Consider the following 72,089-nt stretch of genomic DNA (forward strand, 5'->3'; position numbering starts at 1 on the left):
TTTTTATCTCTATGTATGGGATGTGTATTGAAATATGAAATCTTGTGGTCTATTGTTATGATTTGATATATAGGTTAAACCTATAACTCACCAACATTTTTGTTGACGTTTTAAGCATGTTTATTCTCAGGTGATTATTAAGAGCTTCCGCTATTGCATACTAAAATAAGGACAAGATTTGGAGTCCATGTTTGTATGATATTGTGTAAAAACTGCATTCAAGAAACTGATTTCGATGTAACATATTTGTATTGTAAACCATTATGTAATGGTCGTGTGTAAACATGATAGTTTAGATTATCATTATTTGATAATCTACGTAAAGCTTTTTAAACCTTTATTTATGAAATAAAGGTTATGGTATGTTTTAAAAATGAATGCAGTGTTTGAAAAACGTCTCATATATAGGTCAAAATCTTGCAACGAAATCAATTAATATGGAACATTTTTAATCAATAAGAACGGGACATTTCACCTTGTCCCCCCTAAACCCCACGGCCACCACCACCATACCACCCCATCACCTCCTATAAATACCATGCTAATTCCTCACATTTCACACTTGATTTCATTAACAAATTACACACACTTACTCTCTAATTCTCTCTATAGTATTTCTCACTCTAAAAAGTGTAAGTTTTAAATTTTCTTTCTCTTCTTCTTCCCTTCATATACATGACATCATCATCATCACTTAAAGGATCTAGCTTTTTAGCTTTTGATCTTGTTATATCTTGTAGATTCAAACTTGGGTTTGAATCCTTCAAGAACATGAAAGATTCAAGCTTTCTAGCTTTGAATCTTCATTTACTTGTTAGATCTAGCTTATGATTTCTTTATTTGGTTATAAGGATCAAAACTTGTGTTTATGATCTTCATGTAACTTGAAGATCTAGTCTTTTGCTTTAAGGATCTTCAAGAACACTAAAGATCCAAGCTTTCTAGCTTAGTGTTTCATTATTTTGTTAAATATCTTAACTTTTTAGCTTATGATCTCATTACTTTCATTAGATCTTAGCTTTCTAGCTTATGGTCTCATTAATCTTGTAAAGATCCAAGCTTTCTAGCTTAGGGTTTTCTTAATACTTGAGATCTAAGTTATTATTGTAGATCTCACTTACTTGGAACCTTTTTGTGTTTGTTGTGATGATAAAGATCAAGTCTTCATCATCACATATGATGGAGATGCATAAAGTTGTGTAAAAAGGATAAAGGTTAAAGCTTTATTGGATTTATGCAATAAAGAGGCAATCTTGATGTTCAAAACTTGTAGAATGATAGATTTTACTCTTAGTTGTGTGTTGATGGTTGAAATTGGTCAAAGTGATGCTAAAACATCAAAGATTTGTACACTTGAAGCTTACACACATCAAGGATGAGAACCGTAATGAGCATCAAGCACCAAGAAACCCACCGGAGCACTTGTTTGCTGTTTTTCGGGGTCTGATCAGACGTCTGTGTAGTGACCTGAACTTTTCCATGTTTTTATATATTAAATGAAATTGATATTTACATGATTAAATGTTTCCAACATGTTAAGCAATCAAACTTGTTAAGACTTGATTAATTGAAATAGGTTTCATATAGACAATTGACCACCCAAGTTGACCGGCGATTCACGAACGTTAAAACTTGTAAAAACTATATGATGACATATATATGGATATATATATAGTTAACATGATATTATGATAAGTAAACATATCATTAAGTATATTAACAATGAACTACATATGTAAAAACAAGACTACTTACTTAATGATTTTGAAACGAGACATATATGTAACGATTATCGTTGTAACGACATTTAATGTATATATATCATATTAAGATATATTAATACATCATGATGTCATGATAATGTAATAATTTAACATCTCATTTGATTTAATAAACAATTGGTTAACAACATTTAACAAGATCGTTAACCAAAAGGTTTCAAAACAACACTTACATGTAACGACTAACGATGACTTAACGACTCAGTTAAAATGTATATACATATAGTGTTTTAATATGTATTCATACACTTTTGAAAGACTTCAAGACACTTATCAAAATACTTCTACTTGACAAAAATGCTTACAATTACATCCTCGTTCAGTTTCATCAACAATTCTACTCGTATGCACCCGTATTTCATACTCGTACAATACACAGCTTTTAGATGTATGTACTATTGGTATATACACTCCAATGATCAGCTCTTAGCAGCTCAGGTGAGTCACCTAACACATGTGGGAACCATCATTTGGCAACTAGCATGAAATATCTCATAAAATTACAAAAATATGAGTAATCATTCATGACTTATTTACATGAAAACAAAATTACATATCCTTTATATCTAATCCATACACCAACGACCAAAAACACCTACAAACACTTTCATTCTTCAATTTTCTTCATCTAATTGATCTCTCTCAAGTTCTATCTTCAAGTTCTAAGTGTTCTTCATAAATTCTACAAGTTCTAGTTTCATAAAATCAAGAATACTTCCAAGTTTGCTAGCTTACTTCCAATCTTGTAGAGTGATCATCCAACCTCAAGAAATCTTTTTTACTTACAGTAAGATATCTTTCTAATACAAGGTAATACTCACATTCAAACTTTGATTCAATTTCTATAACTATAACAATTTTATTTCGAGTGGAAATCATACTTGAACTTGTTTTCGTGTCATGATTCTGCTTCAAGAACTTTCAAGCCATCCAAGGATCCTTTGAAGCTAGATCCATTTTTCTCATTTCCAGTAGCTTTATCTAGAAAACTTGAGGTAGTAATGATGTTCATAACATCATTCAATTCATACATATAAAGCTATCTTATTCGAAGGTTTAAACTTGTAATCACTAGAACATAGTTTAGTTAATTCTAAACTTGTTCGCAAACAAAAGTTAATCCTTCTAACTTGACTTTTAAAATCAACTAAACACATGTGCTATATCTATATTATATGCTAACTTAATGATTTAAAACCTGTAAACACGAAGAACACTGTAAAACCGGACATACGCCGTCGTAGTAACACCGCGGGCTGTTTTGGGTTAGTTAATTAAAAACTATGATAAACTTTGATTTAAAAGTTGTTCTTCTGGGAAAATGATTTTTCTTATGAACATGAAACTATATCCAAAAATCATGATTAAACTCAAAGTGGAAGTATGTTTTCTAAAATGGTCATCTAGACGTCGTTCTTTCGACTGAAATGACTACCTTTACAAAAACGACTTGTAACTTATATTTACGACTATAAAATGAAGAAGTTATGGGTAAAACAAGATTGGAAAATTTTTCTATTTAGATTCATAAAATAGAGTTCAATATGAAACCATATCAATTTGATTCACTCAAAACGGATTTAAAATGAAGAAGTTATGGGTAAAACAAGATTGGAAAATTTTTCTTGTTGTAGCAACGTGAAAATTGGTAACAAATCTATATTAATCATATCCTAGCTAACTTATATTGTATTATACATGTATTCTAATATATTATGTAATCTTGAGATACCATAGACACGTATGAAAATGTTTTGACATATCATATCGACCCATGTGTATATATTATTTGGAACAACTATAGACACTCTATATGCAGTAATGTGGGAGTTAGCTATACAGGGTTGAGGTTAATTCCAAAAATATATATACTTTGAGTTGTGATCTAGCCTGAGATGTGTATATACTAGGTCGTGGATTGATTCAAGATAATATATATCAATTTTTTCTGTACATCTAACGTTGGACAACTAGTTGTAGGTTACTAACAAGGACAGCTGACTTAATAAACTTAAAACATCAAAATGTATTAAAAGTGTTGTAAATATATTTTGAATATACTTTGATATATATGTACATATTTGTTATAGGTTCATAAATCGACCAGTGGCCAAGTCTTACTTCCCGACGAAGTAAAAATCTGTGAAAGTGAGTTATAGTCCCACTTTTAAAATCTAATATTTTTGGGATGAGAATACATGCAGGTTTTATAAATGATTTACAAAATAGACACAAGTACGTGAAACTACATTCTATGGTTGAATTATCGAAATCGAATATGACCCTTTTAATTAAGTCTGGTAATCTAAGAATTAGGGAACAGACACCCTAATTGACGCGAATCCTAAAGATAGATCTATTGGGCCTAACAAACCCCATCCAAAGTACCGGATGCTTTAGTACTTCGAAATTTATATCATATCCGAAGGGTGTCCCGGAATGATGGGGATATTCTTATATATGCATCTTGTTAATGTCAGTTACCAGGTGTTCACCATATGAATGATTTTTATCTCTATGTATGGGATGTATATTGAAATATGAAATCTTGTGGTCTATTGTTACGATTTGATATATATAGGTTAAACCTATAACTCACCAACATTTTTGTTGACTTTTAAAGCATGTTTATTCTTAGGTGAATATTAAGAGCTTCCGCTGTTGCATACTAAAATAAGGACAAGATTTGGAGTCCATGTTTGTATGATATTATGTAAAAACTGCATTCAAGAAACATATGTCGATGTAATATATTTCTATTGTAAACCATTATGTAATGGTCGTGTGAAAACAGTATATTTTAGATTATCATTATTTGATAATCTACGTAATGCTTTTGAAACCTTTATTGATAAAATAAAGGTTATGGTTGTTTTAAAAATGAATGCAGTCTTTGAAAAACGTCTCATATAGAGGTCAAAACCTCGCAATGAAATCAATTAATATGGAACGTTTATAATCAATATGAACGGGACATTTCAGTTGGTATCCGAGCGTTGGTCTTAGAGAACCAGAATTTTGCATTAGTGTGTCTTATCGAGTTTGTTAGGATGCATTAGTGAGTCTGGACTTTGACCGTGTTTACTTGAAAAATGATTGCTTAACAAATTTTGTTTAAAACTATATATTTTTAACATGTGAATATTATATGATATATTAATCTCTTAACGTGTTTGATATTATGTGATAGATGTCTATCTCTAGAACAAGTCCCATTGACTCACCTAATAATAATGAAGAGTCAAATGTAAATTGGAATGATTCGTGGACTGATTCACAAGTTCCCGAAGAGGAACCGGAAGAAGAGTCGGAACCGGAAGAAGAATCGGAACCGGAAGAAGAATCGGAACCGGAAGAAGAAATAGAACCAGTGGGGGAAATAATAAAACGGTTAAGTAGAAGAAAATTCTCAACCAACCGACCAAAGTTAATTATGGTCAATGGTGTTTCCGCCAAGGAAGCAAAGTATTGGGAGGATTACCAATTCTCCGATGAATCGGATCCCGACAAGAATTTCGATGATGTTATAGAAATTACCCCAACACAATTTAATAAGGTAAAAGAGAACAATAAGGGAAAGGGCATAAAAATAGAGAAATTTGATTCCAAACCCGATGAACTTTATATGTATCGTCAACACCCGTATTTCTTAAGTTGTGACAATAACCCAGGAACCTCTAAACCACCAGGTTTTTCTAAACCAATGTGGAAAACGACGGCTCGTATTAGGGGAACATCATATATCCCTAGAAACTTGGCAAAACGAACCAAAACCGAAGAAGAAGAAACTAGCGAGTCAGAATAAGATAGTTGTATTCGTGTGGTGTAATATATATAATATAGTATGCTTATGCTTTATGATATATGTAAAAATTTCTTGTATTAATAAGTATTTTTTTATGAATCTAACTCTTGTCTATTTTATAGTATAAAAACACAAAATGGATAGACAACCCAATATTTTAAGAGACCTACCCGGAGACATGATTGATGAAATCTTGTCTAGAGTCGGTCAGAATTCCTCGGCACAACTACTTATCTAGAGTCGGTCAGAATTCCTCGGCACAATTATTTAAGGCGAGATCAGTTTGTAAGACATTCGAAGAACGTTCCAAGAATGCCTTGGTTTATAAAAGGCTTTCGTTCGAAAGATGGGGGATATCACATTGGGAAATCCATAAGTTACGATGTGTTTACTTTGACGCATATATTGCAGGGAACCCAAATGCTATTTTACTCAACGGGTTAAGAAATTATTTTGACTCAATATATTCGAATATAGGACTTCGTGATTTAGAAAAAGCGGCTAACATGCAACATAAAGAAGCATGTTATGCTTACGGATTAGTAATGTTCGCTTCTCACCAAAGTGAGAACAAGAACATCGGGCTACAACTATTAAACAAAACGTTCCCACAAGTGACGGAGTCGGTAATTGGGGTAAGAAATGAGGTTTTTAGATTGTTACGGGACTGTTGGACATTACGTAACCCTCGTCCCTTTGACGACGTTACAACACGCTGTCTTATCAATGGCCATAACAGTTATGTTCCACAAGACCAAGGATGGGAAGTAGTCCTAGTAAAACCAGAATGCATGACTTGTTTCTGGACGTATGAATTACGTGTCTTTATTCCCTTTGCTGAACGCCTTATTTATTAACTAGAATTATCTTCGCAACTACTTTGTATCAAAGTTTTATGTGCTATATTTCATGCTATATGTAAAAAAAAAGCGGTATTGTAAGTTTGCAAGTTATTGTATAAAGGTTTGAATATGATATTTTTTTTTTGTGATTAATTTTTCATATAGAATTGTAGTAGTTGAAATGGTATGTTAGCTACTAAGTATGAATTTAACGGGTAGGTACTACCCGAATTAAAGAGTATAAAATGCTAATATGAAGAAAGAATTTTATAAATAAGTTCATATTACGCTACGAAATATTATTGACTACTCTTGATATTCTATATGATTAACTCGTTTCATTTGACTATTTTGAAGGAAATGGCACCGACTACTCGACACACCTTGAATATGAGTGAAGAGGAATTTCGTGCCTTTCTTTCTTCAAACATAGCCGTAGTACAGGCTACGCTACATACCAACAATAACTTCAAATCTAGCAATGCAGCTAACGGCGCAAGAAATCGTGTAGGATGCACCTACAAAGAATTCACTGCCTGCAAACCTTTGGAATTTGATGGAACCGAAGGACCGATCGGATTGAAACGGTGGACCGAGAAGGTCGAATCGGTGTTTGCCATAAGTAAGTGTACTGAAGAGGACAAAGTGAAGTACGCTACGCATACCTTCACAGGTACTGCATTAACATGGTGGAATACCTATCTAGAGCAAGTGGGACAAGATGATGCTTACGTACTACCGTGATCAGCATTCAAACACTTGATGAACGAGAAGTACCGTCCCAGAACCGAGGTCAATAAGCTCAAGATAGAACTTAGAGGGTTACGAACCCAAGGATTTGATATTACCACGTACGAAAGACGATTCACAGAATTGTGCCTATTGTGTCCGAGAGCGTTCGAAGATGAGGAAGAGAAGATCGACGAGTTTGTGAAAGGATTACCGGAAAGAATCCAAGAACATATAAGTTCACACGAGCCCACCTCCATACAACAGGCATGTAGAATGGCTCACAAACTAGTGAACCAGATTGAGGAAAGAATTAAAGAACAGGCGGCTGAAGAGGCCAATGTAAAGCAAGTCAAAAGAAAGTGAGAGGAAAACGGTGATAAGAATCACCAATACAACAACAGCAGCAATTACAACAATAATCGCAACAACTATCCCAACAATCGCAACATCAATCGCAACTACAACAAACGGCCCAACAACAACAACAACAGCAACTACAACAATCATCCCAACAACAATAACAACAGCAACAACAACAACAACAACAATCAGAGGCAGCTATGCCAAAGGTGTGAAAAGTATCACTCGGGGTTCTGCATCAAATTTTGCAACAAGTGTAAAAGAAATGGTCATAGCGCGGCGAAGTGTGAGGTCTACGGACCAGGGGTTAACATAACAAAAGGAACAAATGGTGTCGGAATGAGTAATGGCGGAGCAAGTAGTGTCGGAGCAAGTTATGCCAATGTAGTTTGTTATAAATGTGGAAAACCGGGCCACATTATTAGAAATTGCCCGAACCAGGAGAACACGAATGGACAAGGCCGTGGAAGAGTTTTCAATATTAATGCGGCAGAGGCACAGGAAGACCCGGAGCTTGTTACGGGTACGTTTCTTATTGACAATAAATCTGCTTACGTTATATTTGATTCGGGTGCGGATAGAAGCTATATGAGTAGAGATTTTTGTGCTAAATTAAGTTGTCCATTGACGCCGTTGGATAGTAAATTTTTACTCGAATTAGCAAACGGTAAATTAATTTTAGCAGATTATATATGCCGGAATCGAGAAATTAAACTGGATAGCAAAATATTTAAGATTGATTTGATACCCGTAGAGTTAGGGAGTTTTGATGTAATAGTTGGCATGGACTAGCTGAAGAAGGTGAAAGCAGAGATCGTATGTTATAAAAATGCAATTCGCATTGTACGAGAAGAAGGAGAACCCTTAATGGTGTACGGAGAAAAGGGCAACACGAAGCTACATCTTATTAGTAATTTGAAGGCACAAAAACTGATAAGAAAAGGTTGATATGCTGTTCTAGCACACGTCAAGAAAGTACAAACTGAAGAAAAGAGCATCAATGATTTTCCCGTCGCAAAAGAATTTCCCGATGTATTTCCGAAAGAATTATCGGGACTACCTCCACATCGATCTGTTGAATTTCAAATAGATCTTGTACCAGGAGCTGCACCAATAGCTCGTGCTCCTTATAGACTCGCACCCAGCGAGATGAAAGAACTGCAAAGCCAACTGCAAGAACTATTAGAACGTGGTTTTATTCGACCAAGCACATCACCATGGGGAGCTCCTGTTTTGTTTGTCAAGAAGAAGGATGGTACATTTAGGTTGTGTATTGACTACAGAGAGTTGAACAAACTTACCATCAAAACCGTTATCCACTGCCGAGAATTGACGACTTATTTGATCAACTACAAGGCTCGTCGTTTTATTCGAAGATCGATTTACGTTCTGGATATCATCAAATGCGAGTAAAGGAGGATGATATTCCAAAAACTGCTTTTAGGACGCGTTATGGTCATTACGAGTTTATGGTTATGCCGTTTGGATTGACTAACGCACCAGCTGTGTTCATGGACCTTATGAACCGAGTGTGTGGGTCATATCTTGACAAGTTTGTCATTGTTTTCATCGATGACATACTTATTTACTCAAAGAATGATCAAGAGCACGAAGAACATTTGAGAAAAGTGCTAGAAGTATTGAGGAAAGAAAAACTGTACGCTAAGTTTTCAAAGTGTGCATTTTGGTTGGAAGAAGTTCAATTCCTCGGTCACATAGTGAACAAAGAAGGTATCCAGGTAGACCCTGCAAAGATCGAAACCGTTGAAAAGTGGGAAACCCCAAAAACTCAGATGCATATACGTCAATTTTTAGGATTGGCTGGTTACTACAGAAGATTCATCCAAGATTTCTCCAAAATAGCGAAACCCTTGACTGCATTAACGCATAAAGGGAAGAAATTTGAATGGAAGGATGAACAAGAGAAGGCGTTTCAATTATTGAAGAAAACGCTAACTACGGCACCTATATTGTCATTGCCTGAAGGGAATGATGATTTTGTGATTTATTGTGACGCATCAAAGCAAGGTCTCGGTTGTGTATTAATGCAACGGACGAAGGTGATTGCTCATGCGTCTAGACAATTGAAGATTCACGAGCAAAATTATACGACGCATGATTTGGAATTAGGCGCGGTTGTTTTTGCATTAAAGACTTGGAGGCACTACTTATATGGGGTCAAAAGTATTATATATACCGACCACAAAAGTCTTCAACACATATTTAATCAGAAACAACTGAATATGAGGCAGCGTAGGTGGATTGAATTATTGAATGATTACGACTTTGAGATTCGTTACCACCCGGGGAAGGCAAATGTGGTAGCCGACGCCTTGAGCAGAAAGGACAGAGAACCCATTCGAGTAAAATCTATGAATATAATGATTCACACTAACCTTACTACTCAAATAAAGGAGGCGCAACAAGGAGTTTAAAGGATGAAATACCCAAAGGATCAGAGAAGCATCTTAATATTCGGGAAGACGGAACCCGGTATAGGGCTGAAAGAATTTGGGTACTAAAATTTGGAGATATGAGAGAAATGGTACTTAGAGAAGCTCATAAAACCAGATACTCAATACATCCTGGAACGGGAAAGATGTAGAAGGATCTTAAGAAATATTTTTGGTGACCAGGTATGAAAGCCGATATTGCTAAATATGTAGGAGAATGTTTGACGTGTTCTAAGGTCAAAGCTGAACATCAGAAACCATCAGGTCTACTACAACAACCTGAAATCCCGGAATGGAAATGGGAAAATATTACCATGGATTTCATTACTAAATTGCCAAGGACTGCAAGTGGTTATGATACTATTTGGGTAATAGTTGATCGTCTCACCAAGTCAGCATACTTTCTGCCAATAAGAGAAGATGACAAGATGGAGAAGTTAGCACGACTGTATTTGAAGGAAGTCGTCTCTAGACATGGAATACCAATCTCTATTATCTCTGATAGGGATGGCAAGTTTATTTCAAGATTCTGGCAGACATTACAGCAAGCATTAGGAACTCGTCTAGACATGAGTACTGCCTATCATCCACAAACTGATGGGCAGAGCGAAAGGACGATACAAATGCTTGAAGACATGCTACGAGCATGTGTTATTGATTTCGAAAACAGTTGGGATCGACATCTACCGTTAGCAGAATTTTCCTACAACAACAGCTATCATTCAAGCATTAAGATGGCGCCGTTTGAAGCACTTTATGGTAGAAAGTGCAGGTCTCCGATTTGTTGGAGTGAAGTGGGGGATAGACAGATTACGGGTCTGGAGATAATACAAGAAACTACCGAGAAGATCATCCAAATTCAACAACGGTTGAAAACCGCCCAAAGTCGACAAAAGAGCTACGCCGACATTAAAAGAAAAGACATAGAATTTGAAATTGGAGAAATGGTCATGCTTAAGGTTGCACCTTGGAAAGGTGTTGTTCGATTTGATAAACGGGGGAAATTAAATCAAGGTATATTGGACCATTCAAGATTATTGATCGTGTCGGACCAGTAGCTTACCGACTTGAGTTACCTCAACAACTTGCGAATATACATAACACTTTCCACGTCTCGAATTTAAAGAAATGTTTTGCTAAAGAAGATCTCACTATTCCGTTGGACGAAATCCAAATCAATGAAAAACTTCAATTCATTGAAGAACCTGTCGAAATAATGGATCGTGAGGTTAAGAGACTTAAAAAAAACAAGATACCGGTTGTTAAGGTTCGATGGAATGCTCGTAGAGGACCCGAGTTCACCTGGGAGCGTGAAGATCAGATAAAGAAGAAATACCCGCATCTATTTCCAGAAGATTCGTCAACACTTTCAACAGCTTAAAATTTCTGGACGAAATTTATTTAACGGGTAGGTACTGTAGTGACCCAAACTTTTCCATGTTTTTATATATTAAATAAAATTGATATTTACATGATTAAATGTTTCCAACATGTTAAGCAATCAAACTTGTTAAGACTTAATTAATTGAAATAGGTTTCATATAGACAATTGACCACCTAAGTTGACCGGCGATTCACGAACGTTAAAACTTGTAAAAACTATATGATGACATATATATGGATATATATATATATATAGTTAACATGATATTATGATAAGTAAACATATCATTAAGTATATTAACAATGAACTACATATGTAAAAACAAGACTACTAACTTAATGATTTTGAAACGAGACATATATGTAACGATTATCGTTGTAACGACATTTAATGTATATATATCATATTAAGATATATTAATACATCATGATATCATGATAATGTAATAATTTAATATCTCATTTGATTTAATAAACAATGGGTTAACAACATTTAACAAGATCGTTAACCTAAAGGTTTTAAAACAACACTTACATGTAACGACTAACGATGACTTAACGACTCAGTTAAAATGTATATAAATGTAGTGTTTTAATATGTATTCATACAATTTTTAAAGACTTTAAGACACTTATCAAAATACTTCTACTTAACAAAAATGCTTACAATTACATCCTCGTTCAGTTTCATCAACAATTCTACTCGTATGCACCCGTATTCGTACTCGTACAATACACAGCTTTTATATGTATGTACTATTGGTATATACACTCCAATTATTAGCTCTTAGCAACCCATGTGAGTCACCTAACACATGTGGGAACCATTATTTGGCAACTAGCATGAAATATCTCATAAAATTACAAAAATATGAGTAATCATTCATGACTTATTTACATGAAAACAAAATTACATATCCTTTATATCTAATCCATGCACGAACGACCAAAAACACCTACAAACACTTTCATTCTTTAATTTTATTCATCTAATTGATCTCTCTCAAGTTCTATCTTCAAGTTCTAAGTGTTCTTCATAAATTCTACAAGTTCTAGTTTCATAAAATCAAGAATACTTCCAAGTTTGCTAGCTTACTTCCAATCTTGTAGATTGATCATCCAACCTCAAGAAATCTTTCTTATTTACAGTAAGATATCTTTCTAATACAAGGTAATACTCATATTCAAACTTTGATTCAATTTCTATAACTATAACAATCTTATTTCGAGTGAAAATCTTACTTGAACTTATTTTCGTGTCATGATTCTGCTTCAAGAACTTTCAAGCCATCCAAGGATCCTTTGAAACTAGATCCATTTTCCTCATTTCCAGTAGCTTTATCCAGAAAACTTGAGGTAGTAATGATGTTCATAACATCATTCAATTCATACATATAAAGCTATCTTATTCGAAGGTTTAAACTTGTAATCACTAGAACATAGTTTAGTTAATTCTAAACTTGTTCGCAAACAAAAGTTAATCCTTCTAACTTGACTTTTAAAATCAACTAAACACATGTTCTATATCTATATGATATGCTAACTTAATGATTTAAAACCTGGAAACACGAAGAACACTGTAAAACCGGACATACGCCGTCGTAGTAACACCGCGGGCTGTTTTTGGTTAGTTAATTAAAAACTATGATAAACTATGATTTAAAAGTTGTTCTTCTGGGAAAATGATTTTTCTTATGAACATGAAACTATATCCAAAAATCATGATTAAACTCAAAGTGGAAGTATGTTTTCTAAAATGGTCATCTAGACGTCGTTCTTTCGACTGATATGACTACCTTTACAAAAAAGACTTGTAACTTATATTTTACAACTATAAACCTATCCTTTTTCTATTTAGATTCATAAAATAGAGTTCAATATGAAACCATAGCAATTTGATTCACTCAAAACGGATTTAAAATGAAGAAGTTATGGGTAAAACAAGATTGGATAATTTTTCCTGTTGTAGCAACGTGAAAATTGGTAACAAATCTATATTAATCATATCCTAGCTAACTTATATTGTATTATACATGTATTCTAATATATTATATAATCTTGGGATACCATAGACACGTATGCAAATGTTTTGACATATCATATCGACCCATGTGTATATATTATTTGGAACAACCATAGACACTCTATTGCAGTAATGTGGGAGTTAGCTATACAGAGTTGAGGTTGATTCCAAAAATATATATACTTTGAGTTGTGATCTAGCCTGAGACGTGTATACACTGGGTTGTGGATTGATTCAAGATAATATATATCAATTTTTTTCTGTACATCTAACGTTGGACAACTAGTTGTAGGTTACTAACGAGGACAGCTGACTTAATAAACTTAAAACATCAAAATGTATTAAAAGTGTTGTAAATATATTTTGAATATACTTTGATATATATGTACATATTTATTATAGGTTCGTGAATCGACCAGTGGCCAAGTCTTACTTCGCGACGAAGTAAAAATCTGTGAAAGTGAGTTATAGTCCCACTTTTAAAATCTAATATTTTTGGGATGAGAATACATGCAGGTTTTATAAATGATTTACAAAATAGACACAAGTACGTGAAACTACATTCTATGGTTGAATTATCGAAATCGAATATGCCCCTTTTTATTAAGTCTGGTAATCTAAGAATTAGGGAACAGACACCCTAATTGATGCGAATCCTAAAGATAGATCTATTGGGCCTAACAAACCCCATCCAAAGTACCGGATGCTTTAGTACTTCGAAATTTATATCATATCCGAAGGGTGTCCCGGAATGATGGGGATATTCTTATATATGCATCTTGTTAATGTCGGTTACCAGGTGTTCACCATATGAATGATTTTTATCTCTATGTATGGGATGTATATTGAAATATGAAATCTTGTGGTCTATTGTTACGATTTGATATATATAGGTTAAACCTATAACTCACCAACATTTTTGTTGACTTTTAAAGCATGTTTATTCTCAGGTGAATATTAAGAGCTTCCGCTGTTGCATACTAAAATAAGGACAAGATTTGGAGTCCATGTTTGTATGATATTATGTAAAAACTGCATTCAAGAAACATATGTCGATGTAATATATTTCTATTGTAAACCATTATGTAATGGTCGTGTGAAAACAGTATATTTTAGATTATCATTATTTGATAATCTACGTAATGCTTTTGAAACCTTTATTGATAAAATAAAGGTTATGGTTGTTTTAAAAATGAATGCAGTCTTTGAAAAACGTCTCATATAGAGGTCATAACCTCGCAACGAAATCAATTAATATGGAACGTTTATAATCAATATGAACGGGACATTTTAGTCTGGACTTCTGGAAAATTGATTTTCAGATAGTTCGTTTCGAGTAGATGACTTTTCGTTTAGGCCTCGCCTAAATCTGATATACGGTTTAGGATTTATAGCCTTCCGAAAGTCACTACGTCTTTGTAACGACGTGCTGAAAATTCTGACCTACTCGCACTTAAACTGTCGCCACGGTCAAACGAAGAAGATTTAGGTTCTGAAAATTGGATAGTGGTTAGAGGACTCACATACGGAGCCTTGGCCACTGACCACGTTCTTTTCGTTTTGTATAGAGGTCGTAGCAGCTGTCCGAAATCAGCCTTTTGTTTCGATCTCTTTTCTTTTTGAAAACTTACTTTATCTTTTACGAATGATGATGACGATGATGATGTCTAGGACTTTACTTATGTACTTTTAAACCTTTTGGGACAACATACTGACTTAGTGACCTTTGACTTAGGTTGACGACCTTTCGGACCGACTTACTACCTGCATACTTTTCATATCGACTTTTACTGCTTATTCACTGTGAGTTATAGCTTCCCTTTTTACTTTACTATTTTTGGGACTGAGAATACATGCACTTTTTATGTTTTACATACTAGACACGAGTACTTAAAATTTATATATGTGTGGGTGATATAACGGCACAAAGATTTCCCTTATCACGGTAACGTTTAATCATTGGTTTTTGAACCGGTGAACGCGAATATTAGATATGGATCCATAGGGTTTGACATCCCCACTCGGGCTAGTCGCACTAGCATTTAACGGGTGTTTGATACTTCGAGGACATACACACTCGCCAAGTGTACTTTTAGGGGGTATTATTATTACGTTAAGTTAGTTACCGAGTGCCCACGGATAAGCATATACTTTTCATACTGTTTTGGAATACGAAATCTCGTGGTCTACATTACATTACTGAATACAAACTATAGCTCACCAACATTCGTGTTGACTTTTAAGCGTGTATTTCTCAGGTGCTTAGACGTTGTTGCTTCCACTATTAGACTTGCTGTCTTGGTGTTTTAGACTTGCTGTTACAGACTCGCTGTGTTAGACTTCCGCTGCATAACTTAGAGATGTCTCAATCATGGAACTTTTATCTTGCATTCACAACTTATGTTATTTAAATAATGGCTTGTAAACGACCTTTGTGTCACGTTTTCTTTTGTAAAACGTTATCCTTTTTGAATGCAAAACTTGTTTTAAAACGGCATGTAGTATTGTACCGTGTAATAGACCTGTTGTTGACGATTCGTACATGATGGTTTTGTTTGGGGCGTCACAATAATAATGCGGATGTATATTGTGAAATAACAATTTTAAAACCAAGTGATGAAATTGCCCACTTGTGTTAAATAATGAATGTTGCGAAAGGATAAAATTTCCTAAGTATTTGATATTGCCATACTTAGATGCTTCGCAATGCTAAAAAATTACCTAAGGATCGTTTTGGCGGACTTAGAAGATTCATAATGTATAAGTTTATACGACTACAGATTGTTTCGCGAAAGTACATACTTATTATGTGCACGATAATAAAAGTTGGAAATTGCAAAGGACAAGTCTGAATTATGAATATATATCAAATAAAGTGCTATATAAATAAGTCAAGTTGCAACTGCGGAATATAAATATTTCATTAATAGCGCGTTATGCGAAACGCGTAAAGCTACAAAAACGCAATATATGTAATTGCGGAATACAAGTTTACAATTCAAACACCTATTTTAAAGCTTGAGCGCTTTAATGACTTCAAAGGTAACACCTTCACGCTAGCTAAGCTCTTCCAGTGCCGGGATAGCGACCTTCTCAACTTCCTTCTTTGCTATATTTAGCGCCTTTTGTGCATCATCAGTTGGGCATATTTCTTTAGCAATGTCTGCGGGAAGAGGTTAAGTAAGATCACCAAGCTTACAGAGCAAGTCATGCCACTCACAGCGGGTAGCGATCTTGGCAGCTTGGGCATATGCTTGAAATTTTTCGGTTACTGGCGCTGAATCCATTATCTTGTCGCGAAGCTCGGGCAGATATTTGACAAGTTGTGAGAATTGTTTTTCTGCGTGCTCCGCTCTCTTTTTGAGCGTCGCGTTTTCATCCGTGGATTTCTTCAATTGTGGCTCAAGCCTCTGCATTTTTCTGTGCTGCGCGCCAACAATTTTGACCTGTTTTTCATAATGGTCAGACATCTCATTGAACCGTTCAACATTGTCAATGGTCAAACAAATGGCATTGAAATAGTTGTGAATTCGTTGTCTTTCAGCTTGAGCGAATGTGAATTCGTGGTATTGTCGCTATACATTACTGGGTACAAACTTGCAAAGTTTGCGATAGAGTCGATTGGCTTGTTCTTCTTCTGCCGCTTCATCCGCATCTTCTTCTTGGTTTGATGCTTCGGCGTCAGAAGGGAGGCTTAAATTTTCATTGCCGGGCTCTTCAAAAATATCATCAGGGATATCACCACCGATTTTATACAGCTGCTCCGGCCCCTCTGAATCTGAAAGCACAACTAACATCGAATAAGAAATTAAAATAAGTTAAAGGATATGGGAATAATACTCGCAGAATGTATGTGGTGGTATTGAATATCGCTAACTAACTTGCTTCTTGCTCAGCAATAGAGCGAAGGCGTCTTTTGCGAGGCGTGGTAGCCCCTTATGTTGCTGCTTTACGTTTTCCACGGTCTTCGCTACCGGGAATGGAAAACGTGTTGACAATCGGTTCGTCAATAAGTACGATCTCGCCGTCGCCTTCTTTTAAACGACGTGCAGGTCTGATGGCATTAACATCCGCTGACCTCATCACCAACTCAAGGTCAATCTCTGCAAAAAGGTACCGCAAAAGAATTATACAAATATAGAATAATATATAATGCGTTTTTGTATAAAAGTATCAGCAATATACCGTTATTAGCTGTGTTAATCAAAAGCGCGTCGCAATCGCCCCATAGCCAATACATAGATATTCCGCCGATATAAAGCGGCACGTTGGAATACGCCGCATAATCAAGCCCGCATTCTTGATTATTTTCATAATATCTTGTTCAAGGTCATCTGGGGTGACCTTGTCATTCACAGTAGCGTCCATCTCGGTACACCAAGCTTTGGGTATGCTGCTATCGGCGTGGGCGGTATTGTTAATGAAGAAGAATGAACCTCGCCAGTTCCCAATAGAATCTTTGGGAGAAGTCATTACGCCATGTCGACCGCGGAATGAACACCACCCCGCATCATGTGGTGTAAGACTGTTGAAAGCGCGGAAGACGTTAAGTAATGGTTGCTTATTAAGAGCTCTGCAATACATCTCAAAAAGCACAATTTTATTGACAGCGTTGGGGTGCAGTTGAGCAACTGCAACCTTGTAATACTCGCATACGCTGCGAAAGAAAGGAGTAAGCGGCAGGTGTAAATTGCCATGTGAAATGGCGGCCTCGTAGATCGTAATCATGCCTTTGGGAAGGGCATTAGCCCTATCCTCCGCCGACGGTGCGGTGGGTGAGAATTGCGCAGTTTGGATTTTCGCCTCCGTCATATATGAAACGAAGGCGCTAGGTGTGTTGGCAGATGATGAAGATGCCATTTATAATAGCGTAAATAGACCTGGTAATGGATTGAAAAAATAACGAAGGATGAATCGCTAAATTGCAAGTGTTGCATATAAATTTCGGTAAGACAGTTTAATCGATTGAGAAATTGAAGGTGAAAGCGTAAAGTTGTTTATGCGAGTCGATTGGCTATTTATAATTAAAATCTAGGCGAGGAAGTCGTAAAGGCAATGATTACTTTTTAACGGCTAAAATTACCGCAACGTTGCAACGGTAATTAAATAGCCGTTACAGCGTTTCTGATTTGACAGCTTTGCAGAGTTGCTGTTATTATTACGTGTTGCCATTGCGAAAATCAACGGTAATAATTTAGCGATGGGAAATTATTATAAATTTGTTGCAAATATATTAGAGTCGCATATTTTATTTTGTAGAGTTTATCATGATACATTTACTTCGTACAATGTATCATAATAAACTGGGGGACTTGATTATATACATAGCATTGTATATGTATATTTTATTTACTAAAAGACCGCGAGTCACTTCGCTAAAGTTGCCGCGTTAATAAAAGACTGCGGGTCACTTCGAGGCGGATAGTTAAACGGTCCGCACACCGCGAATATTTTGAATACTATAAATAAAGAGCTCGGCCTCTCATTTATGGGTTGTTGATTCTCTGCCATTTATCTAGACCTTTGTAATTTTCACTTGTGATTTTGCCTAAGGAAGATTTACATCGAGTTAAGGTGAATCATGTTAATTAACAATCAAGACCGGGTCGGGTTGGTTAATCACTTGATTGAAAAGTGAAAGACGATCATCAGGACCCAAAATAATCATTAAACATCTCATCCTCTATCTTTATCATTGCACTCAATCATTAATTAAGTAACTAATTGATTATGGATTGATCAGCTACGTTAAATATGAATACGCAGACCGAAAGCCCGCCGCATCGCGCGGGCCGGACCCGGACTAGTTAATACTAATATAATACGAGTAATAACAAATAAAATATAAAATATATAAAATAAAATAGACACTTATAATAATGTACATATAATTTGTTATAGGAATTCAATTAAAGAGGATATATGAGATATAAGATCTACTAACAATTACACAAAACCCTTGTGTTTGTGCCGGTGATGTGTTGCTGAACCGACAAGTAGGTAGTAGGGGTGCTATTGTATTCGTCGGATTGATCGATGGGAAGAGTGGGTGGCGGGAAGCAAAAGCAGAAATCGTCGACGAAATTGGTATTATTGATATGCACTGGCCTTCTTGGAGCTGCCTTTATTGCAGATCTGCTGTGGGCTTCTTCTTCTTCTTCTTCTTCTTCTTCATCTTCCTCTTCAACAATATTATCATACAGTAGCAACTACAAATCATCATTATCACCCCTTGCAGTGGATTTGCGGCCTGTTTTTTCCGCCTCTAACAATCACTCTGCCAGCGTATATTTCTTATATTACTTTTCATATCTTTCATTTTACTTGATTGTTCAATTTGTAACTGTCTTCTACTTCATAAGATTGGCCTGCCTTAATACGAATTCCTTTTTTAGTTGGTTAGAAGGTTCCTTTTCACCTCAAGATATCCATTCTTTTAACACTTAACTCATCAATCGACTATTATGTTAGGAATTTAGGTTCCAAACAACACAAGTGATTGCACACAATCACAACCCACGATCAACAAACAAAGATAATAAATTTGTAAAGTAAAATCGACAATAGCAAAGTATGTGGTTATATATTTATATCCAATCGGGGTGATTATTTTCGTGCTCTAAGGTATACATAAATCAGGGGGTTACAATATATAGAATATAGAAAGCAAACTAAAACAAATCCTACTTGAACTTTAACTTCCTGCTAAACTTGCGCGACACCAAATAGATCCCATTTCATTCGGTACTGAGTAAGGAAATTATGATGATAAATTTTTTCAAGCTATGCAGCGCATGAACAGAAACAACATCTATCACCAACCAACAATATATGTTGGGAGGCATAACTCAGGCCTGAGAGGACCTTGCAGTGATATCTCCTATACGAAGCAGCAAATTGTCAATTTGAGTACCAAGTTCTCTGGTACGACAAGTTGCTAACTGGGATTCACTATTATTTAAAGAAAGAGTTTGAACTCTAAACGAGTACAACCTTCTTTATTCCTCACTCCATACCCAAAACCACCATTACTCCAGTACATGTCCGCTTTTGCTCTTGAGTATCCACTAGCAACAATTAAATGCTTAATGTTGTATTGTAAATTGCCATGACACAAGTCATCTTTTATTTTCTTTATTGTTCACATCTAATCATCATGTGTTATATTTATGTCAAATCACCTTTATATTGCCCTCATTCTCATTATATGCAATATTTTTAAGTACTAATAGATACATGCATTTGATATTACAGGGGGTAACTGCTATTGATAAGAAAGATGGATATCATGGGAGGATCGTATCTAAAACTTTTGCTGATTTGCCTGGACCACAATTGAAATGGGAGAAAATGTCAGAAGCACCTGTGCCCCGTCTTGATGGAGCAGCAATACAGATTAAGGATCAACTGTTTGTTTTTGCAGGATATGGAACTATTGATCTTGTGAGTATCTTGTTTATCATCATTTGGACACTTGTAATTGATTCTGTGTATCCATGTATACTGCTTATAGATATTATTATTTTATTTTATTTTCGAAAAAAGTACCAAGTATTACAGTACCAACAACACACATTTCTGTTCACATATCTCGTATATAAAGTGAGCATATGCTGCAGGTGCGTGATCTTACAAAACAAGTGTCTCAACCTTTTGTATGTTATAGCATGGTTGTTCATGTCACTCTCTTTTACTTGATTCTTCAACATCAAGCCCTTTGTGATGAAGGCCCTGTTTGATACTTAGGTATTTAGGAAAATTTGTGTGTTTGGATTTAATGAGACTCTTTTATGTTTCATTGATAGGTGCATTCTCATGTTGATATATACAATTTTACGAGCAACATGTGGGGAGGAAGATTTGATATGCCAAAAGAGATGGCACATTCACATCTAGGAATGGTGACAGATGGAAGATATATCTACATAGTCACTGGACAATATGGTCCACAGTGTAGAGGACCAACAGCACATACATTTGTCCTAGACACAAAGACCAAGAAATGGCAGGACATGCCCCCTTTACCCGTCCCTAGGTATGAATTAATGCCATATACTCCGTAATATGTGCTTAATACAACTGTTGTTTTTTATTTAATTATATTTGATTCCCTTTTTCGTGCTATGCATACAGCAAAATTTCAGTTAGTTTATGTGTTGTGCATTGTGTGAATGGGTCAGGTACGCACCAGCAACTCAACTTTGGAGAGGTAGACTCCATGTGATGGGTGGCAGCAAAGAAGATCGATATACACCTGGGGTTGACCATTGGAGCATTGCTGTCAAGGATGGGAAAGTTCTTGAGAAGGAATGGCGAATTGAAATGCCCATACCTCGTGGTGGCCCCCACAGGTATTACTCTCGCTACTATAAACTATCTTTATTTAACCAGCTGTAGTAAAGTGGGTGGCCAACCTGAATATCTGCATCTGCCTTTGTTAGTGTTAGACATCTTGTTACTTATGTCTGAACCATGTAATCATAATTTTTTTATTTTATTTTTATCAACTTTGGATCACAAAATATGTGATTTCCCAACAAAAAGGGTCAAATGTTCTTGCCTCAACATATTGAAAGAAAATATGAAGTGAGAGAAATTTGGGACAAGTGGAATTTTGTCATTTCTTTTATCCATCGTTGAGTGGTCATTATGTTATCGATCACTTATTACATTTTATTTTTTGATGCCGTTGTTTTGTTATGACGGATTTGGTATGATGCTCTATTCTGAGTTCTTTATATTACACGATCTGATTAATTTGTTTGGCAATATATTATTCAGGGCTTGTATTGTGGTGGATGACCGGTTATATATGATTGGTGGTCAAGAAGGTGATTTTATGGCCAAACCAAACTCACCTATATTCAAATGTTCCCGGAGAAATGAGGTAAATTGGTTAAGATACTTTTGTACTCCGTTTCGTTCTCTCCTACTTCTTGTGCGTTGACTTTGAACTTCAAAGTAGCTACTTTCTTTCATCTTCAATTATTAAGTATATCAATAAACTTCAGGAACTACATAAAGTACAATTGCTAGCATAATGATTATAATTCGAACATAACGCGTTTATTGGAGGAGGGAACCAGCATCGATGAAAATAGTTCTAGTGGCTTAGTTATTGTGTCTAAGTAAGTAATTTCCTATAACCGTTATAACTTGATAAGCAAGATCACATGTTAACCAAGCCAACATTTGATGGTAAGTTTAGGAATTCTTCTTTAGTATAAATAGGGCATTAGGGTTATATTATGAAAGTTTTTTGAGTCAAGACTTGTGGGGATCCGGACTTGTCGAATTGTATGAACTTGATCCGTGCTTTCTTTTAGTGTATTATATAAGAATTTTAGCTCCATTATTATCAAATACATTCCCGATGGTGTCAGTGTTAGAAAAACTGAAATATTTATTTGCAAATGCGAGTCTGATGTTCTGTTTTACGACGACAACTAATTTAAATGGGACAAGCTATAAAATTAATGATCTATGTTCATCACTCTACCGTTTGATGTCTAATCATGTCTCATCAGGTTATTATCCATGCAGGCTAACTTTTATCAAACATTATTTTATTATTATTATTTTTTTGCTGATGGTTGATATGAGTTGGGCAGTTTGGTGGATTTGTGGTGATTCAGTAAGCTGATAGTGTTGATGGAATTTTTTTTTTTTTTTTTTTTTTTCTTTCCCTAATTAAGTCTGAAAATGTTGACAGATTGTATATAGTGACGTTTACATGTTAGATGATGATGAGATGAAGTGGAAGGAATTACCACCTATGCCAAAGCCTGACTCCCATATAGAGTTTGCTTGGGCAGTTGTCAATAATTCTATTGTTATTGCCGGTGGCACTACCGAGAAGCACCCACAAACCAAGAAAATGATCCTCGTTGGAGAAGTCTTCCAGTTTCAGTTGGATACATTGGTAAGATGTATATGTATATATTATAATAATTTTAATTTAATCCTTCACTACCTTGGCTGGCTGCATTTACCTCAATTACATTCACATGTTCTAGTGTTCTATACTTTAGAAATAGCCGAATGTGGTACTCTGTACTTAATAATACATATATCCAGAGTGTAATCAAATATTAATGTGTTGTAATGTTTTTGGGTTTTGCAGAAATGGTCGGTTGTTGGGAAGCTTCCTTATCGGGTGAAAACCACACTGGTCGGGTTCTGGGATGGGTGGTTGTACTTTACCTCAGGACAACGAGATAGAGGACCTGATGATCCTACACCCAAAAAGGTCATTGGAGAGATGTGGAGAACAAAATTGAGCTTATGACCCGTTGTACCTTTTTTTAATTAAATATCATTTTACATCATATTTATTTACAATTTACATACATATAATATGTAATATTAATATTAATAATTATTTTTTAATTTAGATTCTTTTGTATCAGAACAGAGTAATTTGCACCTGTATACTAGTTAGTCATTCTAATGCTACTACTTGCTTTTCTACATTTGTTATCCTTCATCTTTGTCCATATAAATAAATACTTCATAGAAGCAATATGAAAAGTGGTAATATTACTTGGGATCTGGGAGTAGGTTTATGCCGTAGGGTATCCAAAGAAGATATCCTTGCATTTAGGTGACCAATATTGTTATAATCTTTTGACAATTTTATAAAAATTATTTATAACTGAAATGAAACAAACTCTTCTTTAGTAGAGCATACAGACTTCGTGACAGGATTTTTGAAAAATTATAAATGCCCGTGTCCGAGACACATGGGGAGTTCCACGCTCGCAACACAATCAGATGTAACTAATAAAGCTTATTATTATTAGAGATGGATCAATCCACAAACATTCCTATGTTAAAGATGCAAATTTGAACATTTTGTGCACTGGCTGGTCAACTGTGCAAGGATTTATTTAGATATTTACTGAGATCAGTATGGGAAAAAAAATTCCATAACCTCAATAGCTGGACCACAATCACAATGTCGACAGTAAACTCTGGAGTAACAACTAACAAAAGAGAGGGGGGAGGGGGTCCATAGTAATTTGTAGGCAAGAGGAGATAGATCATTAATAGAAAGATGTAGAATTAGGACCACCAAGACAGACAGACAGACAGACAGACAAGAGGCACACAGCAGCCACAAGGCCTAACGTCCCATTCTCCACTTGACTTGTGCTCCTTTCTTCTCTTCTATAGGCGGTCAGCAAATGTATATGTAATATATAATCTACCAATATTTTGGATCTAGCAGTGTGGCCACGGACTCCTTTAAAAGACTTGCACACGTTACAAACTCTTATTTACTTTCTTACCTGACAAACACACGTAACTACTACTACTACTACTACTACTACTACTACTACTACTACTACTACTAGGAGTAGTAGTACTTAAAAGGAAATAATTTTGTTTATGCAGAGTAGCATAGAGTAAGTAGATACAACGATGGAGCCTCATACGTGTAATTAAGCCAATTGATTTGACTGCTGTCTATTAGATATTGCCAAACCTAATCTCATTACCAAAGGGAATACATACAAAAGGTTATTTGTACACAATATCACATACACTTCTTTACATAATAATAATAGTAATTACTTTTTGATAGATATAGCTATACCATGCGGTGCTAGCAGCTTGTACCTCCCATGTTCAAAGTGAAATTGCTGTGGACAAATCAACTCTCGGTACATAAAGAACTACATTTAAATGTGTCCTTTCATACATATTAACTGCTGCACATTTGTTTCTTCGAAATACAAGGACATGTGCACGACACATCATCTAATTCGAGCTTTCATCAAAAGATCACACCTCATATTGGATTTAACCATATTTAGCCAACATATTGAGTTTTCAAGCTCACAGCCAAGCTTAAGTATTTCTAGTGATGTAATCTCGAAAGATCCAGCTAGGTTTCTAGCATTCAGAAATTAGTTGCCAACACCTAACTAAATCACAAACGTGCTTATTGGCGAGATGCATGTTGTTTACTTACAGTATTCACATATTCCCCTTGTTTGAGCGAACGAGCCCTCACAGTCATAGTACAAGCTCTACGACAAAAAGTTCTCCATCAAATCTGAGTCCGCTGGGTTCAGCAGGTTGGAGGACCCCATCCACCATTCCACCAAACACATACAAATAACGTCCAGATTCATCCGTGCATGCTCGATGGAAGGACCTGCTTCTGGGCTGATAGCCACCGTCGACGCATTTTAGTCTTCTCCATAATACTCTCCTCTGGTTCTGGTTCATTGATGATTGCCTAGAAGAACTGTTAATGTCTAACAACCAAAAGTCATTCTTTCTGTGCCTCAATGAATCTTCTCCTCCATAAATGAGTACTCTTCCTCCTAAGGTTAAGGTGGCCGAGTGACCAACCCGAGCAAGTGAAAGCCCACCACCACCAGATATATTCTCTAGTTCAAACACTAGCGGTACCCATCCCAAATGTCCTCGTTGAGATGAATCAAAACACCAGACATCATTAAGTACCTCATAACCCGTCCCCCTTCCTCCAAATAGAATTGTGGTGCTTCCTCCGATATAGGTCAATGTGTGTCCTGACCGAGGCGAGGGAACTGGGTGGTGGTGCTGACTCACAGTTTGATGCCATGTGCCAAAGCAAAGATTCTCGGATAGGCTTAACACCCACGTGTCTCCAAGTCTAACTCCAGATAACCCAATCCCTCCATGGATAAGCATCTTTTGACTATCAATTGAACAACACGCATGGGCTCCTCGAGTTGGAGGTGCAATTGGACCCACATCAAGTAGTCTCCATGAGAATGTCCTAGTGTTGGCGTCGTCTATCATCGCGTGTGCAATCCATGTATCATTTTGGCGGATGCCACTGTCATTAATACCTCCAAACAGAACAAGAGAATCGCCTATTACAACACATGAATGCCCAAACCGGCCACTCGGGCCGTCTGATATAACCCTTTGCCAATTGATCATTCTTGTAGTGGTATTGTTTCCGATATAGCCTATCCATGTGTCATCAAGATGACGGCCTGAATGCAAATGGAGGAGAAGCACTCAGTGCATTGCTATACAAACAGGAGTTATAATAATAATAAATAATAAAGGAAAATTAAAATAAAATAAATAATAATAACTGTTTTGAGGTTAGGTGCATTTTAGGTTGGATGAATGGGGAGTTTCAGCAATGTTTTGTCAGGTAGTTTTACCGTTTTTATATGAGTTGGTCTAATGTTTTAATTAATTGCAAACATCTACCGAAGATGATAGATGGATAGATAAGTAGCAATAGAAATAGCAGGATTAGTAAGTAACGAGTGAAGTGAAAACAAATAAACAGATGGATATGATAAAAATAATAATGAAATTAGAAATCAAACAGAGTACCTCCATCAGATCCACCAGCAAACAGAAGGAGACATCCCTTGATAAAATTCAGAGAATGTGAAGCTCTGGGTGTTGGTCCAAAGGAAGAAGAAGAAGAAGAATTTGAATTGGTTGTGATGTTAAAGCAAGAGACTTGATCCAAGTTACGTAGCCGCCGGTAGACTCGGTGCCAATCCACAAATCTGGGATTAGAATTAACGATTGCATCGACGGTGGAGTGTCCCCAATCCCTGATGCAGATTGATTTCCACAAACCATAATTATGATTATTACATCTAAGGAAATTTCTCTTGCAAGTCATTGCAAATGATAGGATTGATTCAACTGGTAACAGAACAAGAATCGACAACAGATGGTCATCTGATAATATCATCATCAAATCAGTATCGTTACTACTTGAACAATAATTACCATTCTCATCATTTTCATCCATGCTGCTGCTTGCTTTTGAGACTTCCTCAGGATGATTTCATTGATTGATTTAATTATTCTACTTGAGTAATAATGACAATTGTAATGTAATTTATTAGGGTTTTTTTGGCTGCCTTCCTCACTAGTCACTAGTCAGTAAGAGTGACTGTATATTGTTAAATTTTTTTTTTAAAGTAAATTAGGTTTTCCCAAATCTATGTACATTATTTCATTTCACTTAAAAAATATTTCATAAAAATATTTTGTGTCAATAGTTTATTCATATAAAACAAAAAGATAGATAAAAAGTAAGAGATAAGACTCGAAAGTTAACAAAAAAAGTGCACGTAACATATAGTTTTTCTTAAACTATGTGTTTTTTGTCCGGAGTCAACAGATTTAGGACGAAGGGAGCAATAGTATATTAGTACATTAATATTAAGGTGCGTTGATAAAACGGAATGATTTATCGATGAATGGTTCGTAATCTAAATGATTCAAAGGTTTTTAATGAAGTCGCCTCTGAATGAAAATAACATATTTAATAATAATTTGGACGAATAATATAAATGACGTAAAATTACCTTATTGTTTAAGGGTGTTACCCCTCTCACCCCTCTTGATAAGACTCAATCCATCAGCACACCATTTTCAAATATATCCATTTCTTCTTTCTAATCTAAAACACTTTTAATAATTTACTACTATACTAGAATTATACAGAGTAATAAATAGAAGTAACTAGTCTGCATCGGCTTGCGCGTTGTGACGGGGGCTTTCGGCCTGCGTATTTGTAACGATCCGAAAATTTTCGACCAAATTTAAACTTGATCCTTATAAGATTCTGACATGATAAGCAAAGTCTATTAAACCAAGTCTCAAAAGTTTTGAACTATTTCATGAAATCATTTAACCTTTTACTGTTTTCGACGACTCACGAACAATTATTTGTAAATAAATATGTACAAGTGTATACATATATAAATGTAAATAAATACGATAATTGGAAATAATAAAATTTGATCATTTGAATTAAGAATTATTATTAATTATTAAGTAATATCATTAAGAATTATTATTATTATTATATATATCCTATAATTAATAACATGTAATGTTAATATCTAATATAATAAATTTAATTATAAGTTAAACTATAATTGTTATAGTAATATTAATATTACTTTCAATTTTAACATCTATATTAGTATTAGTAATATTATTATGAAAATAGATATAAATATAAAATTTATATTATTATTACTAATATTATTGTAATTAGTATTATTATTAGTATCATTAATAATATTATTATCATCATCATTATTATTATAGTTATCAAAATTATTATAATAAAAATAATACAATTTATTATGATTATCATTAATAATATTATTATTATCATTTTTATTTTTTATAATTACTTTCATCCTTATTATTATTAGTATAAATTTGATAAAATTATTATAAATATTATTATTGAATATTAACATTTTCTTAATCAATATTATTATTATTATTATTATTATTATTATTATTATTATTATTATTATTATTAACATTATAGTTATTGATATTAAAAAATAATACAATCTTTTGTTTATATTATTTATAATATTAGTGTTTCCATTTTTATTAGTCAATATTAGTAATTAGTATAATTATTATTATTAATATATTTACGTAAATTATAATTGATAAAAGCAGATATCACGGGTAAAATTTGTTATACGTCCCTATCTGTATATATTTTCTTTTTGTTTCTGTTGTAACATCCCGCCTTTTTCTGTTTACTTTCTGTTTAACTATTTTAAAGTCTGTTATATAATTATAACATCTTCCGTTAATACGCGTTTTAAAATATTTCGTTTAGGTAATTCACGCACCCGATTTAAACTCGAAGGACTAAAGTCGCCAAAGGGTCAAACTAGTGACTAGGTCAACTAGTCAACCCTTCTCCTCCATCCACTCATTCATCCTCCCTTTTCTACTTTTGATACTTTCAAATTCTCTCAACTCTCAAGCAAAGAATCACCATCTATTTCAAATCGAGCAAGCATCAATCCAAACAAATTACATATTTGGAATCCTCGCATCTTCCTCTTCGATTCCATACCGATTTCATTACATTTGGATAACTTTCTAAAATCGCTAGATTCTTTGTTCTTGATGTTTTTAACTTATAAAAGTGTTAATTAGTGTATATGGCTCAAGTCTAACATGAATATGTGTTTGGTTTGCTTAATTTGTTATTTTGGGTAACTAGCATGAACTTATCAAATGAGTGTGTTTAATCTTAGGTTTTGGATGATTAAATGCTGTTAGATGTTGAAAGTGCATGTATTAAATGTGTTCCTAACATCACTAGCTTCAAATTGATATGTAGGTTGACATGGATTAGCTTCATAAGTAAAATTGTTAAATTTGTGAATTTGGGTTAGGGTTTGATAGGAGTAAAATGAACCTTTGATGCATTGAATGCTTTGCAATGTTGTTGTAAGTGTTTAGTTGCATTGTATGCGTAATTATCTATGAAACGGCGTATCATACGTGTGCATTTATTTCCCAAATCATAATTATGCATTTATGAAATTGAAGCATTAATGATGAGCATTAATTGATCATTTAATTTGGAATTTCGATTATTGCAAATGATGTTTTTGATTGATGAAACGTGTTTAGTTGTGTTTCTTGTCAAATTACCTTTCCAACGATATAAGATACGTGTCGTTAGTGTTTACCGTTTGTGAATTGTGCTAAATTGAATATTGGATTTAGACTTGAACAATTGAAACTGACCAGGCACCAGACCACGTTAAGTGTCGCGGCGCGGCCCTCCTTGTTCGCGGAGCGGCATTTGCCGTGTTTGGCTTCTGACCTACATTGTCAAATTTCGAAAAATGTTTGCTATGCTACGCACCTCCAATTCACATGTAACTTGTTCTAACATGCTTATATATGAATAAAAAACCTCAGAAAAATAGTTCAGGACCCGACCCGAACATGTTGACTTTTTCGTTGACTTTGACTTGACTAAAGTTGACTTTTGTCCAAACTTAATCAAATACTTATGCAATCATTCTAACATGCTTTTATATTTGTACCTTGCATGAAACATGACAATTTGATTCACATGCTATTATAATCGAGTCGTAACGAGCCATAGGACTAATTGCACACTTTGACCAATCGTGTTTACTGTTATTGATACGACCTACTTGTTTAGGTCAAGACTAGCATTCGTCCTTGCACACGTTTACTTGTGAAGTACTTTTATACGCTTGCACTCAAGGTGAGATCATAGTCCCACCTTTTCAACAACTTTTACTTTAAACTATGGGATGAGAAACATATACGTATCATACTTTTATGCTTTGAACACAAGTACGAAAACAAACATTCCACGTGCGAGTTTGAACAAAAAGACTCAATTCAATTATCATTAGTTACACTTGCAGGGTGTAAACGAGAACTTATATTATGTGATCACATGGGCTTGACGAGCCTCATTCGGACGGTTCGCTACCGTTAGCAGATGAAATATATTTTCGAGTATAGTGTATGTTCTAACACTACATAACAGGGTACAAAACAGTTAAGTCTTGATAATTGGGTGCTCGCGAACATACTTTTGGAATACAAATGATTTGGATAATCAACTATATTAAATCTTATGGTTAAAAAAAACAACGTTACTAACACACCTATGATTTCACCAACGTTTTTCGTTGACAGTTTTCTATATGTTTTCTCAGGTCCTTGAACGCTAGGTGATACATGCTTTCGCACATTATTTTTGATACTTGCTTAGATGTCGTGTATATATGCATACATGGAGCATCTTTTGGATTACTTTCAAAATTGTGTCGCATAGGTTTCATTTGTACGTTAAACATTGTAATGTAACTAGTTTGTAAACTTGAAACACTTTTACATTTGAAATGAATGCGACATATTTTGGTCAAACGTCATTTTAAAGACTTATGACCACGTAACTGGACCTAAGTAGACGGCGCCGTCAATGACGATTTTGTCGGGTCGTTACAGATGGTATCAGAGCGTTGGTTGTAGGGATTTAGAGTTCATTGGTGTCAACCCCGAGTCATAGGGTACATTGGTGAGTCTAGCCTACAACCGGCATATAGACTTGAAGCACGAATTACTTGACTACTTGTGCATTTATAGTTGAACTTTTCGATTCATATTTAACTTATATTCCATTTTAATCTCACGTTGTTTAATTTGATTGACACGCCACCTTGACTTCGTGAAATAATGTCGAATGCACATATGAATTAGGGTAATATAATTTCCGGGATTATATTACGGTGACTCATATGAACGTTCCGACATTATGACATAAAGAATTTAAGGCGAGTTAAGGGAAAATTTTCTCTTTATCCTCATTCCATATCACGGTTAGTATTATTGAGAATACTAATCAACGATATTCTTGTGTTTTGAAGGAACAATGCCTCCTCGCCGTGTGTAGTGACCCGAACTTTTCCATGTTTATATATATTAAATGAAATTGTTATTTACATGATTAAGTGTTTCCAACATGTTAAGCAATTAAACTTGTTAAGACTTGATTAATTGAAATAGGTTTCATATAGACAATTGACCACCCAAGTTGACCGGTGATTCACGAACGTTAAAACTTGTAAAAACTATATGATGACATATATATGGTTATATATATAGTTAACATGATATTATGATAAGTAAGTATCTCATTAGGTATTTTAACAATGAGTTATATACATAAAAATGAGACTATTGAATTAAGAAACTCGAAAACGATATATATAACAATTATCGTTATAACAACGTCTTACTAAGTACATATGAATCATATTAAGATATTGATACACTTGGTTAATTATGTTAAATGATAAGTAAATATATCATTAAGTGTATTAACAATGAACTACATATGTAAAAATAAGACTACTAACTTAATGATTTCGAATCGAGACATATACGTAACGATTATTGTTGTAACGATATTTAACTGTATATATATCATACTAACATATATTATATATCATAATATCATGATAATATAACAATTTAACATCTCTTTAAATATAATAAACAATGGGTTAACAACATTTAACAAGATCGTTAACCTAAAGGTTTTAAAACAACATTTACATGTAACGACTAACGATGACTTAATGACTCAGTTAAAATGTATTTACATGTAGTGTTTTAATATGTATTCATACACTTTTCAAAGACTTCAATACACTTATCAAAGTACTTCTACTTAACAAAAATGCTTACAATTACATCCTCGTTCAGTTTCATCAACAATTCTACTCGTATGCACCCGTATTCGTACTCGTACAATACACAGCTTTTAGATGTATGTACTATTGGTATATACACTCCAATGATCAGCTCTTAGCAGCCCATGTGAGTCACCTAACATATGTGGGAACCATCATTTAGCAACTCGCATGAAATATCTCATAATATTACAAAAATATTAGTAATCATTCATGACTTATTACATGTAAACAAAATTACACATCCTTTATATGTAATCCATATACCAATGACCCAAAATACCTACAAACACTTTCATTCTTCAATTTTCTTCGTCTAATTGATCTCTCTCAAGTTCTATCTTCAAGTTCTAAGTGTTCTTCATAAATTCTATAAGTTCTAGTTTCATAAAATCAAGAATACTTCCAAGTTTGCTAGCTTACTTTCAATCTTGTAAAGTGAACATCCAACCTCAAGAAATCTTTCTTATTTATAGTAAGATATCTTTCTAATACAAGGTAATACTCATATTTAAACTTTGATTCAATTTCTATAACTATAACAATCTTATTTCGAGTAGAAATCTTAATTGAACTTGTTTTCGTGTCATGATTTTGCTTCAAGAACTTTCCAGCCATCCAAGGATCCTTTGAAGCTAGATCTATTTTTCTCATTTCCAGTAGGTTTATCCACAAAACCTGAGATATTAATGATGTTCATAACATCATTCGATTCATATATATAAAACCACCTTATTCGAAGGTTTAAACTTGTAATCACTAGAACATAGTTTAGTTAATTCTAAACTTGTACGCAAACAAAAGTTAATCCTTCTAACTTGACTTTTAAAATCAACTAAACACATGTTATATATCTATATGATATTCTAACTTAATGATTTAAAACCTGAAAACACCAAAAACACCGTAAAACCGGATATACGCCGTCGTAGTAACACCGCGGGCAGTTTTGGGTTTGATAATTAAAAACTATGATAAACTTTGATTTAAAATTTGTTCTTCTGGAAAAATTATTTTTCTTATGAACATGAAACTATATCCAAAAATCATGGTTAAACTCAATGTGGAAGCATGTTTTTCAAAATGGTCATCAAGACGTCGTTCTTTCGACTGAAATGACTACCTTTACAAAAACGACTTGTAACCTGTATTTCCGACTATAAACTTATACTTTTTCTGTATAGATTCATAAACTTAAGTTCAAAATGAAACCATAGCAATTGGATTCACTCAAAACGGATTTAAAACGAAGAAGTTATGGGTAAAACAAGATTGGATATTTTTGCTTGTTGTAGCTACGTGAAAATTGGTAACAAATCTATATTAATCATATCCCTGCTAACTTGTATTTTATTATACATGTATTCTAATATATTATGTAATCTTGGGATACCATAGACACGTATGCAAATGTTTTGACATATCATATCGACCCATCTATATATATTATTTGGAACAACCATAGACACTCTATATGCAGTAATGTTGGAGTTATCTATACAGGGTTGAGGTTATTCCAAAAATATATATACTTTGAGTTGTGATCTAGCCTGAGACGTGTATACACTGGGTCATGGATTTGGTCAAGATAATATATATCAATTTATTTTCTGTACATCTAACTATGGACAACTAGTTGTAGGTTACTAACGAGGACAGCTAACTTAATAAACTTAAAACATTAAAACGTATTAAAAATGTTGTAAATATATTTTGAACATACTTTGATATATATGTACATATTTGTTATAGGTTCGTGAATCGACCAGTGGCCAAGTCTTACTTCCCGACAAAGTAAAAATCTGTGAAAGTGAGTTATAGTCCCACCTTTAAAATCTAATATTTTGGGATGAGAATACATGCAAATTTATAAATGTTTTATGAAATAGACACAAGTAAATGAAACTACTTTATATGGGTGAATGATCGAAGCCGAATATGCCACTTTTTAGCTTGGTAGCCTAAGAATTTGGGAACAGACCCCCAATTTAACGCGAATCCTAAAGATAGATCTATCAGGCCCAACAAGCCCCATTCTGGAATTTGGAATGCTTTAGTATTTCGAAATTATCATGTCCGATGGGTGTCCCGGAATGATGGAGATATTATATATGCATCTAGTTAATGTCGGTTACCAGGTGTTCACCGTATGAATAAATTTTATCTCTATGTATGGGATGTATTGAAATATGAAATCTTTTGGTCTATTATTTCGATTGATAAATATATAGGTTAAACCTATAACTCACCAACATTTTTGTTGACGTTTAAAGTATGTTTATTCTCAGGTGATTATTAAGAGCTTCCGCTATTGCATACTAAAATAAAGACAAGATTTGGAGTCCATGCTTGTATGGTATTATGTAAAAACTGCATTCAAGAAACTTATTTTTGATGTAATATATTCTTATTGTAAACCATTATGTAATGGTCGTGTGTAAACGGTATATTTTAGATTATCATTATTTGATAATCTACGTAATGCTTTTTAAACCTTTATCGATAAAATAAAGGTTATGGTTGTTTTAAAAATGAATGCAGTTTTTGAAAAACGTCTCATATAGAGGTCAAAACCTCGCGACGAAATCAATTAATATGGAATGTTTATAATCAATATGAATGGGACATTTCAGTTGGTATCCGAGCGTTGGTCTTAGAGAACCAGAAATTTGCATTAGTATGTCTTATCAAGTTTGTTAGGATACATTAGTGAGTCTGGACTTCGACCGTGTTTTCTTTAAAAACGATTGCTTAACACTTTTGTTGGAAACTATATATTATTAACATGTAAATATTATGTGATATATTAACCTCTTAATGTGTTTGATATTGTGTGATAGATGTCTACCACTAGTACAAATCCCATCGACTCACCTAATAATAATGAAGATTCGAATATACTTTGGGAAGATTCACAAATTTCAGAAGAGGAACCGGAAGAGGAGGAACCGGAAGAGGAGGAACCGGAAGAAGAAGAGGTTTAGGAGGAAGAAATATTGATACCTACTGTAAATTGATTAAATAAAAGAAAATCCTCAATTAACGGACCAAAGTCAATAATGGTCAATGGTGTTTCCGCCGAGGAAGCAAAATATTGGGAAGATTACTAATTTTCCGATGAATCGGATCCCGATGAGGATTTTGATGATGTTATAGAAATTACCTCGACCCAATTTAATAAAGCAAAAGAAAATAATAAGGGAAAAGGTATAAAAATAGAGAAACCTGATTCCAACCCCGATGAACTTTATATGTATCGGCAACGTCCGTAATTCCTAAATTGTAACAATAACCCGGGAACCTCTAAACCACCAGGTTTTTCTAAACCATTGTGTAAAATGACGGCTCGTATTAGAGGAACACCATATATCCCTAGAAAATTAGGAAAACGAACCAAGTCCGAAGAAGAAGAAGCCAGTGATTCAGATTAGAGGGTTGTAATCATGTTGTGTATTATATGTATTGTAGTGTGCTTGTCCTTTTATGTTCTATGTAAAAATTGCTTGTATTGTTTGTTAATTGTCTTTTACGAATCTAATCCTTGTCTATTTTATAGTATAAAAAACAAAATAGACGTTAAGGGTAGACAACCGAATATTTTAGAAGACCTACCAGAGGATATGATTGAAGAAATCTTGTCTAGAGTCTGTCAGAATTCATCAGCACATTTAGTTATGGTGAAATTAACTTGTCAAACATTTGAAAGACTTTCCATAAATGCCTTAGTTTATAAAAGGCTTTCCTTTGATAGGTGGGGTATATCACATTGGGGAGACCGTAAGTTACACCGTATTTTCTTTAAAGCGTTAAATGAGGGGAACCCAAATGCAATTTTACGCTACGGGTTAAGAACCTATTTTCACTCAACATATCCCAACATAGGATTTCGTGAGTTAGAAAGAGCTTCTAACATGCAACATAAAGAAGCATGTTATACTTACGGGTTAGTGATGTTCGCTTCTTACCTAAGTGAGAAAAAGAACATCGGTTTACAACTTTTAAATAAAACCTTCCCACAAGTGATGGATTCAGTAGTTGGGGTGAGAAACAAGGTTTTTAGATTATTACGGGGCTGTTGGACATTACAAAACCCTCGTTCTTTTGACGACATTACAACATGCTGCCTAGCCAATGGTCATAACGGTTACTTTCCACAAGATCAAGGATGGAAGTCGTCTTAGTAAAACCAGAATGCATGATTTGTTTCTGGACTTATGAATTACGTGTCTTTATTTCCTTTGCTGAACAACTTGCGTATTAACTAGATTTATCTTCAAAACTGTCCTGTATCAAAGTGTACTATATTTTATGTTATATGTAATATAGCGATGTTGTAAGTTTGAAGAATATTTATATGTGATATATTATTATAATAATTTTTTCATATGAAATTGTAGTAGTTGAATTGTATATTAGCTACTAAGTATGAACTTAATGGGTAGGTAGTACCCGAATTTAAACTTATAAAATGCTAATATGAAGAAAAAACTTTTATAAATGAGTTCATATTATGCTACGAAATACTATTGACTACTCTTAATATTCTGTATGATTAACTCAATTCTTTTGGCTATTTTTGAAGGAAATGGCACCGGTGACTCGTCAGAACTTGAACATGAGTGAGGAAGACTTTCGTATTTTCCTTGCAGCAAACATAGCCGTAGTACAGGCTGCGATGCAAAATAACAATAACTCTGGATCTAGCAGTGGAACTAATTTCACAAGAAATCATGTAGGATGCTCCTACAAAGAATTCACTGCCTGCAAACCTTTGAAATTTGATGGAACCGAAGGACCAATTGGATTAAAACGATGGACCGAGAAGGTCGAGTCGGTGTTTGCCATAAGTAAGTGTACTGAAGAGGACAAAGTTAAGTACGCTACGTATACCTTCACAGGTACGGCGTTAACATGGTGGAATACCTATCTCGAGCAGGTAGGACAAGATGCTGCTTACGCACTACCATGGTCAGCATTCAAGCAATTGATGAACGAGCAGTATCGTCCCAGAAACGAGGTCAATAAGCTCAAGGTAGAGCTTAGAGGATTACGAACGCAAGGTTTCAATATCACCACGTACGAACGACGATTCACAGAATTGTGCCTATTGTGTCCCAGAACGTTCGAAGACGAAGAAGAGAAGATCGACGCATTTGTAAAAGGGTTACCGGAAAGAATTCCAGAAGATGTCAGTTCACACGAGCCCGCCTCCATACAAAAGGCAAGTCGAATGGCTCACAAATTAGTGAACCAGATCGAAGGAAGGATTAAAGAGCAGGCGACCGAAGAGGCTAACATGAAACAAGTCAAGAGAAAGTGGGAAGAAACCAATGACAAGAGTCACCAATACAACAACAACAATCACAACCACAATCGCAATAACTATCCTAATAACCGCCACATCAATCCCAACAGCAACTACAATAACCGTCCCAACAACAATAACAAGAACAACAACAACAACAACAACAACAACAACAACAACAACAACATCAACAATAACAATCCCAACAACAATCTCAATAACAACAATGGCAACAAAAACCAAAAACAGCCATGCCAAAGATGTGAAGAGCATCACCTGGGATTCTGCACCACATTTTGCAACAGGTGTGAAAGAAATGGTCATAGCGCGAAGAAGTGCGAAATCTACGGACCAATGCATAACAGAACTAAAGGAACAAATAATGTCGGAACCAATAACACCGCCTTAGTTTGTTTTGGATGTGGAAAACCGGGCCACTTTAGTAGAAATTGCCCGAATCAGGGGAATACTAATGGGCAGGGCCGCGGAAGAGTTTTCAATATTAATATGGCAGAAGCGCAGGAAGACCCGAAGCTTGTTACGGGTACGTTTCTCATTGACAATAAATCTGCTTATGTTTTATTTGATTCGGGTGTAGATAGAAGCTATATGAGTAGAGATTTTTGTACTAAACTAAGTTGTTCACCGACGCCCTTGGATAATAAATTTTTACTCGAATTAGCAAATGGTAAATTAATTACAGCAAATAATATATGTCAGAATTGAGAAATTAAACTGGTTAGCGAAACATTTAAGATTGACATGATACCAGTAGAGTTAGGGAGTTTTGATGTGATAATCGGTATGGACTGGTTGAAAGAAGTAAAAGCAGAGATCGTTTGTTACAAAAATGTAATTCGCATTATACGAGAAAAAGGAAAACCCTTAATGGTGTACGGAGAAAAGAGCAACGCGAAGTTAAATCTTATTAGTAACCTAAAGGCACAAAAACTAATAAGAAAAGGTTGCTATGCTGTGCTAGCACACGTCGAGAAAGTCAATTCCGAAGAAAAGAACATCAATGATATTCCCGTCGCAAAAGAATTTCCCGATGTATTTCCGAAAGAATTACCGGGACTACCTCCACACCGATCTGTTGAATTTCAAATAGACCTTGTACCGGGAGCTGCACCAATAGCTCGTGCTCCATACAGACTCGCACCCAGCGAAATGAAGGAACTTCAGAGCCAATTACAAGAACTTTTAGAACGTGGTTTCATTCGACCAAGCACATCACCATGGAGAGCTCCTGTTTTGTTTGTCAAGAAGAAGGATGGTACATTTAGGTTATGTATCGACTACCGAGAGTTGAACAAACTTACCATCAAGAACCGCTACCCACTACCGAGAATCGACGACTTATTTGATCAACTACAAGGCTCATCGGTTTATTCTAAGATTGATTTACATTCTGGGTATCATCAAATGCGGGTGAAGGAGGATGATATTCCAAAGACTGCTTTTAGGACGCGTTACGGTCATTACGAGTTTATGGTTATGCCGTTTGGGTTGACTAACTCACCAGCTGTGTTCATGGACCTCATGAACCGAGTGTGTGGACCATACCTTGACAAGTTTGTCATTGTTTTCATCGATGACATACTTATTTACTCAAAGAATGACCAAGAACATGAAGAACATTTGAGAAAAATGCTAGAGTTGTTAAGGAAGGAAAAACTGTACGCTAAGTTTTCAAAGTGTGCATTTTGGTTGGAAGAAGTTCAATTCCTCGGTCATATAGTGAATAAAGAAGGTATTTAGGTGGATCCAGCAAAGATTGAAACCGTTGAAAAATGGGAAACCCCGAAAACTCTGAAACACATACGCCAATTTTTAGGACTAGTTGGTTACTACAGAAGGTTCATCCAAGGTTTTTCCAAAATAGAAAAACCTTTGACTGCATTAACGCATAAATGGAAGAAATTTGAATAGAAGGATGAACAAGAAAAAGCGTTTCAATTGTTGAAGAAAAAGTTAACTATGGTACCTATATTGTCATTACCTGAAGAGAATGATGATTTTGTGATATATTGTGACACCTCAAAGCAAGGTCTCGGTTGTGTATTAATGCAACGAACGAAGGTAATTGCTTATGCGTCTAGACAATTGAAGATTCACGAGCAAAATTATACGACGCATGATTTGGAATTAGGCGCGGTTGTTTTTGCATTAAAGACTTGGAGGCACTACTTATATGGGGTCAAATGTATTATATATACTGACCACAAAAGTCTTCAACACATATTTAATCAGAAACAACTGAACATGAGGCAGCGCAGGTGGATTGAATTGCTGAATGATTATGATTTTGAGATTCGTTACCACCCAGGAAAGGCAAATGTGGTTGCCGACGCCTTGAGCAGAAAGGACAGAGAACCTATTCGAGTAAAAGCTATGAATATAATGATTCACACTAACCTTACTACTCAAATAAAGGAGGCGCAACAAGGAGTTTTAAAAGAGGGAAATTTAAAGGATGAAATACCCAAAGGATCGAAGAAGCATCTTAATATTCGGGAAGACGGAACCCGGTATAGGGCTGAAAGGATTTGGGTACCAAAATTTGGAGATATGAGAGAAATGATACTTAGAGAAGCTCATAAAACCAGATACTCAATACATCCTGGAACGGGGAAGATGTACAAAGATCTCAAGAAATATTTTTGGTGGCCAGGTATGAAAGCCGATGTTGCTAAATACGTAGGAGAATGTTTGACGTGTTCTAAGGTCAAAGCTGAGCATCAAAAACCATCAAATCTACTTCAACAACCCGAAATCCCGGAATGGAAATGGGAAAACATTATCATGAATTTCATCACTAAATTGCCAAGGACTGCAAGTGGTTTTGATACTATTTGGGTAATAGTTGATCGTCTCACCAAATCAGCACACTTCCTACCAATAAGAGAAGATGACAAGATGGAGAAGTTAACACGATTGTATTTGAAGGAAGTCGTCTCCAGACATGGAATACCAATCTCTATTATCTCTGATAGGGATGGCAGATTTATTTCAAGATTCTGGCAGACATTACAGCAAGCATTAGGAACTCGTCTAGACATGAGTACTGCTTATCATCCACAAACTGATGGGCAGAGCGAAAGGATGATACAAACGCTTGAAGACATGCTATGAGCATGTGTTATTGATTTCGGAAACAGTTGGGATCAACACCTTTTGTTAGCAGAATTTTCCTACAACAATAGCTACTATTCAAGCATTGAGATGACGCCGTTTGAAGCACTCTATGGTAGAAAGTTCAGATCTCCGATTTTTTGGAGTGAAGTGGGGGATAGACAGATTACGGGTCCGGAGATAATACAAGAAACTACCGAGAAGATCATCCAAATTCAACAACGGTTGAAAACCGCTCAAAGCAGACAAAAGAGCTACGTTGACATTAAAAGAAAAGATATAGAATTTGAAATCGGAGAGATGGTCATGCTTAAGGTTGCACCTTGGAAAGGCATTGTTCGATTTGGTAAATGAGGGAAATTAAATCCAAGGTATATAGGACCATTCAAGATTATTGATCGTGTCGAACCAGTAGCTTACTGACTTGAATTACCACAACAACTCGCGGCTGTACATAACAATTTCCACGTCTCAAATTTGAAGAAATGTTTTGCTAAAGAAGATCTCACTATTCCGTTAGATGAAATCCAAATCAACGAAAAACTTCAATTCGTCGAAGAAACCGTCGAATAAGTCCTTCGTATTGCACACATAAAATCCTTATGGAAGAAGGTCATAAAACGTATGTGCAACGCCAACGAAGACTAAATCCTAATATGCAAGATGTTGTTAAGAAAGAAATTATTAAACTGCTTGATGCAGGTTTAATTTATCCAATTTCTGATAGTCCATGGGTAAGCCCAGTTCAATGCGTGCCTAATAAGGGTGGCATGACTGTCATCACAAATGAGAAAAATGAGCTTATTCCTACTAGGACTGTAACAGGATGGCGTGTATGTATTGATTATAGAAAATTAAATGACGCCACCAGAAAAGATCACTTTCCCTTACCTTTCATTGATCAAATGTTGGAAAGATTAGCCGGAAATAGTTACTATTGTTTTCTTGATGGTTTTTCCAGATATTTTCAAATTCCAATAGCACCCGAGGACCAAGAAAAAAACACGTTCACGTGCCCTTATGGTACTTTTGCTTACAAACGCATGCCATTTGGACTTTGCAACGCCCCTGCAACCTTTCAAAGGTGCATGATGGCGATTTTTCACGACATGATAGAAGAATGCATGGAAGTTTTCATGGATGACTTTTCAGTCTTCGGTGATACATTTGAATCATGTCTAGTTAATCTTGAACGAATGCTTATTAGATGCGAACAATCAAATCTAGTACTTAATTGGGAAAAATGCCATTTCATGATTAAAGAATGCATCGTTCTTGGACATAAAATTTCAAAGGAAGGAATTGAAGTGAATAGAGCTAAAGTAGATGTAATTGCTAAACTTCCACATCCCACCAATGTTAGAGGAGTTAGGAGTTTTCTAGGGCATGCCGATTTTTACCGACGTTTCATAAAAGATTTTTCTAAAATTGCCACTCCTATGAATAAACTCCTAGAAAAGGATGCTCCATTCATCTTTTCAGATGAATGTATCAAATCTTTTAATATTCTTAAAGAAAAACTCACTAATGCGCCGATCATGATAACTCCAAATTGGAATCTACCGTTTGAACTTATGTGCGATGCAAGTGATTTTGCAATGGGAGCCGTTTTAGGACAAAGGATTGAAAAACGATTTCAACCTATATATTATGCTAGTAAGACGTTACAAGGAGCATAAACAAATTACACAACTACTGAAAAAGAACTCCTTGCTATTGTCTTTGCTTTTAACAAATTTCGTTCATATCTCGTTCTAGCTAAAACGGTGGTCTATACCGACCAATCTGCTCTTAGATACCTATTTTCGAAACAAGATGCTAAACCACGATTAATCCGTTGGATCTTACTCTTACAAGAGTTTGATATTGAAATCCGAGATAAAAGAGGAGCAGAAAATCTCGCCGCTGATCATCTTTCTCGTCTTGAAAATCCTGAATTAGAAGTTCTAAATGAATCGGCCATACAAGACAACTTTCCTGATGAATATCTATTGAAGATAGATTATAATGAAATTCCATGGTTTGCAGACTATGCAAACTACTTAGTATGTGGATTCCTTGAAAAAGGATTATCGTACCAAAATGAAAGAAATTCTTTAGTGATATAAAACACTATTTTTGGGAAGATCCATATTTGTTTAAAAGTTGTCCAGATGGAATAATACGCCGATGTGTATTCGGAGATGAAGCTAGTAAAATCTTAAACCATTATCACACAGGACCAACAGGAGGGCATTATAGGCCTCAGCTCACAGCAAGAAAAGTTTATGATGCTGGATTCTATTGGCCTACAATTTACAAAGACGCACACCTTCTTTGCAAATCCTGTGATGCTTGTCAAAGGGCCAAAAAAATAAGTCAACGTGATGAAATGCCACAAAATGTCATTCAAGTATGTGAAGTATTTGACATTTAGGGTATTGACTTTATGGGTCCATTTCCAAAATCTCATAATAATCTATATATTCTCGTTGCCATTGATTATGTATCTAAATGGGCAGAAGCACAAGCTCTCCCAACTAACGATGCACGAGTTGTAGTCAACTTTTTAAAACGTCTTTTTGCAAGGTTTGGAACACCGAAAGCTTTAATAAGTGATCGGGGTACTCATTTCTGTAATAATCAACTTGAGAAAGTTCTTAAAAGATATGGAGTAACTCATAAAATCTCCACCGCATATCATCCACAGACAAGTGGACAAGTTGAAAATACCAACCGAGCTTTAAAACGTATTCTAGAGAAAACCGTAGGATCAAATCCGAAGGAATGGTCCATTAAATTGGAGGATGCACTCTGGGCTTTTAGAACAGCCTATAAAACTCCAATTGAAACCACACCTTTTAAACTCATTTACGAAAAAGCATGTCATCTTCCAGTAGAAATTGAACATAAAGCATTTTGGGCTTTGAAGACATATAATCTTGATTTACATGAAGCTGGACGTCTACGATTAAGTCAACTAAACGAATTAGAAGAATTAAGACAAGAAGCATATGAAAATTCGCTAATCTATAAGGAAAGAACGAAGAAATAGCATGATAAAAGAATCAGAAGTTCAAAAGAATTTAAAGAAGGAGACAGAGTTCTTCTTTTCAATTCACGATTCAAGCTATTTCCTGGAAAATTGAAATCAAGATGGTCTGGACCATTCATAGTCAAAAGAGTTTTTCCATACGGAATAATAGAATTAATAAATTCAAATGGGATTGAATTTAAAGTTAATGGTCACAGAGTTAAACATTACATAGATAGTCCGATGGAAGTTGACAACGAAGTTAATCACAATTTTAACACCACAGCTAACTAAGTGTGGGGAGAATCAAGTCTTTTAAGGATAATATGTATTTCTGTTAGAGTTAGATTTTCTGTTTTCGTGTAGTTCTCAAAAATGGAACCCGAATGGTCTTTCCCTAGCAGACCCTAAAGAACTAGTCTTCTCCCCCCATTCTGAATTTTTATTTTTTTTAGGTTTTTACGAAATGAAGACTTCCTGTGAACTAAACCATGGTATAATGCTACACGCTTTGATTACTAAACGTAATAATGACACACTTCCGAGTGAACTGGTATCAGTAATCAGAGAAAAATTGGACGGAGTAAGAAAAGAATCCAGATGCGAAGATAATAAGTTACAATTTGGTAAAGGAAAATCAAAATCCGCAGCAAAAAGGAGAGCACGACACCTTGAAAGATGTCACAAATGCGGAAAATGGTCACACGAAGGTAAATGTTCAAATAATCAAACCTATTCAAATACCGAATTTGTTACTCTATGCAGAGATGGACCGTTCATATGTTTAGAAGAAAAAACGTTAAATGCTCGAGGTTACGCCTATGTAGCCATGAAAAATCAATTAGTCCAACTATCTTATGAGTGGGCTAGAGCATATCACTAAGAATACTATCTCACAGGTAAGTCTGTACAGTTTTTATTTTTATTTTTAACCTTTTGATAATAAACGCTAATTTGTTCGCTATAAAGTATTAAATTGGTATTCAATAAAATTAGGACTTCGACTGAAATTATTGATATCATACAAAAATTTATTACATCACTGCGAAATTTAACGTTTATTCTTTAGGTATAAATATCTTTAATCAATCAACCCAAAATATTTCAAAAATTCGTCATGAGTTAAATTAGGTCGTTGAACCGAAATTACTTTACCGAAAAGAGGGGTGTATATTTTTGATAATATTTGATTGATTAAAGTGGGATAAAAGACCAAAAAGATTTTTAATTTTATTTTTACTTTGTTTTTAAAATTAATATTAAAATAATATTGTAAACTTGTTAAAATTAATATATATTTAAAATTGTAAATATTTGAAAAATTAATATTTTTAAAACAAAAATATAATTTAAGTTTGGTGTGAATTTTTAATATGAATTTTTAATTTTATGCATTTTAAATTTAAGTTTGGTGTAAATTTAAAAACAAAAATTTACTTCATTTCGCTAAGTTAAAAATATGATTTTTAAAATTCGTCGTAAGTTGAAGACTAGGTCGTTGAACCGAAATTGCTTTACCCGAGGGAGGGACGAGAACTTTTATTATCATTATTTTTAATCTTATCGAATTAAAGTATGCCAAAAACTTTAAAAAAAAACCCAAAAATCTTTGCTTTTAAAACCGCGCTTAAAAATGACAAATTTTAAAATTTTTGTCGAGGGACGGACTAGGACATCGATCCGAAACGCCCTCACCCTAAAAAGAAACAAAATTTTAATTTTTAAATTAATTTTATGTTTTATAAAGTTATAAGGTTTTATTAAAAAAAAAAAAATAGCCGCGACTCGCGGTGATTTAAACGAGCCCACCACCGCACTCGCGGAGGTCACAAAACCCAAATGGGTTATCTGGTCGAACAGACCAGTTCCAAACACACACACACACACATATTTTCACCCGAAAAACCCACGAAAAATCATCACAAATTCGCCATTTTTCATCAAATCTTTCATAAAATCACAATGAGGAGACTATTATCAAGGAATTACTCAAGAAAATCGGTAAATTTCTACACCTAAACACCATTTAATCCAAATTTTAGTGTTCTTGAACAATTTCATACATAATTTTATTTTGATGCTTTCTAGTGTAATAATGCTTCAATTTTTTGTGTATTATGCTTATATAACCTAGATTGATGCTATTTAACATGATTAGAACCTTTGAACTTCAATTTTTGAATAATCTAGGGTTTGTGTTCTTGAGCAAAATTAGGGCTTTTTGATATAAACAGGTTATGGCTGAATTTTGTTGTTAGTTTATGCTAAATTGACTAGTGTAACATGTTTAGGTTGCTAAATGATCAAAACTTTGATCCTAAACATGATTTATGAAGATTAAAGTGGACTTTTTGAACCAAAATTTCATAAACTTGATTTAATTGATATGAATGCCATGAGGAACTTGTTTAATTGTTATAATGATTGTTTTTGACATGTTTTAGAAGTTAAATGCGAAAAAACTTTGTATACATTTTTGTATAAGTATATTTGGAAAAGTATAGAATTGAAAAAAAAATATGTGAAAATATGTATAAGTTTAATATAGATTAAACATGTCATTGTAATTATTTATATTTATTATTTTGCTAAAACTAATGCATATTTGGATGCACAAAAATTGTGTTTGATATATTTTGCAGACTGAAAGGGGTGAATCTTCATCCCAGGCTCGCAATGCTCCTCCGAAAGATGCAAATCAACAGGAAATTAATAACCAATACCGACAAGATATGCCTCACCCAATTGTTTCATATTCAAATATTCATGAGGCAGATTTACATTCGAATTTGAGATTTGATAGATATTGGATAAACTATCCAAAATATCAAAAGAACCTGCACAACCTTGTGTCTAATAATGTTGAGGTACCCAGATGATATCGCGTATTTTATACACATTTTTATTAGCGATATCGGTTACATTTTGGTCCATTCGGATACGATTTGGCGTTTATATTGATAATATTGCGAAGGTTCGAGTTTGAAAAGCTAATTGTTGGAAAGTGGTGATTTATGAAGTTTTTGAGGCACTTTGTTAATTATTTGTTTCTAAAGGTGCACCGAGGAGGAAAACATTTAGTATTTATTGGGAAGTTTGGTTTTAAGTTAGTTTTAAAGCTGAAAAAGAGAAAAATAAACGAAGGAGTCAATTCTAGTACATCTCCGCGGCGCGATAATGGATCTCGCGGCGCGGCTATTCACTTGTTTCCAGATCAGAACTTGAGATAAGAAGGGCATTATTTTATGAGCAATCTTGCGGCGCGACAATTAGGGTCGCGGCGCGGAGACTCTGTCGGTTCAGTTTATTTGGCAAGTATAAAAGGCCCGAATTTTACCCTAATCAATCATTATCGTATCCAGACGAATTCCAGCCACTTTTTGACGAACTTAGGTGATTTTTGGAGATCTTCAAGGTCATTCTAAGGTACCAATCATTCCGGGAACAAGTCTCGATTCGTTTATCTTTCAGGATTCAATTATTGATTAGTTTTATCTCTTTGTTATCAACAATGAATTTCTCTATTTCTTTGATTGTTATTTTGGTTTTAGCCATGATTGTAGGCTAAACTCTTAATGTTTGTCTAGATTGAATATTTGCAAGTGTTTGGATGTTACTTTGATGTTTTATTAATTGATGCATAATAATTATGAGTTTTGATTAAGAACCATTCTTGTGGGTGTTGATTATTGTTACTAGGTTGATTAGTGAATCTTGTTTAAACAAAGGGAACCCTGTTTCAATTTAGTGATCTAATTCCCAATTGATTTGTCTTAACCGATTGGGTGCTTACTGGACCAAGGGGGTAAACCGGGTAACGTAATTGAACAAAATAGAGGTGAATTGTGTGGAGCGAACGCGTAACCAATTGCATCTTAATCTTATAATTAGCTAGTTACTAAGTCACAAACGAAAGATGGTATTTGGTGAAAGGGAACCCTAAGCCAATTAATCCTAGTTTGACGTGTTTGCTAAAAGAGAACTCTGGGTAAACCGACTCTGTAATTGCGTGCATTGATTAATAGAACTAGTGCTTAATAACAAATCATCCAACACTGCGAATAGGATATCTAGGCGAACATTCTTCTATCCATTGAATTCCAATATCTTTATTTTCCCGTTGAGTCTGTATTTCTTTTATCTAAACTTAAAAATCCAAAAATATTGTCTTTTACTTTTAAAGCTATCTTGATTTGGCTAATCGTTAAATAGCCGCAAAACAAACTATCTCGTAATTTCAATTTTCATAGTTTAACTTAGTTTACTTTTATTAGTTTCAAACTTAATTCTCACGTTAATACTGTCCTTGGAACGATACTTGGAATTACCATTTTTATACTATTACACGATCGGGTACACTGCCCGTAAGTGTGTAGTAATCTTTAACCAGGCATATTTCCAGAGATAATTTATATACTAGATTTCACACATCAAGTTTTCCAAAAACTTGATGTGTGAAATCTAGTATATAAATTATCTCTGGAAATATGCCTGGTTAAAGATTACTACACACTTACGAGCAGTGTACCCGATCGTGTAATAGTATAAAAATGGTAATTCCAAGTATCGTTCCAAGGACAGTATTAACATGAGAATTAAGTTTGAAACTAATAAAAGTAAACTAAGTTAAACTATGAAAATTGAAATTACGAGATAGTTTGTTTTGCGGCTATTTAACGATTAGCCAAATCAAGATAGCTTTAAAAGTAAAAGACAATATTTTTGGATTTTTAAGTTTAGATAAAAGAAATACAGACTCAACGGGAAAATAAAGATATTGGAATTCAATGGATAGAAGAATGTTCGCCTAGATATCCTATTCGCAGTGTTGGATGATTTGTTATTAAGCACTAGTTCTATTAATCAATGCACGCAATTACAGAGTCGGTTTACCCAGAGTTCTCTTTTAGCAAACACGTCAAACTAGGATTAATTGGCTTAGGGTTCCCTTTCACCAAATACCATCTTTCGTTTGTGACTTAGTAACTAGCTAATTATAAGATTAAGATGCAATTGGTTACGCGTTCGCTCCACACAATTCACCCCTATTTTGTTCAATTACGTTACCCGGTTTACCCCCTTGGTCCAGTAAGCACCCAATCGGTTAAGACAAATCATTTGGGAATTAGATCACTAAATTGAAACAGGGTTCCCTTTGTTCAAACAAGATTCACTAATCAACCTAGTAACAATAATCAACACCCACAAGAATGGTTCTTAATCAAAACTCATAATTATTATGCATCAATTAATAAAACATCAAAGTAACATCCAAACACTTGCAAATATTCAATCTAGACAAACATTAAGAGTTTAGCCTACAATCATGGCTAAAACCAAAATAACAATCAAAGAAATAGAGAAATTCATTGTTGATAACAAAGAGATAAAACTAATCAATAATTGAATCCTGAAAGATAAACGAATCGAGACTTGTTCCCGGAATGATTGGTACCTTAGAATGACCTTGAAGATCTCCAAAAATCACCTAAGTTCGTCAAAAAGTGGCTGGAATTCGTCTGGATACGATAATGATTGATTAGGGTAAAATTCGGGCCTTTTATACTTGCCAAATATACTGAACCGACAGAGTCTCCACGCCGCGACCCTAATTGTCGCGCCGCGAGATTGCTCATAAAATAATGCCCTTCTTATCTCAAGTTCTGATCTGGAAACAAGTGAATAGCCGCGCCGCGAGATCCATTATCGCGCCGCGGAGATGTACTGGAATTGACTCCTTCGTTTATTTTTCTCTTTTTCAGCTTTAAAACTAACTTAAAACCAAACTTCCCAATAAATACTAAACGTTTTCCTCCTCGGTGCACCTTTAGAAACAAATAATTAACAAAGTGCCTCAAAAACTTCATAAATCACCACTTTCCAACAATTAGCTTTTCAAACTCGAACCTTCGCAATATTATCAATATAAACGCCAAATCGTATCCGAATGGACCAAAATGTAACCGATATCGCTAATGAAAATGTGTATAAAATACGCGATATCAAACCACCCCACACTAGAGTTTTGCTTGTCCTCAAGCAATAGAACTCGAAAATAGTCTTCTAACATGAATGTAGAACCAATGAACAAGAAACCAGACAAATAACTAGCGTGGGCACGATTTGGCATAAGTAACAACTATGGTTCCCACTTGCATTCCCCCGATGTAACTTCCCAAACCGCAATCAATATGAATCAATATAGTAACCAAAAATAATCTCGATAACGTACCATAATGATGAAGTAGAGAATTTCGAATCATAACAAAAATCTTCAATGGAACCGGGAATCAAGTGGGAACCTAGCACCAAGGAATAAGCAATCGAACACATGTGCCAAGAGAACGCACGGGCTACCCCGCAATTGGTCAAGCCAAGCCTCCCACAGTACCTAACATCGCGAGATGTCGGTAGAAAATAATGTGCTTAGGAGGATACACATTACGTCCGGATATCATCGATGGTTATGAGGTAACCGTCTAATCCGTTAAGTCAACCATAAAGATTGAGGTTCATCAGGCTTAAAAGCTGATATCTTACCTTTCCGGAGGTTATCCACTGGGAATCTGATCAATCACTGACATTTTGTGTATCATGGTGCACTTCCCATTTGGCTAGCAAATCTCCCTCATTGAGACAAGCTTTGACTACCAGTTTCCCTGTTTGATGTTGAGGCCTGGTAGATTTCCAGTCGATTTTAGCAATGACTTTTCAAGATTTTTCGTCACCCTACAACTGGTCTGGACTACAACTTCTGAAATGAATCAGCAAGTGTGTCGTTCGGGAGACTTGACTCCCTTTAGGATGGAATGGATACATCCTGTATGGTCATAAAAGGTGGTCGAGCGCATACATTGTCCTTGTTAGGAGAAACAATGAAGACCGCCCTGTTGAGTTTTTGATCTAGCGTATGGCCCGGCTTCGACCACACGATCCAATCACCGTTCATACGGTTGACACCCGTTTTTGTACAAGTGACCTACGTATGAACTGAATGTTCATGTAGGATTTCACATTCAAAATAATGAACATGTTTTGAAAGTTCAAGACTTTCTCCTCTAACAGTACCTCATCGTGAAATGATGGGTAATGAAATGGCACGCTTAAGAGGTATACGAACCAAGTAGAACGGTCGGAAGACTTTACTTCCTTAATTGAGTGGATCTAAGTCACTCGGAAGTGTCAATCTGTTTCAATTGACACCGGTTTTGAAAAATCCCTAAAACCTTCGGGTTCCATAGCTTTTGGCTATGGGTTGTGTTGTCTAAGCAAACACAAGCACGTAGCTATTGCTCCTAAAAAGGACAGCACTGGTGAAGCTCAAGGCTCCTCTTCCCACAGTATCACATCATTTAGATTATGCAATAATAAAATGATATAGTTTTGGAAGTCTGCTATACCAAGTAACCAAAAGTTTTTGATCTGGCACGTGATTTGGTCACAATCACGCTATGCAATCACCGCTATCTCACGGTTTACACCCGTTTGGGTACAGGTGACCTACTATTTAGTTCTTTGAACTAGTAGGATTTCATGTCCAATGGTAATGAACATGTGGAACAACTCTGGCTTCTTTAAACATCATGAAATATAAATACCAAGCCATACTTAAACAAGGGTTTTGGTCGAATTTTTAACTATTTTTCTATTTTTTTCCTCTTTTTCACTAACTAATTTTTTCATTTTTTTTTTATTTTCCCCTAAATTTTTCAATTTTTTTTTTACGACCAAAACCCCGTGAAATGTCAAGTCTTTTAGATATCAAAACCAAAATAATGATGATTCTATTAATAACCAACCCGAGAGATTTTACATCCCCCACCCCACACTTGAGATCAAGTAATGTCCACATTACTTGAGATCAAAAATGGATTAAAATCAAAAGGGTAAGAAAAATAAAACTTATCGAGCTTAACCACAAATCGTGGAATGACAGTGACAGATGGCGCTGAACTGACTGCCAGCATAAGAACATCGTCCATTCCCGATTCTCACACAAATATCATCACTCAAGTAGTTTTGCTGAACTTAATGCCAGACTTGAAAAACCGTTTCTCCAACACACCTAAGAAAAAGCAAAACACACCAAATACATAAATGGGAACAAGGTGGTACCACCCGGTACCGAAACGCCTTGCCCCTAATAAGGTCTCAAGTACATAATAAAATAATTCAAGTACAACCCAATCGAAAAAAAAATAGTCTAAAACAAATACAACAAGATCACGGGCTCGCAGGCCCTCTTCACTGAAATCCGCCATACGGCCAGCTGCCGTATGGGTACTGCTGCTGAAAACACTGTCGCGCATTTTCCAACCTCTCCTGCTCATCGTAAATAGGGGCCTGAACTCGTGGCCGAACATCACTGCGGTAATATACCGGTGTCTGCGCTGTGGTGCCATAGTAATTATTAGGATCATAATAATAGAGGCGATCATTATGGCGCTGCCAATCATTGCCATATGCAATCCACTGCTGATCATGGACTATCTCATCTAACCTTTCCTCCTGCCTAGAGTTACTCGACTCTACTCTTTGATGGCTTGCCCACATGCGGTTATCATGTTCCCGCTGATCCCCTCGGAAATCACTGAACCCTCTTGACATACCAACCTGTAAATTACCAACTGACGAAACCAAACCATCCCAAACCTCTTGGGAAATACCCCACTACTGTTCACCCCCTGCATGCACATTTGGAGCAACCGACTCCGGCTCATTAGCACCCTGATTAGCACCTCCAACTGCAGGTGCTTGTGGCTCAACAAATGCTACCACACCATCTCGATTAGCATTCCACATAACAAAATTCGCGTTAAAATAAAACCTTAAATTAAAAGGTTTCATAACTTGCAACTGATCGGTTAATTTGGTGCACCTGCTGAAATCAATATCGAAAAACTTGGCTATTCGCGTAACATAATGACCACCAAGAATTGGCCGTATCGCTCTAGTTTCTCTCGAATGATTCGACAAATATGTACCAATAAGATTGCACAAATCCACATGTGCACTACGCGTATACCTATACATAATCCATAACTCGGTGGAATTTACTTTGTCGTTCCCATTCCGTCTGGCACAAAAAGTACTTGACAAAAGTTTCTGAAACAACCGTAAATCCCTGCGTTGAATATCAGAGCCTTTCGATTCATTAGATACAAATGGCACCAACCCCGATATCTCTTCCCAAAAATCACGCTCAATATAACCTTCCTGGTTTCCAATAAACTCTGTTTCTTTTAAATACCGTTTCAACAAATTCTCATTCCACCCCTCATACAAATTCAATGCTTTAGCTAAATCGAGTCGACTCATTGCCCGTCTCTCGCCTCCCAAGCGAAAAGTTAAGAACGCTTGATCGTCCCCATTTCTTCTAGTAAGGTAGCTAAGAGAGGAGAAAAATTCAACAATTAACTCTCTATAAAGATCCTCCCTTAAGGACATAGCACGTTCCCAGCAATCTAGATCGAACCCATGATAAGACATCGACAACAATGAAGCAACATCCTCCTTAACATCATCAGACGCTCTCTCTAGTTCATCCCAGCTAAAATACCAAGTAGCTTGGATATTTCTAGCCGAAATAAATTCATAGTAATTAGAGAATTCTTCCTGCACTTGTTGTAACCAAAACTCGGGGTTCCTTCTTCTTTCTTCCTCCCTACGGGCTTGAGCCGTGGAGGTTGATGGAGCGTCAGTTCTGATTCTCTACACAAATCAAACAAAGAACCAAACCAAACACAAAACATTGAATAGTTAGCGTTAAGCAAATCAACATGTTTCACACCCTTGCGTCAACTACCATCAATACACGTTTCAACTTCAATTAATCATTTAAACAATAGCAAGTATCCAAAACATATGTTTGTGTTCCATTTAACCAATTCAAGCCAACTCCAAACTCTAAAGCACAAGAGTGTCTCATTAAACAACTCAAATGAAACTCAATTTAACAACTTCATCATATCAATTAACCAATTTCAACAAGGTTAAACAATTCCAACATTCAAGAAAACATTGCATTAAGAACAAATCTCATCAAGCTTAACCAATTTCAAATTCATACATAAAACCCGCCCAAATTACCCCACACTATCTTAAAACATACAATCATTAACAATCATCTCCCTTACAAACAAAATCCCCAAATAGTAATCATAAAATTCGGATATAAACATTACCCTAATCTCAAAAATCAACATTATGCATAATCAACACAATAAATCATGAAGAAAACACAATAATATCATATTCATCAACAATTAATTCATATTAAAGCATAGAAGTTTCAATTAAACATAACCCCTTAAAAATTCAAACATGAACCCTAGAATTAACAAGATTAATCAAGATACATGGAAGAAAAAGTAAGAGATTAGTTTAATTCGGACCTTAACCGGCATGTTTAAGCAAGCAATTGAAGAAATTAGGTAGTAATTTGGATTAATTGAAGTTAGGGTTTAAAAGCCTTAGGTTTGTTTGAAAGATAAGTATGAGAGTTGTGGATGAAAAACTGAGGCAAAAACCCTAAAAAGGGTGTAATATGCGTCGGGTTATGTACAAAATCGGGTTGACCCATTCAACTTTCAACAATATCCGGTGGTTCAGGATCTGGGCGCCTGAAACATCGCGTCGCGACGTAAAATGCCGCGCCGCGGCCATACGCTTAACCTGACTCCAACTTCTATAAAAATACGTAACACTCAAAACCAGTTATACCTCGCGCCGCGACCCCAATTGTCGCGACGCGGTAATACACGCGTGTAAAAACCATTTTTAAGCCCCTTTCTGTTACCAAAACACTCGAAATCTCGCGCCGCGGACCAAGATGTCGCGCCGCGACGTTACTCTGAAACCTGACACCTCGTGTTTTCACTTATTCAGCAATCTTTATTTAACCTTAAAGCTCAAAACAACCACAAAACCAACCAGGAATCTATCAAAAACAATCAATTAGCAATTTAGACGCAGCAAACTCGTGATCACACCGAATTATACAAACTATACAACAATGTGAACCTTATTTAACGAGTCGTTCACGCGACTCGTCCCCAACTTCAAGTGACGTTGGGATCAGGTTCAACGTGAACCTCATCATTAATCTCTAACGGTCCATCAAAATACTTCTTCACACGATGTCCGTTAACCTTAAAGGTGATACCATTAGCATTTTTTAACTCGATCGTACCGTATGGGTACACCTTAACAACCTCAAATGGTCCCGTCCACCGGGACTTGAGTTTTCCCGATAAAAGCTTTAATCTAGAGTTAAACAAAAGCACTCGGTCGCCTTCGTTAAACTACTTTGGACCCTTTAACTTCCTATCATGCCATTGCTTGGTTTTCTCTTTATAGATCAATGAATTCTCGTACGCATCTAGGCGTAATTCACCAAGCTCATTCAATTGCCCCGCCCTTAGGCGTCCGGCTTCCTTCAAATCTAAATTGCACTTTTTAAGTGCCCACATAGCCTTGTGCTCAATCTCCAATGGGAGATGGCACGCTTTCCCATAAACCAACCGATAAGGAGTGGTACCAATTGGAGTTTTGAAGGCGGTTCTAAACGCCCACAAAGCTTCATCGAGCTTATTTGCCCACTCCTTCGGATTCGAACCCACAGTTTTCTCAAGAATACTTTTAAGAGCTCGATTTGTATTCTCAACTTGTCCGCTCGTTTGGGGATGGTATGAAGTAGAAACTTTATGGAGAACTCCATATCGCTTCAATACCTTCTCCATTTGGGCGTTACAAAAATGAGTACCCCTATCGCTAATTAAAGCTTTAGGAGTTCCAAATCGAGAGAATAAACGCTTAAGGAACAAAATCACAACTCGTGCATCATTTGTGGGTAAAGCTTGCGCTTCGGCCCATTTAGACACGTAGTCAATGGCAACGAGTATGTAACTATAATTCTGAGATTTCGGAAATGGCCCCATAAAGTCAATTCCCCAAACGTCAAATACTTCGCAAACTTGGATGCTTTGTTGAGGCATCTCATCCCGTTTGGTGACTTTACCGGCCCTTTGGCACGAATCACATGACTTACAAACCAGGTGGGCATCTTTGAAGATTGTCGGCCAATAAAAGCCGGCATCATAGACTTTACGCCCCGTAATTTGGGGTCCAAAATACCCACCGGTAGGCCCACTATGGCACTCGGTTAAAATACGCATACACTCATCACCGGAAACACACCGGCGGATAACCCCATCGGGACAACAACGGAAAAGATAGGGATCCTTCCAGAAATAGTACTTAAGGTCACTGAAGAATTTCTTCCTCTTTTGATGTGACCACCCTTTCTCCAAGAATCTCCCAACTAGATAATTAGCAATGTCCACGTACCACGGCTCATCAACCTTATCCACCTTCATGAGATATTCGCCGGGAAAATCATCATGAATGGTCGTCTCATCGAGAACCTCACGGGAGGGGTTCTCAAGACGTGAAAGGTGATCGGCCGCCAAGTTTTCAGCACCCTTTTTATCCCGGATCTCCACATCAAATTCTTGCAAAAGCAAGATCCATCTAAGAAGTCGTGGTTTTGCATCCGGTTTAGCAAAAAGGTACTTTAGAGCAGAATGGTCCGTAAAGACAATAGTCTTAGATAAGACTAAGTAGGACCGGAACTTATCAAACGAAAAGACCACCGCAAGGAGCTCTTTTTCAGTGGTAGTATAATTTAATTGCGCTCCTTGCAAGGTCTTGCTTGCATAGTAGATGGGTCGGAAATGCTTCTCGACCCTTTGACCCAAAACTGAGCCAACAGCGAAATCAGATGCATCGCACATAAGCTCGAACGGAAGGGACCAATTCGGAGCAATTATGATTGGCGCATTGATGAGTTTCTCCTTCAAAAGCTCGAATGCCTTTTGGCACTCGTCGGAGAAGTTCCACGGGGTGTCCTTTTCAAGGAGTTTATTCATCGGGTTGGCAATCTTAGAAAAATCTTTAATGAATCGCCGGTAAAAACCGGCGTGCCCTAGAAAACTCCTAACACCCTTAACATCGGTAGGGGGTGGAAGGTTCTTAATAGCGGTAACCTTTGCGGGATCCACCTCTATACCGGTTTTAGAAATCTTGTGCCCAAGAATGATGCCCCCTTGAACCATGAAATGGCACTTCTCCCAGTTGAGCACAAGATTAGATTTTTCGCACCTGACCAACATCCGTTCTAAATTAAGAAGGCATGAATCGAAAGTGTCACCGAAGACCGAGAAGTCATCCATGAACACCTCCATGCAATCTTCTATCATGTCATGGAATATGGCCATCATGCACCTTTGAAAAGTGGCCGGAGCATTGCAAAGGCCAAAGGGCATGCGTCGATAAGAGAACGTGCCATATGGGCACGTGAAAGTAGTCTTCTCTTGGTCCTCGGGCGAGATAGGAATTTGAAAATAGCCCGAGAAACCATCGAGAAAGCAATAGAAACTGTTTCCCGCCAACCTCTCTAGCATTTGATCCATGAAAGGTAGCGGGAAGTGGTCTTTACGTGTGGCGTCGTTCAACTTACGGTAGTCGATACAAACACGCCACCCCGTGACAGTCCGGGTGGAAATTAACTCATTTTTATCATTGGTGGTAACAGTCATACCACCTTTCTTAGGTACACAGTGTACCGGGCTAATCCATGGACTGTCAAAAATCGGGTAAATCAGACCTGCATCAAGGAGCTTTATGATCTCTTTCTTCACGACATCTTGCATATGCGGGTTCAACCTCCTTTGACGTTGCACCACAGATTTGGAGTTATCCTCCATTAGGATTTTGTGGGTGCAATAGGAGGGACTAATACCCTTAATGTTGTGAATCTTCCATGCAATTGCCGGTTTATGGGCCTTTAGCATAGTAACAAGCTCAGTTTTCTGACCTGCTGAAAGAGAAGAAGAAATAATTACCGGAAGCTTAGATTCCTCATGCAAGTAAGCGTATTCCAAATGATCTGGAAGTGGCTTCAATTCAAGCTCGGGAGGTTCTTCAATTGAAGACTTGCTCCGGTAATCTGAATCACGTTCGAGTTCTTTGAACTCCTCTTCAGTCGGCTCATAGCCGTTTTCCATCAAGGTGGTTAAAATATCCACCTCCTCAACCTGCACATCCTCATCAATCTCAACCAATGAGCATTCTCCTGAGCCCTGTAACTCTGGGAATTCCTATAAAAACTCAGACTGGACATTCACAGTGTTAAGAAAATAACATGTATCATCAGTGTAGCCAGGGTATTTTAAAGCATGGTCGATTGAGAATGTTGCACTCAAATCGTCTATCCTAAGGGTCAACTTTTGGCCATACACATCAATTATACACCTAGCAGTATTTAAGAATGGCCGACCCAAAATTAGTGGAATCCTTTCATCCACTTCCATATCCAAAACCACAAAATCCGCCGGAAAAACTAACGACCCGGTCTTCACTAGCATATTCTCTATGATTCCACGAGGGAATTTAATAGAGCGGTCAGCTAGCTGCACAGCCATACGCGTGGGTTTTAACTCCCCGGGGTCTAGCTTTAAGTAAATAGAATAAGGCATTAAATTAATGCTAGCCCCCAAATCCGCCAAAGCCCTCATACAGTCCAAATTACCAAGTAAACAAGGAATGGTAAAACTTCCAGGATCTTCAAGCTTCTAGGGAAGCTTGTTTGCAACAACCGCTGAGCATGCGGCATTCAACCTGACTGAAGACACGTTCTTCAGCTTCTGCCTGTTAGTCACCAAATCTTTGAGAAACCTCGCATACTTAGGCATACCTGCAATAACATCAATAAAAGGCATATTTATGTTAACTTTTTTAATCAAGTCCATGAACTTGGACTTTTCGGCCTCTAGCTTCTCCAATCACTGTTTCCTCGGGAATGGGAGCGGTGGTTGATACTCTCTAACTACCGGTTTAGCAGCAACAGTAACCGGTTCCTTAACAACTTTTTCAGCCACCTGTTCCGGCTCCTTTTTCCTTTCCGGTTCACTTTCAACAACCGGCTCACTATCATTAACTAACGGTACCCTCAAATCATACTCGTCGGGCTTCCTCGGTGGATAATATGCTAAACCACTTCGGGTGGTGATAGCATTAACATGCCCGTTTTTCGGGTTAGTATCCGTCTTGCTCGGTAACTCTCCCGGCTTCCTCTCACTACTCTTATTAGCAAGTTGACCAATCTGCTGTTCAAGATTATGAATAGCTGCTTGTTGATTTCGAAACATTTGGTCATTCTTTTCATTATTCTGAGTAACGGTAGTGACAAGTTGAGTCTGAGATATCACTAACTTCTCGATCATAGCCTCAAGGTTGGACTTTTTCTCTTCGACCTGTGGTTTCTGAAAATAACCGGGAGCTTGCTGCTGAAAACCTCCACTAGAACCCGGTTGGAACCTCGAACCCTGATTACCTTGCGGATTATAAGGATTATTGAAATTCCTATTAAACTGAGCACGTCCCTGAAACTGATTGTTATTCTGCTGACTAATATAGTTGACCTCTTCTTTCTGATTCATAGTCAAACCCGCATCACAATCTTTGCCCAGATGCAAACCTCCACAGTATTCACAACCAACCTTCATACCATGAATATCCTTGTTCATCTTCTCCAAATTCCTACCAAACGAATCCAACTTAGCACTGAAAGACCCAAAATCATCATAAGCACCTGTACCTGTAGTCTCTGTTCTCTTAACTGAAGCTGAAGGGTAAGATTCATGATCCTGATGCCACTCATGAGAATAAGCAGCTTGCTTTTCAATGATCGCTAACGCCTCTTCTTCAGTCTTATCCATTAACGTACCACCTGCAGCTTGATCAATACTCTGACGCGTAGGAATATCACAACCTTTGTAGAAAATCTGAACCTTCTGTAAATCATTCAACCCGTGTTGCGGACACTAGCGTAACAAAGTAGCAAAACGGTCCCAAGCATCAAACAATGTCTCACTGCTCTTTTGTCTAAATTGAGAAATATCTGCTTGAAGTCGAGCAGCTCGAGAAGCAGGGAAAAACTTCGACAAAAACTTATCTTCCAAAGTCGCCCAAGATGTAATCGCACCTTCTGGTTGCTTATCTAACCATCTCTTGGCTTCTCCCTTAAGAGTCCAAGGGAAAAGCCTTGTCTTAATTGAAGTGTCGGCAACCTCATGTAGCTTAAACAAGTTACAAACATCATTAAAATTACGAAGATGCTCGTTAGCATCCTCGGTATCTTTGCCATAGAATCGGCAATCAGAAGAAATCAAATTCAGAATCGGCCCTGTGATTTGAAAAGGCTGATTAATATCCGGCTGAGTAATCGAATTGCCTTGGCCTCCTCGGGTGACCTTCAACTTTTCTGCCATAGTCTGAGGACGAGGTGGTTCTTCGGCCATTTCTTCAGTATCTGAAGTGTCAGACGAAACGTAAGAATCTTCTTCTGAGTTAACTTCTGGTGGTGTCTCGGGCACCACAATATCGTTGTTACTGAACAAATTGACTACAACTTCACTCGAAGACGGTGAAGAATCCACTTTAGACTTTTGCTCTTGTCTTAAGGCTTTGAACAACTCTCTTTCAGGCTCGTCAAATGGTGTTAAAATCAGAGAACTTGAAGAACGCGTGTGTGGCATGCACTACCTGTAACTGCAAGAACACAGCTAACAAACCGATTAAACGCACCGACTCAATTAGAATTAAAATAAAATAAACAGTTAAAATTAACTAAAAACAAACTTAATTTTCAAACTTAATTTTCAACACAACTGTCCCCGGCAGCGGAGCCAAAAACTTGATGTGTGAAATCTAGTATATAAATTATCTCTGGAAATATGCCTGGTTAAAGATTACTACACACTTACGGGCAGTGTACCCAATCGTGTAATAGTATAAAAATGGTAATTCCAAGTATCGTTCCAAGGACAGTATTAACGTGAGAATTAAGTTTGAAACTAATAAAAGTAAACTAAGTTAAACTATGAAAATTGAAATTACGAGATAGTTTGTTTTGCGGCTATTTAACGATTAGCCAAATCAAGATAGCTTTAAAAGTAAAAGACAATATTTTTGGATTTTTAAGTTTAGATAAAAGAAATACAAACTCAACGGGAAAATAAAGATATTGGAATTCAATGGATAGAAGAATGTTCGCCTAGATATCCTATTCGCAGTGTTGGATGATTTGTTATTAAGCACTAGTTCTATTAATCAATGCACACAATTACAGAGTCGGTTTACCCAGAGTTCTCTTTTAGCAAACACGTCAAACTAGGATTAATTGGCTTAGGGTTCCCTTTCACCAAATACCATCTTTCGTTTGTGACTTAGTAACTAGCTAATTATAAGATTAAGATGCAATTGGTTACGCGTTCGCTCCACACAATTCACCCCTATTTTGTTCAATTACGTTACCCGGTTTACCCCCTTGGTCCAGTAAGCACCCAATCGGTTAAGACAAATCAATTGGGAATTAGATCACTAAATTGAAACAGGGTTCCCTTTGTTCAAACAAGATTCACTAATCAACCTAGTAACAATAATCAACACCCACAAGAATGGTTCTTAATCAAAACTCATAATTATTATGCATCAATTAATAAAACATCAAAGTAACATCCAAACACTTGCAAATATTCAATCTAGACAAACATTAAGAGTTTAGCCTACAATCATGGCTAAAACCAAAATAACAATCAAAGAAATAGAGAAATTCATTGTTGATAACAAAGAGATAAAACTAATCAATAATTGAATCCTAAAAGATAAACGAATCGAGACTTGTTCCCGGAATGATTGGTACCTTAGAATGACCTTGAAGATCTCCAAAAATCACCTAAGTTCGTCAAAAAGTAGCTGGAATTCGTCTGGATACGATAATGATTGATTAGGGTAAAATTCGGGCCTTTTATACTTGCCAAATAAACTGAACCGACAGAGTCTCCGCGCCGCGACCCTAATTGTCGCGCCGCGAGATTGCTCATAAAATAATGCCCTTCTTATCTCAAGTTCTGATCTGGAAACAAGTGAATAGCCGCGCCGCGAGATCCATTATCGCGCCGCGGAGATGTACTGGAATTGACTCCTTCGTTTATTTTTCTCTTTTTCAGCTTTAAAACTAACTTAAAACCAAACTTCCCAATAAATACTAAACGTTTTCCTCCTCGGTGCACCTTTAGAAACAAATAATTAACAAAGTGCCTCAAAAACTTCATAAATCACCACTTTCCAACAATTAGCTTTTCAAACTCGAACCTTCGCAATATTATCAATATAAACGCCAAATCGTATCCGAATGGACCAAAATGTAACCGATATCGCTAATGAAAATGTGTATAAAATACGCGATATCACCAGAGTTATAGATTGGGCACCATTAGAGGTAGTGGAATTGGCCGAGCCAATCAGGGAATTACTTACTCAAAGGTATGGTAATTCTACTTTTAGTAATTGGGTACATTTATTCAACATGCGTAGACCTGTATATAGAGAATGGTGTATAGAGTTATTGTGTACTGTTGAAATAAATGATCGGGTAGATACTTTAACCGATCGTAGTTTTATTAGATTTTTATTAGGAGGGGAGATGCGCCATATGTCCTTACTAGACATGGCTCGGGCTTTAGGTATATATACGCCAGAGGAGCTAGCATCTTATGATTGCCAGAGGTTAATAGTTTATGGTATGAGGGTGGATGAGAATTTTGATACGAATGACGTATGGAGTAGGATGACTAGCCATCGCCGATTCCAGGGGGGATTATACTCTTATCTTGATATTGATAGAGCTGAATTAAAAGTAATCCATAGGTTTTTAGCCAATTCGATTACACAACGAGGTAAGAATAAGGAAAAGGTAAATGAACATGATTTGTTTTACCACATGTGTATTCGAGACCCACAGAGCGCTGTAAGTATACCTTTTTGTGTGGGCTATTATTTATTGACTATGGTTAGGGGTATGAGGCGTGGTAGCATAATAGGAGGTGGTATATTTATTACTTTAATTGCTGAATATCTCGGTGTGGATAGAAGTCGGGGGAGATTATTAATGGGAGAATCAGAACCCCGCGATAGAATAGATTTGTGTGTTTATCATGGTGCTAAGGTCTTAAAGAAACGAAACAACGCGGCAGCACGTTATGATGGCAGGCATCCACAAGTTGAGAGAGATCAACAGCAAGGTCAACCGGGAGGGGGTAATCCAATGACGGAAATGCAAATTTTTATGGCTCGACACGAGTATGAAATGGCTAGACAAAAATCATTTCAAGATTGGCAGTATCATCAAAGCCAAATCATAAGTCATTGTACACACGTAGGTAGAGACTACATTCCTACCGTTATGCCCGAATTTGCTCCTTGGACTTTAGAGAGCCGACCACCATATCCTACATATGACCCGGCCCAAGCATTTTACAGCATCTATGGATACGCTTGGGACCCATACTGGAACCATCCTCCTCATCCGTAATTTTCTATTTTTGTTTATTTTATTGTAATGTTACTAATTCTTAATTTTCTTATTTCTTATTTCTTATTTTATTATTATAATAGCTTTTATAATTTTCTAACTTTATTAGATTTTAATAATTTTTGAATGAGGTGTGAAAACCCAACTTCAAAAATATGTATATATGTGTTTGTAGTTTATCTCATGTACAAAACAGGGTAAAACAGCGCATTTTCAAAGACTGGCATTAAGTTCAGCAAAAGCTATTAATTTTGACAACAAAAACGAAAAACAAATGTGATGTACCAACAGACGGAATGAATAAATGATATGCACCATTTATCATTCAGCAAACAAACGCCAATATGTTTGGAAACTTTGGTAAAATTTAATCATTTTTCTACGCTAATCACCCTCAATAATTTAAATTGTTACTGATTTCTTGCAAATGAGGGCATTGCAAGATCTTAAGTGTGGGAAGGGGTTAAATTCTTTCAGATTTTTAAAATTTTTAACTTAAACACTTGGTTACCATTAAAAATACTAGTAACGTAGTAGTTGTATTAGAATTTAGTGCTCTCTGATAACAAAGAACAGCCCTAGTCTTATATACTGACTACCCACTTCTAGTAAAAATTTTCAAAATTTTCAATTAAATGAATTCAAAATCATGTTTATACATATTTATGAACGATAAAACTAGGTGTTAACATCGAAATTATTGTTACCTCAGAAAGGACATAAATTGAGAAACAAACCAAAATGTTAGAATTCATTTAAAATGGAATAGAGGACAATAAAAAGGCAAATAAAAGAAAATAAAAAGCCAAGTGTGGGAAAATTACCAAAGTTATTTAAAACATATATCACATATTTTTGTACAAATAACTGAAGATACTTTTGCTTTGGACTAAACTAAATAGTTTTACCCGATTTACTTTAAGAAAGATGAATCTACATGATGAATCAATTCCATCGTTAAAAGGAAGTAAAGTCTTCCGAAAAAGAAACGCGCTTCTTGATTTAGGTCATGAAGTTGTCGTCCAGACCAGCTGTAGGTTGACGAAAAATCTAGAAAAGTCATCTCTAAAATCAGCAGGAAATCCACGGACCTCAGCATTAAACAGGGTCGCCAAGTGGTCAGACTTATCCTAACCATGAGAGGATCTGTCTTGTAAAATGGGGAGGACGCTGTGCAAATTAGCTGGATAAGACTAATGAATCAGACCCCCAGAAAGGATAATCTCCTTAAAAGATCAAAAATCAGCTTTTAAGCCTGATATTACTCAATCCTAGAGATTGACCTTAAAGATTGAGAATTACAAACTCATGGAATTCAATGATATCTAAACTCGAGCTTGAACGAGAAAATATTTTGATCAAAATTAAAATCGATTTGTTTTCTGAAAACCTATTTTCAATGCGTTCATTACCATTGAACGTAAAATCCTAGAAATTCACCTGGTCATTAGGCCACCTGAACCAAATCGGGAGTCAACCGTAAGAACGGTGGTTGCATAGCATGGTCAAAGACAGGACCTTGTTCCAGACCGAAAAATTATAAGGGTGAGCTTTACTATTGCTCCTACAAAGGATAGTAATTGCATCCGATACGTTATAGACCATAATTAAAAGCATGTCAGGGGACATTGCCTTAACAGTTGCTTGTTCAATGCTTTCCTTTACAACCGGACGGTAGTTTACCGAAAGGTAATATACGGAGCAAGTAAACTGGACGTGTTGCTTTCCCAATACAAGGTTAGCAAGTGGGTAACACAAAACCACAAGTTTTGAGCTAAAATTTTCAAATCTGAAACCCACCAAACCCACAAAAAGAATTTGCAAACACCGGTGAAGGGTTATTCCGGAAAACTTATCTAGGGTAAAAGCAAGATTGAATTTTCAAAAGATCAAATGTTTTCATAAAGATCCAATTTCCTTAAAGGATCTAAATTTTTATAGTTATGTGAGACTGTAAACCACAATGTTACTATCGTTATTTATACCGCCGTATCAAAATCACTGATGTATAAAGTGTGAAGAATAAAGAAGTGATTCGTGTGATTTAATTTCAAGTTTTGTATTGCTTGAGGACAAGCAACACTCAAGTATGGGAATATTTGATAATGCTAAAAACGAACATATATTTCATCGCATTATCCCTCAAGAAAGACAAGCTTTTAGTTGAAGTTGTCCTATTTACAAGTGATATTCGTTTAAATAATAAAAGGTGAAGACAAAAGACAGATTCGACGAATTGAAGACGCAAACAACCAAAAAGCTCAAAAGTACAAAATACAATCAAAGTGGTTCCAATTATTGATAAGAAACGTCTCAAAATTACAAGAGTACAAGACGCAAAACGCAAAGTATAAGATATTAAATTATACGAAAGGACGTTCGAAAATCCAGAACCGGGATCAAAGTCAACTCTCAACGCTCGACGCAACGGACTGAAAGTTACAAATTAATTATGTATATAAATATAATATAATATATAATTAATTATATAAATTATATATTTATATTATATTTATATAATAAAATCCGTCGGCAGACTAAGATCCAAACTTGTGTGAGCTGGATTCCACTGCTCCGCACTCGCAGAGCTTATAAAGGCAACAACCACCGCACTCGCGGAGGTCAAACAGTAAACGTGGGCCTATAAAAGGCCGAGCATTCGGCTGATTTTTACACATCTTTTTTTCTTCACTCATACGTAAACTTATATATATATATATATATTTATATTTTAATTTTAATTTTAATTTTAATCCTAATAATAAGGGTATGTTAGCGAATGTTGTAAGGGTGTAAGTCGAAATTCTGTCCGTGTAACGCTACGCTATTTTTAATCATTGTAAGTTATGTTCAACCTTTTTAATTTAATGTCTCGTAGCTAAGTTATTATTATGCTTATTTAAAACGAAGTAATCATGATGTTGAGCTAAATACTAAAATTAGGTAATTGGGCTTTGTACCATAATTGGGGTTTGGACAAAAGAACGACACTTGTGGAAATTAGACTATGGGTTATTAATGGGCTTTATATTTGTTTAACTAAATGATAGTTTGTTAATTTTAATATAAAGATTTACAATTGGACGTACCTATAAATAACCATATACACTCGATCGGACACGATGGGCTGGATATTTATATGTACGAATAATCGTTCATTTAACCGGACACGGGAATGGATTAATAGTCTATGGAATTATTAAAACAGGGGTGAAATTATGTACAAGGACACTTGGCATAATTGATAACAAAGTATTAAAACTTTGGGTTACACGCAGTCGATATCCTGGTGTAATTATTAGACAAAGTATTAAGACCTTGTTACAGTTTAAGTCCCCAATTAGTTGGAATATTTGACTTCGGGTATAAGGATAATTTGACGAGGACACTCGCACTTTATATTTATGACTGATGGACTGTTATGGACAAAAACTAGACGGACATATTAAATAATCCAGGACAAAGGACAATTAACCCATGTGCATAAAACTAAAATCAACGCGTCAAACATCATGATTATGGAAGTTTAAATAAGCATAATTCCTTTATTTTCATATTTAATTGCACTTCTAATTATCGCACTTTTATTTATTGTCATTGTATTTAATTGCACTTTTAATTATCGTACTTTTTAATTATCGCAATTTTAATTATCGCAATTTTATTTATCGCAATTTCATTATCATTATTTACTTTATGCTTTAAATTAAGTTGTATTTATTTTTAATATTTTACATTAGGTTTTAACTGCGACTAAAGTTTTAAAATCGATAAACCGGTCATTAAACGGTAAAAACCCCCCTTTATATTAATAATATTACTTATATATATTTGTATTTTTATAAATTAAAACTAATATAGCGTTAAGCTTTGTTTAAAAGATTTCCCTGTGGAACGAACCGGACTTACTAAAAACTACACTACTGTACGATTAGGTACACTGCCTATAAGTGTTGTAGCAAGGTTTAAGTATATCCATTCTATAAATAAATAAATATCTTGTGTAAAATTGTATCGTATTTAATAGTTTTTCCTAGTAAAATATAAGCTATTTCATATACACCTCTACGCACATCAAGTATTTTTGGCGCCTCTGCCGGGGAACAATTCTGCTAAAACGCCGGAAGCGCAACGCTAATATATAAAAAAAAATATAAAAATATAAAAATACAAAAAGAGTTTGTTAAAAAATATAGAAAGTTAAAAAGTATTTTTATTGTTGAGTTTAAATATAAGTATTTTATTGTTTTATATAAATATTTATTTATATTTATATATATATATTTTATATTTATAGAAAAACAGAAAATGAAAAAAAATATATATATATATAAAAAACGAACCCTTTCTCAGCTTAAATTTGACCCTCCGCGACTCGCGGAGCATTTGAACTGGACTATACCGCACTCGCAGAGGTCCTCTGACAGGTCAAACCTGGTATCATTTAATGCGAAATTAGGGTTAATTATATTAATATTAATATTAATTAGGTTTTAATTTTAAATTATTTAGTTTAGTTTTTAATTAATTTGTATTTTTAAGTTATATTAAGGTTTATTAAATATATAAAATTAATAGTTTTATATAAAAATAATATTTTAATAAAAATTTGTAATTTTTACAACTTTTAGTTTATTTTTATATTTTGTTCCTTTTTATTTGTTTTTAGCGTAATATTTGTATTTTTCGCTCGTATTTAGTTTTAAGTCATAGTTTTTGCCATAGTTATTTTGTGTTTACTTATAGATTTTTAAGATTTTCCGTAAAATCCCTTAAGTGCTTTTTCTTTAGACTAAGATCTAGGTGCTTTAGAATTTTGCGACGCCGTTTTTAGTTTTTAGTTCCTTTTTAAGTTTAGACGCGCTACTTTATTATTTTTATTTTTCGACGCCTTTTATTTTTCAACCCTTTTATTTTTCGACATTTTTCGACGCGCTCTTTTTCTCTCTTATTTCTCGCCATTCTAGTTTTTAGGACTTAGAATTTTCTGTATTTCTTATCTAATATTTCTTTAAATTTCAAACGAAAAATTATTTTAAGCGGTTAAATTGATAGACATCAAAATTTTCTGGTTCGTAGTAATAGTTGGATTTGTACGTGGACCGGGTTATTGGAGCCAAACAGTACTCAATTATATTGAGACCAAACGAATCCTGCCCCTCTGCTGCATCTTTTGGCTATTCGAAACGTGGGCAAAATCAAAAAAGTCTATTAATTGGATAACTTATATAATTTTTCTTTCTTTTTAAAAACTAATAGGATATTCAGTGAATGCACCAAGCAAAACGTTCACCACCTTTTGTACGTTCACCACCTGTAACACGATCAAGACATCTAGCAAATATTGTCGCCGTTGATTTTTCTTTAGAATCGTCATCCAGTCGACCAAGTACTCCAATTCAAATTTCCGATAATCCATTTTTTGAACCCGACCTCACAATTGAGAATTCGGAGAATATTCAGGGACGATTCATAGATCCTGAACCACTAATCTTTCCTCCGAAACCACCAATCATTCAAACAGAGATTGTTGAGGAACGAACCATTAAATCAGAATCCTCTAGTGATTCAGATTCAACAAATTCAATCATGGAAAATCTGAAACCTCTAAGTATGGAAGACCGAATGAGAGCTAAACGCACTGGCCAAGGTCACGCAATTACTCATCCTGACATTAATGCACCAGATTATAAAATCAAAGGACAAATTCTACACATGGTGACTAATCAATGCCAATTTAGTGGTGCACCGAAGGAAGATCCAAATGAACATCTTCGTACCTTTAATAAGATCTGCACTCTTTTTAAAATAAGAGAAGTTGAAGATGAACAGATATATCTCATGTTATTTCCCTTGACTTTAAAGGGAGAAGCCAAAGATTGGTTAGAATCGTTACCTGAAGGGGCGATTGATACATGGGACGTTTTAGTTGAAAAATTTCTTAAACAATTCTTTCCGGCATCTAAAGCCGTAAGACTTCAAGGAGAAATTGTTACGTTCACACAAAAGCCAAATGAAACTCTATATGAGGCATGGACCATATTTGGAAAGTTATTGAGAGGATGTCCGCAACATGGTTTAGACACCTGTCAAATAGTACAAATATTCTACCAAGGATGCGACATCACTACAAGGAAAGACATCGATATAGCAGCTGGTGGTTCTATTATGAAGAAAACAGAAACTGATGCTTACAAAATTATTGATAACACTGCTTCCCACTCACATGAGTGGCACCAAGAAAAAGATATCGTTAGATCATCTAAAGCAGCTAGAGCCGATTCTAGCCATGACTTAGATTCCATTTTCGCAAAGATAGATGCTGTCGAGAAACGAATGGAAAAGATGACTAAAGATATTCACTCAATACGAATTAGTTGTGAGCAGTGTGGAGGACCACATTTGACAAAAGATTGTCTCAGTATTGAACTAACAATGAAACAAAGAGAGAATGTTTCATATCTAAACCAAAGGCCTGGAAATAATTATCAGAATAATTATCAACCGCCAAGACCGATTTACAATCAAAACCAGAATTATAATCGAAATGTTCCATACAACAACCAACAAGGTCCTAGCAATCAACAAGTATCCAATAATACTTACAATCAGCAAAGACCTAATTTTCAAAACAAACCACCACAAACCGATGATAAAAAGCCAAATTTAGAAGATATGATGACGAAGCTAGTTGAATCTCAAACACAGTTTTTCACATCTCAGAAACAAATCAATGAACAAAATGCTCAAGCATTTAGAAATCAACAAGCTTCTATTCAAAATCTGGAACAAGAAGTAAGTAACCTAGCAAGGTTAATAGGTGAAAGAAAACCAGGAAGTTTACCTAGTGATATAAATGCTAACTCTCGAAATGAAACAGCTAAAGCCATTACCACAAGAAGTGGTATTACACTTAAACCACCTGAAATACCTGTAATTTCTGATGAAGCTATTCCTACTCCACAAGAACCACAACCTGAACAAGATAAGGAAAAAGAACCGGTAGTTGAAAAGGTTAATGAAGATAACACAGTTAAGGCTAAACTTTATGTTAAACCATACCAACCACCACTTCCTTACCCGAGTAAAATGAGAAAAGAGAGACTCGAAGCCGAGCAATCCAAATTCTTGGATATGTTTAAACAGATAAATGTAAATCTTCCTTTCATTGATGTGATTTCAGGAATGCCTAGATATGCTAAATTTCTAAAAGATCTAATCACGAATAGAAAGAAAATGAAAGAACTCTCGGCTGTTACTATGAATGCTAATTGTTCAGCAGTGCTGTTGAATAAGATACCAGAAAAACTATCTGATCCAGGAAGTTTCACAATTCCATGTTTTCTGGGTAGTCTTAGTTCAATAGAAGCATTGGCAGACTTAGGTGCTAGTATAAATTTAATGCCGTATTCACTATACACTAAACTAGACCTTGGAGAATTGAAACCAACACGAATAAGCATACAACTAGCCGATAGATCAGTAAAATATCCTAGAGGGATAATGGAAAACATGCTAGTTAAAGTTGGTACTTTAGTATTTCCAGTAGATTTTATTGTTCTGGACATGGAAGAAGATTCTCAAGTTCCTCTCATATTAGGAAGACCATTTTTAAACACGGCTAAAGCAATGATAGACGTGTTTGGTAAGAAAATGACCCTAAGTATAGAGGACGAGAGTGTTACCTTTTCAGTTGATAGAGCAATGCAACAACCGCAATCTGCAGATGATACATGTTATAATATTCAAACTATAGAATCACATGCATAATTGTTAAAAGAATTTCCAGAATTGCAAGGAACGGGAGAATGTTCTTTAGGAGAAGGAACTGAACCAATTGATGAAACTGAAATGTTTGCTACACTTATGGCTAATGGATATGAACCAACAACATAAGAAATTCAAATGCTAAAAGAAGAAGACAGATATCGATATAAATCATCGATAGAAGAACCACCGAAATTAGAGTTAAAGCCACTTCCAAACCATTTGGAATACGCTTATTTACATGGTGAATCTGAATTACCTGTAATAATATCGTCTTCTCTTACTGAAAATGAAAAATCTCAACTCATTTCTGTGCTAAAAACTCATAAACCAGCTATTGCATGGAAGATTCATGATATTAAAGGAATAAGTCCTTCGTATTGCACACATAAAATCCTTATGGAAGAAGGTCATAAAACGTATGTGCAATGCCAATGAAGACTAAATCCTAATATGCAAGATGTTGTTAAGAAAGAAATTATTAAACTGCTTGATGCAGGTTTAATTTATCCAATTTCTGATAGTCTATGGGTAAGCCCAGTTCAATGCGTGCCTAAGAAGGGTGGCATGACTGTCATCACAAATGAGAAAAATGAGCTTATTCCTACTAGGACTGTAACAGGATGGCGTGTATGTATTGATTATAGAAAATTAAATGACGCCACCAGAAAAGATCACTTTCCCTTACCTTTCATTGATCAAATGTTGGAAAGATTAGCCGGAAATAGTTACTATTGTTTTCTTGATAGTTTTTCCAGATATTTTCAAATTCCAATAGCACCTGAGGACCAAGAAAAAACCACGTTCACGTGCCCTTATGGCACTTTTGCTTACAAACGCATGCCATTTGGACTTTGCAACGCCCCTGCAACCTTTCAAAGGTGCATGATGGCGATTTTTCACGACATGATAGAAGAATGCATGGAAGTTTTCATGGATGACTTTTCAGTCTTCGGTGATACATTTGAATCATGTCTAGTTAATCTTGAACGAATGA

The 72,089-nt window shown here is 35.6% G+C and overlaps 2 protein-coding genes across 3 annotated transcripts; one reads left to right on the top strand and one right to left on the bottom strand.

Moving 5' to 3' along the window:
* Window positions 1–19,283: 19,283 nt before the first annotated feature.
* LOC139866300 (kelch repeat-containing protein At3g27220) lies at window positions 19,284–23,837 on the top strand. Its single transcript, XM_071854490.1, has 7 exons — window positions 19,284–19,664; window positions 20,634–20,822; window positions 21,185–21,414; window positions 21,560–21,730; window positions 22,161–22,266; window positions 23,092–23,301; window positions 23,503–23,837. Exons 1-7 carry the CDS (start codon window positions 19,416–19,418, stop codon window positions 23,665–23,667), a joined length of 1,320 nt encoding a protein of 439 aa, XP_071710591.1. The 5' UTR covers window positions 19,284–19,415; the 3' UTR covers window positions 23,668–23,837.
* A 977-nt stretch (window positions 23,838–24,814) lies between these two features.
* On the bottom strand, window positions 24,815–27,212 carry LOC139866753 (F-box/kelch-repeat protein At1g51550). Of its 2 annotated transcripts, XM_071855046.1 has the most exons (3): window positions 27,144–27,181; window positions 26,733–27,056; window positions 24,815–26,377 (listed from the first exon to the last, which is right to left on the bottom strand). In XM_071855046.1, exons 1-3 carry the CDS (start codon window positions 27,163–27,165, stop codon window positions 25,401–25,403), a joined length of 1,323 nt encoding a protein of 440 aa, XP_071711147.1. In that variant the 5' UTR covers window positions 27,166–27,181; the 3' UTR covers window positions 24,815–25,400. The 2 variants fall into 2 exon arrangements, with proteins under 2 accessions (XP_071711147.1, XP_071711145.1); XM_071855044.1 differs by having other exon boundaries at window positions 26,733–27,212.
* Window positions 27,213–72,089: the final 44,877 nt, after the last annotated feature.

Source organism: Rutidosis leptorrhynchoides, chromosome 9 (genome assembly GCF_046630445.1).
Source record: "Rutidosis leptorrhynchoides isolate AG116_Rl617_1_P2 chromosome 9, CSIRO_AGI_Rlap_v1, whole genome shotgun sequence".
Classification (NCBI taxonomy): Eukaryota; Viridiplantae; Streptophyta; class Magnoliopsida; order Asterales; family Asteraceae; genus Rutidosis; species Rutidosis leptorrhynchoides.

Coding starts and splice junctions, on each gene's coding strand:
- LOC139866300 (XM_071854490.1), top strand. CDS start 19,416: ATGGGAAGAGTGGGTGGCGGGAAGCAAAAGCAGAAATCGTCGACGAAA. Junction 21,731..22,160: donor CCTCGTGGTGGCCCCCACAG/GTATTACTCTCG, acceptor TATATTATTCAG/GGCTTGTATTGTGGTGGATG. Junction 23,302..23,502: donor AGTTTCAGTTGGATACATTG/GTAAGATGTATA, acceptor TGGGTTTTGCAG/AAATGGTCGGTTGTTGGGAA.
- LOC139866753 (XM_071855044.1), bottom strand. CDS start 27,165: ATGGATGAAAATGATGAGAATGGTAATTATTGTTCAAGTAGTAACGAT. Junction 26,378..26,732: donor TGCTGGTGGATCTGATGGAG/GTACTCTGTTTG, acceptor ATTTGCATTCAG/GCCGTCATCTTGATGACACA.